A 72,089-nucleotide genomic window follows, 5' to 3' on the forward strand; every position below is an offset into this window, starting at 1 on the left:
TAACTTGATAACCTGACACTTTACCAAAGGACTGTACTTCAGCTATTAGCTCAGATAACGTAGGATTAACTTTAGAGGAAAATAAAATAAGATTGTCTGCATATAATGCAATCTTCCTGGTAAACCCATTGATTTTGAAAGGGGAGATAGTGTCATTCTGCCTTAAACTCTGAGCCAGGGGCTCAATATGCAGATCACATAGAATGGGGGATAGTGGGCACCCTTGCCTTGTACCACGCTGTATCATGACTAGGGCTCCCGGTATTATGGTATTTATTTTTTTATCATTTCCGTCTGTATTTATCCACATTTATTTTTTTCATCTTTATCTGTATTTATCCATATTTAATATGGGTTTTGGGAAAAAAGTAAAGCTGAGAATAGAATATTTCCACATTTATTTAACCAATAAATATGCAGTCATACTTGAATACCTGGCAGGCTTCAATGATATGAACACCTGCAGAAGATAAATAATGGATTTATATGAAAATATGCACTTTTCGGTATCAGCCTTGTGCATATCTGCTGTTGTTTAAGCCTCTTTACTAAAATTCCTTTCTTTTTTAACCCCCTCACCCAACAATCCACATTTAAAAATAAATACAGACAAGAAAATAAATGGTTTTCTGTCTGTATTTATCTGTAAAAATCAGTAAAAACGGAAAACAGGGAGCCTTAATCATGACCACCACGGTAATGTTACCATTGACCAGGATCTTTAAGAAGTTCCCTGAAATTGACTCCAAAACCAAAAGCCTTTAGAGTGTTAGTGAGATAATACCAAGTAACTTGGTCAAAGGCTTTTGCAGCATCAACCGTAGTAATGTAGAGGGGGACCCCTAATATTGTTGTCAAATCAACCAAGCCTATTAAGGAATACACCAGGTCCAGCATCTGCCTATCCGGTAAAAAAACCTTTTGGTCATAATGAATTACTGACCCCACTACCTTACTGAGCATTTAGTACTTCAGCAAAGACCTTATAATCACAATTTAGTAGTGATATAGGGCGATAAGATTGACACTGAGTTGGGTCCCTGCCTGGCTTCAGGATTAGCGTAATGACAGCCTCATTCTAGGAATCTGGCAGGGGAGAATTCCCTTTGAGGATCTCATTATATAATCTCAACCAAATCTGAATTATTTCATCCAATATTAACACGTAGACCTCTATTGGGATTGCATCGGGACTGGCTGCTTTCCGTTTCTTGGTTTTATTTAAGATTACACGTATTTCGCCCTCCTCTATTTCTTGGGTCAGAATTGCTTGGCTCGCTGGACCCAATTTTGGTAGTTGTTTCTCAGACAGCCACTGATCCATAACCTCATCCTCAACCGATAACTCTTCCCTATACAAGCCTTGAAAAAATTCCACAAATGCTTTTTCAATATCCCTTTTTTCCTCCACCACTTTGGCTCCTACCTTGATCTTATTAATTAAACTATGTGACCTATCAGATCTACTTTTCATAGCAAGTAATTTACCACAGTTCTTCCCCTGATCAAAATCGCTCATCTTGCTTGCCTCCCACTTTTGAAGCATTATTGCTTCGGTTTGAGCCTAAACTTCATCTGTAATCCTCTACCCTAGCTACGAGGATTTTTTTCTCCGCATCGGGCATCCGCCTCCTTTTTAAGGCTGTCTCTGCCAACACTAGCTGCTCTTCTAGATCTTCAATCTCTTTTTTTTCAATCTGGCCGAACCAACAACCACCATCTTTAAAGTCCCCCTAAGCCAAGCCTTGAAGGACGTCCCACTCTATGTGAAGAGGGGCCGAATCCAGATTGTGTTGAAAAAAAGCAGCTGTCTCTTTCTTTAATAACTCAGGGGTTGAAGATTGCAAAAGGAATCTTCTGTTCAAGGTCCACCTTCTCAAGATAAGCCCCGAAGGAAGATCCAGTATTAACACCATAGCACCATGGTCCGAGATATGGATCGGTTGATATCTAATCTTACTAAATCTAACTCAAAGAGGTTAATAAACATGTAGTCGATTCTTGAGTAGTGATGATTCTTTTTACTATAAAAAAATATTCTCTTGCCTCTCCCATCTTTTTCCTCCAAACATCACAGAGATTAAAAATTATTAGCATCGTCCCTAAATACGCTTTGACACGGGGGACCGCAATTTGTGTTCTGGGGGAAGATCTATCTAGGTTATTATTAAGAAAAACATTAAAATCACCTCCTAAAATTAAGGGGGCTTCAAAATCCACCAAGTCTGAACACAAATTATTCAAAGGGTCAATATCATCCTCATTAGGGCCATAATAATTGGCTAAGATAAATTTAATACCATGGCACCTCTCCTCCGCTATTGCCCACCTTCCTCAGTTATCTATCTGTGATTTAATACGCTCTATCTATGCATTTGCTTTAATAATTATAACTACTCCCTTTGAACAGCATTGTTGGTCAGAGGCTATTACCTTCCCCACCCATCTTAGCTTCTCAAACAAAGCCCTACATTCTGACTGTAGCAGGTGTGTCTCTTGAAGCATAAGAATCTTAGCCGGGTTATCTTTAAGGTGTTGCAAAACCAGACGCTGCCTCCTCCTGAATCTCAGGCCTTTCACGCTCCAGCTTAGAATCTCAAGGGACTCTACCCCAGGTCTATCCCCTTGCATAATCCTTGCTCTTCCCCAGACTGAGTCTACAGATAAAAATTAAGTCATATGAGATCATATTTAGGATATTTGTTTTGTATTTTTTCCCCAATGCTTCCCACCCACACACATGTAATACCCCATCACCATCCCACTCCACCCTTGGGAACCCTCCCTGATTGTTCCTTGGCAAATACATTTTGCCAATTCGGGTCCAAGCTCACTAACCTCGAGAAAAAAAAAGGAAAATTGTAATGAATTCTTTCTGCTGAGCTCCCTACACTGATACCCACACATCACTATCATTTAGCTGTTGATTTTTTATGTAACAACCAATTGTCCACCTCTTCAGGAGATCTAAAATTCTACATCTTATAATCAAGCATAACTTTCAGGAAGGCCAGAAATCGTAATGGGACTTGCGCACTTAATTCTTTTAATGGGTCTATCCGCTTACCAAGTTCCCATCTTCTATCCTCTGTGATTTGACAAATATCAGATCTTATTCTACAGGTTGAACCTTGTAGCTGAATTGATTTGAACTTCAACGCAGCCCCAAGTAGCTGTTCCTTCAGAGAATACGATTGAATATACACCAAGATTTTCCTTAGTTTCTTCTGACCTGGATTGAGCTTGAATGGGTCCCTGTGGATCCGTTGAATCTCAGCCTCCCTGATGGACGACTAGGCAACCTGGGGAAATGATTTAGTCAGAATACCAATAATAAAAGCCTTACTATGGTCCTCCTCCAGACTTTCAGCTAAATCCAGAATCCTAATATTGTTCCTTCTGGAGTTATTTTCAAGTCTCTCCAGTCTTTCCGAAAGGTCTCTCTCTCTTTCCTTTAACCTACTTAATTCTAGAGTGTTCTCTTTTACATCTAGCGTCAGTTCTCCCATCTTATTTTCCAGCTCCTCCGTACGATGCACTGATGCAGCAATGCTTTCTTCTAAATTAGTACATGTGTCTTGAATCTTTTTCTCGTTTACTTCAGAATTGGAAAAATGTTCCTTTATCTCTAGGGACAACTGTGCCAACATCTCCTGAATTAAGTCTGAGCCGGCAGTTGTGGTCACCTCATCCCTATCAGGACTTTTATTCCTCTTGCCAGCCCCACTCAGATCGATGTCTCCCCCAGCTAAAAGGCCGGCCTCGGAAAGAACTGCAAACCTATTTTGCGAGAAAGTGGCTACCGTTGGTTGTTTGATGTTCTGGACCAGGGCTGCTCCCTGCTTCTCAGCTTCTTTGTTACCCTGCATATTCAATTTAGAATAAGACCTCAAAGACGGGGTCACCCTTGCTGGGGGTTGAGTAGACTTCTTCTTCCTCTCCTTAATAGGAGTCAGATTGCCGTCCTTACCAACCTTATCAGACCGACTCCTGAGTTTTGGCTTGTTAGGGACTCGGATGGGGGATATAGGTTGACACTGGGAAACCTCTTTCCCTAGGAAGGTACTTGATCTTAATTTGTATCTTTTGCCCTGAAGAGCCTCACCGGCCAGAAGACCGGAACTACAATTCTTTTGTCCAAAACAACCAACCTTAATTAGCTGAATCTTCCCCTCGCACTGCTGAGGAGCTAACTCCATGGACCTGACTCCACTCCTAAGAGCTGGGCATACCTAAGCTCGTTCTGCTTAACCTCTATAGGGTGATTACATATGTCTAAGCAGTGAGGCTTCCAGAAAACTAGGGGATCTGCGCAGTCCTCTATGGGAGGCCAACTTATTCTCCTTATGCTTACTGATAAACAACACGCATAATGCGTATGGGCCTTTCCTAGAGATATCTGGTAGCAAGGAATCAGCTTAGTCGGCTCAGAACAGCGGAGACGTGCTCAGCGCTACTCAACAAGCACTCTGACAGCCTCTGAGACAGGCAAAAGCCGGACCACCGCACATCAGGTTTGGTGGGAGAGGAAGGAGAAACTAAGGAGTGGAGAGAGGGGGAACAGCAGATACCAAAAGCTGGTTAAATTACCTCTAACCTGCAGTAAAAGCAGCTTATATAAGCTACTTAGGGCTCTTAAACACTCTTCTCCTATTATGGTAAACTAATGCTTCTCCCCTCTAATGTCCCCTCTAATGTCCTGCTCACAAAACACCAAAAGTCCTCCGTACCACAGTCACGGCTACAGATGCCAATGTGTACCACAGCCCCTCTAATGTCTTATTTCTTATGTCCGATATCTTACTCATGAAACATCCACAGTCTTTCGTTCCACAACCAAAATCCCTGGGGGCAGATTCCAATGTGTATACTCAGAACAAGAAAACAAAAAAACATAACGCAGCCTCTTTACCTTGTAATTCCGAGCTGTGGTCTTCCCAGGGGCTCCACTCCAAGAAGACAGCGAAAATAGCAAAAAAAAAAAAAAAGAAAACTCAAAGTAGTTTCTGGAACCGCAGAGCGCAAAGCAGCCGACCTGCCACTCACGGCTCACGCCCATCCGCCGGCGAGGACCGCAGAAACAGCTGAGCAGTGCCAGACCGCGGCCCGGAAGGTATGTGTGGATCTGATTAGGGACAAAAAGAATGAAAAAGAAAAATTCCCCAGAAGAAACAGATGGAACTAGGGCTAACTACCGCCAGCCAACACCATCCTGACACCGGGAGCTCCGCATTCAGCGAGGTTAGTGTGAACTTGACCCGCGGCCGGCTCTAGCTGGCCCCCATGTTCCCGAACAGCCCCTTTCGGTAAAGTAGATAATGTTAAAAATTCAACACCCCTGTTAGCATTTTGGATAATTACGTGTAATTTCATGTGGAAATCAAATTATGCGTATTTCACACACACACCCCTACTTATAAAGTCAGTCAAATTTATTCACTCCCCTTATAAGCCAACGTCCAGATGTAAATTTACACATGGATATGGTGAATTCCATCCATGAGGAGATTTACATTTAGGAGATCTACACATGTAAAGCTACTTTTTGAATAGGGCCATAAGTGTGGAATACTCCACTAAGAACAAAATTGCTTTAGAATGAAAATTAAAAATTGGTCTAGGTTTTGTAGCCCCTCCCTCCAAGGTGCTAAACACTGTGGCCATCTAAATGACTTCACCCTACTACAATGCTACTAAAGAAAAATGTATTCCACCACCAAAAAATGTCGAAGTCATCTGGATGCGTCGCATGCAATAGTCAGGGTACCAACGTGCACCGAAGGTTCACATCCCATGGTGAAAAGTCTATTTAATTACAAAAAAGTTATTAATTCGAAAACATTATTCAACACAAAAGTGGCACAACATTGTACAGGAAATGGCAGGGTGTCACTAAGCCACTCTTTAACAATTCCTAGCTCAAACTATTTCTCCTAAAATCTCCTGGCATATTACACTCATGCACAATATGCTAGCTAAAAAAGTCCAGCTGCATGAAAACATACATCATTTTAATCAATTTCATATCCAATAATGTTATCAAAAAAAGCAACTATTAACTAACAAACTAACAACACTCTAGCCAGCCATACCATATCAAAAACCAAACACAAATCCTATAACCAGATGTTTATATCTTTAAAAACTTTATTTCACTTTCTTATACAGTACATGTTTTAGGCTTAATTCTGGGATTAACACAAATGTTATTTTTTATTTTAAAATAAGAACTACTGCCCCAGAATGCAAAGGAAAATGATATACTACACAATGACATACATCCATAAATAAAACTTAATAAATGTACAATTCTGTATACAACATAAAAAGACATGCATATTGCATCTAAACAAGCAAAACTATGAACAATACCAGCCCAGTAAGTGCTGAGGCTTTCCTTATCCCAGTTCTGAATCTTTTTTGATGTTTGGGACAATTTTTGCTTAACCCTTTTTCCACAAAAGGTATCATTCTTTGTTTCTCAAACGTTGGGGATTCTCAAGGTAGCTGGGGTTTGTGTACTCCGTTCTAGGGAACCCGGAAAAGAAAAGATTCTATTTTTAGAAAAATAAGAAAACGTGCTGTGCAAGAACGGTACGTGTTTTTTTCTAAAAATAGAAGGTTTGCTGTGGTAGGATTACCCTTTTTCTAGCGTTCATAAACAGGCAGAGCTCTAAAATAAAATTTTTACTATAGTTTTTGCCTTTTTTTTTTATAAACGGTTGTCCATTTTTCCCACTTTTTTGGTGATTTCTTTCTACTTGCAATTTGAAGTGGAAACAGCTCTAAAACCCATGGCTGAATGGAGAAGGTTTTTCATTTCTGAAAAGTAGAACACATTTGGAATATCACAAGAGTGAATTTGTGTACATCATTCACGATTATCCCAAACAAACCAATTGTTGAAATAAAAATAAATTTTTAAAAAAGTAGGAAAATATAAATATAGGTTACTGCGTTTTCATATGTGATGCTTTGGCCCAATGGCCAATTTATAAAAGAAATATACAATTAAATCCTTCAAAACCTTCTGTCTGCATGGATGGATAGCGTGTGTTGGCTGCCCAAAAACATATAGCCAACAACTGAGCAGTAGCTCATAATGAATTTTCATTATGTACCAAACATATGTCAATTCATGTAATAAGATATGAATTTTAAAAATATGACCAGAATACTGCTTGTTGCAATAGTGGTTATTTGTGCAACTCTGAATTTGAGGTTACTCATACTAGCATGTGATTCAAGAGGGCATTTTGCAAAATGCATTCTTTCTTTCACACTGGCTCACATTTCTAAGTCAAAAATGGAGAGAAATTCAATAGATAATAACAAATGTAATATTATTCTGTGTTTCCACACATCTCCCAATAACAACAGTGCCCCTCTAGTGTGGCTGTGCCTATCGCTCACAACAGGAAAAGCACTAAAATGTCAATATTTTGTTTTACAAATTAACTCATTCTGGAAATATGGGTAGCTGCTGTATTTGAGCTTTGGGTCAGCTGTCACCCAGGGAACCCTACAAAACTCAGGCATTTCTGAAAACCATCCACCTAGGCAAGTTCACAGTGGTGTGACCTGCATGCATCCCAATATGTTTTCTCAACTACAATGTCCTTCAAACATCAAACTTTGGATGAAAACAAAGCTTGTCCTCAACATTTCTGTGAAGGACAGTTCTGAAATTTATTGTAAACGACAACACTACAACCACCCAGCATTCCCACCCTCATATCAATACAAATTATACCAATGTGTGTGCTTGGGTATGCCACCCATAACAGGAAATGGGGACCGTGTGAAGCCAAAGTAGTGTCAATGAGGTATTCACATGGTCAAACCTTTGGTCTGGTAAAATGACTTCTGAGATTTTCACCGGCACACAGGAGGTACATTTTAATCAGAAGTGAGAGAATGCAGGGTACTATGACCTTGGCCATTGAATGGAAGTGCTCAAATTTTCTGTCAACATACATAGGCAAAAATAAGAAAAATAGCCTTTGTTGACTCCTCATTTAAGATTTGTATCGCATTCTGGGAAGGAAAATTTGCTAAATTCCATACAAGCCAAGCTACTTTGGAATTCCGTGTATTTCTAAATTTCAGAAATGACCAGAGTTGGTAGCGCCCTTTGGATGCCAGCTGATCCAGAGCCACAACAGTGCAGCTATTCACCATGGGAAGTGAGCGGAGATTGGGATTTATTTGGGCTAAATTTTTAAAACACGGGCTGAAAGAGAGGTGGTAACCCTCCCCCACTCTGCTTCCCCCGAAAGCAGAAATACTATCTGGTACCAGGATGTGGGGACAGATGCCAGCATAGTCCAGCACCCAACCACAGTCCTTGTCTCACTTTTCCCCCTAGTAGTCTGGTGGGCAGTCAGTCCCCTGGTGGGTGGACTGGGGTGTGTATGACTTATCTGCCCATCCCAGCTTTTGTCAGAATTTCTACCAGACCATCCGGGTAAAAAGTGAGAAACAGAATTAGGTGGGAAGTGTGGCACCACAGTGAATCCCCTAACCTGAGCACAACACATTCTTTCAGCCACCTGGAAAAGGCAGAATGAGGGGTGGAGATGAGCCCGTCTCTGCTGGCCCGTAAGTCAAAACTACGTCCAAAAGAATCCAAATTGTCTCTTGTTATGCCATGTTGAGCTGGATGCTGTACGCCCAGGACAGCAGAGAGACTGTCATAAACAAAATATATATCCTTGGCCTCCAGTGGGCGTCTGCCACCTCTCCCCATGGGGCACACTGGGGGTAAATATTGAAGCCTGTCCCAAGGGATAGGAAGACTAAGACTGGCAAGCCTTTAAGGGTTAGGGTTAGGCCTGATGTTAGGATAGGCCACACCATACATTTTTCTTTTTAAACATAATTACTGGTGTCTAGTAGGACTTCTGCCTCAAAGAGGAAGGTAGATTGTGAGTAAACTGGAGTGGGTAGATTGACTGTTAAGGCCATTAGCGGGTAAGGGCATTGTCCAATTTCAGTCAAGGACATGCTGCCCCATTTAAAAATGAATACATTTCCTGGTGTCTCGTAGGCTTTCTGCCCTCACTGAGAGGATATACTGGAGTTTAGCCCTGCATGCTGCCCATTTGGTGGGCATGGAAGGAAGAATGTTGTTGGAGCATTTAACTGTGGTAGTCAGGCCCGAAGACCGAGCGGGCAACACTCACAGCATTCTTTTATTTCTTTTATTCTTAAGATAATCCCTTGTGAACAGTGTTTTTATTGCTTCCCACTTGAAGAAGGGCAGCGTAGGAGTAAAACCCCAATCTGCCCTCCCTGGTGTGGCTGAAAAAAGCTTGGGAACATTACAGAATGGGGCTACAGCCCGATGCCCAGGCGTGTTGCTCTACCCACTTTAAAAAAAAATCCCTTGCTCTATTTTGTGGGCTTTCTGCACCTAAACAGCTAGGCGCTCTCACCAGGGAGCATGGGGGGCTAAAAGACTACAATTATTTGTATTTTGGGTGGGGAGCACTTGCCAAGAATGTGCTTGTTTCTCTGTATAGTGGATGTCTCCCTGCTTGGAATCACTTTCTGCTGTGATCCCCAAGAAGGGACTAACAAGAGAGATGAACTGTTGGAAAATGGATACTAAGCAAAGATGAACCTTACGAGTGTAAGGTGGGAACCTTGAGCACACCTGAGTGCCGTAGCACTTTAACCCCTTAAGTGCTGCTGACGGCCAATGGTCGTCAGCAGCGCTACCTCCCCAGTGCTGCGCACGACCATTGAACGTCCATTCAGCACTAGTTCTAATGGACAGCGCAGCACTGGGGAGAAATGTTTACACGCAGCTAAGGTGTTAAGCAATGATGATCACACGAAGTGATGAAAGTAAAGAGACAAAGTTTTAATCACTTTGTAATCGTTTTCATTTTTCAACTATGGATTGTTACATTGTTGGATGCAGAAACTGGAGTAATCCAAAGTATATTATATACACCGACAATGGGAAATATCAAAAGCATTTGTATTGTCCCCAATGCAATTCGAGCCCCACTGGCTCTTCTTCAGGGGGTCCGTAATCTGTGAAGATAAGCAGGAAAGTGTATGTAGAAATGATGCAGGGCCCGGGTGCTGACGATATAAATAATGTAACCAAGATGAAAAAAACATGCAAAGTGTAAAATGGGCAAAGGACCCGGTGCGCGAGATCAATTGAAAGGTGCTGAATAAAGTAAATGCCCAATAGAAATGTAAAGGACTGTGTACAGAGTTACTGAAAATGTGCTTGTGAGATCGCTGTGTTTCCGATAATGAATGGAGGGTAAAGTCCCGCAGTTGAACAAGACCACTGTCCGAGGGTGCTGCGTCAACTAAATGAAAAACGGCGGGTGAGCGTGCAATAGAAAGCCAGGTAAACGTGTACTAAAGAGGCGTGAAAACATTAAACAAAACTTACTGATGTATCCAATGCGAGTGTGAAAAACGCCGTACTCTAAGGAAACGCCATCGGAGTACGGAAGTCAAATGCGTGCGTCTCTGAGCATGTGTGATAAGGTGTAGAAACAAACATAGAAATGGGACAGGAAGAAGGGGAAATAAAGAACGGGCTACAGGAACCTGGTCCCGCACTTAGTTCCATGTATGTGTACATAGAAACAAAGTGAAAATGTAAACTAATAGAAAAGGACTCGGGCAAGAGACCGAGCAAGGTCTCTTAAACCGGGCCCATCAATGGAACGGGATAAAAATGAGTGTTAAGAAAGAAGGGTACGACAAACGCGGTGATAATACGAAAAATAATAGGATAGATGGAGGGTGATAAAAGAAATAGCCAAAATTGAAAATAAATGCAAATTAAAATAAAAACGAAGATTAAAAATATGAAGATTAAAAATGTGTAAAAGTGAAACCCACAGAGCCCGCAGAGAAACAAAACAGCAAGCATGTGCGGAATTCAATATGATGAACATAACCTATGTAAAGTTCAAAGAAAGAGGCTTGGGGTAGACCAAATGGAAAGGGAAAAAAAGTTCAACTGATACGAACAAATACATAAGGAATACACACAAGCATGAACAAGAAATTAGGAACGAAGAGGTTAGACTGAAGAATGGAAAGTAATGCCAATGAGTGAGAAGTTGCGAAAACTGACTGTAGATGTATGGAATAGCCTATGGATCAAAAAGAGGGCGACCCTATTGAAATAAACGAGGAAAGCAGAAATGAGTGAAAGAAAGAAAAATGGAAAAGGAACAATGAGAAAGAGAAAAGAAACTAGTTGAAGGAGGAACCATGAAAAACTGATGTAAAACTGAGAAAGAAAATCAAGAAAAAAAGGGCAAGTCAGAACATCAAGGTTCAGTATAAAGAATGTGCCAAGAGAGATACAAGGTTTACAGAAAACTACTGAATTCCAGTCTATCATTGAGTCCTTTTGGGTAATTAGAACAAAGTTTATAAATCCAATATAATTCTCTTTGGAGTAGAAATTTGCGTGGATCTGTGCCGGCTGTTTTTTTTACCACCTCCAGGATTTGGAAACGGATTTGACTTGGATTGTGTTGCAAATGTACGAAATGTGCTGTCACACTGGATTTTAAGTTCTTGTACCTGATATTGCTGTGGTGTTCAGTCAGTCTGGTTTTTATCTTTCGTTCTGCTTTGCCTACGTATGGCAAACCACAAGGGCATGGGCAGGTACACTACATTAGTAGTGTCACAGGTAGCGTTTACTTGTAGATAATCGCGTTGCCTTGGGTAGGGTGCATCACAGTGTTGCCAGGAATTATACTGTGGCAATTGGTACAATTGTGACAAGAAAAATGGATATTGCCCCCTCTCTCCTAAGCACCATATCAAAGGGAAAGCAGCTGTCAACTAATGGCACCAAAAGCTTTCACTTTAATTTTGCATGACATCAGTGTGCTGTGTAACGTGATGTCACACAAAGTGAAAAGTAATATTGGTGCTATTTTTCAGTTAAAGCTCAAGGTATTGCTGTCCTTCGCAGTAGGGAAGTATTATTTAAAAGTATTGTCATCCACCGTAAGGAGGTTAACATTTAAAAAAATCCTATGTACCATAAAAACATTACAAGAAACATATTACATATATTTGTATGTAAACATGACACCCTTCAACACAGAAACCTAAATACTTTACCAATAACACATTCGATAACAAAAATACAAAATAATAGAAAATCCAAGCATTACATTCCTACACACCAGTTAATAAATAAAAATTACTAATGTTATTTTCCCAAAAAAATCCTAAAATAAGGTTTCATATAAGATCCTTCAACCACCTGTTGAACCCTGGAAAAAATGTAACAAACTGCCTAATAAACCTAAGAGTAGAATAAAAATGCTAAATCTAGCTACAAACCAAACAAATCCAACACATTTTCTTCCAAAAAACAAAACCAGTAATAACGAAACTCAAGATGAGCCCCTTCTGTGCCTAGACTTTAAAACACATTGTTAGACACTGAGGGCCTGATTATGAGTTGGACCGCAGAGCCTGTGGTGGAGGTGCAGTGCCAGTAGTCCAACAGCCGTATTACGGTGGTCGGTCCATTTTTGGAATTCCTCACTGCAACCCATCCAGGGGGGTGAGCCAGCCATAGAAATGGTGTCAGTGAGGTAACTGTGGGGTCCCTTACAGGGGCCACTTGTGACTCTGTGCAGGGGTGTGCATGAAGGGTGGCACATGTTGTGCCACCTATATGTGTGCACCCAAATTGCCAGCATGGAATGAAATGCACAACACTGCATTTCGGTCTGTGCAGGAACGAGCTTTGGTACTCCCATTGCATGCCTTTTTGAAAGGCACCCCATGGCAACGCCATAGGACTGTCCACCAGACTACGAGGAAACTCCTAATCTGGCCAGCGGCCCCGCTTGGAGGTGTAGGAGAGGGCGGTGGTGTGGCGGCCTGCTCCCACACTGCCAAACTCGTAATCAGAATCAGAGTCACTAATGTGGGAGGCGGATGACTCCCTATCAACTTAATAAACACAATCTGTCTAAGCAAAAACATAGTTAGTAGCGAACTCTGCTCACCTCCTGATAGTTACGGCACAAGCAGCAACCAATACCTAACTATGTATGTATTAATTTCAAGTAGTACCACCGAATTTAAATAAACTAGAGAGCACAATATCATTCCCAGACCAATTTTGAAAAAATAGATAAAAATGTAAGGAGCATAAATAAGACAAAAAAAATTACTAAGATTGAATAAAGAATTGGGGGCGTGGCTTAGCCGGCATCGATGGTGGTCGTGTAGAGCGAGAGCTCCGACCAGCCACCACATATCCTGGGGAGATATCCTTGCCCTAAGCATCAGCAAGGGCGCTGCTCATACCTGCGGGTCGCCGGCTCCGAGGGAACTGTCTGGTGGAAGCAGCGGCGACTTCCTGGGCTTCCGATGACGCATGGAGTTCGGGCGGCAGGGTGCGGCCTACGAGTCCTGCAAAAATTGAAACCGGGGCCTCGATTTTTGCGAGGCCCGGTGGGTGACACTGGACAGACGCTGACTGTGGGGCAAAGATTTAGAAAAGGGGGTGGTGATGAACAGAGTGTCTGAGTTAAACAGACCACTCTTACCCAGTCCAAAGATCAGGGCTTGATCCATCACCGTTATTTATCTCACTGCCCCATCCCAGCTCAGAACCTGGCTATATGCAAATCAGTCTGTCCCTGGCCCAGTGCATCATGGGAACAGGGCAGACTAAACTACCAAGCCAATTCTTCACCAGAAAGGAGACAAGCTACCGGGGACCGGTTTCTGGCATTTCAGCCTTCTTCGGCCCGGCTTGCTTGAATCCTGATGGAGCAGTGAGAAAGGGACTCATGTCTGAGTATACCCTGCCACACCTATAGTGGCCAAAACGATTTAGAAAAGGGGGTGGTGATGAACAGAGTGTCTGAGTTAAACAGACCACTCTTACCCAGTCCAAAGATCAGGGCTTGATCCATCACCGGGGCAAAGAAGCAGCTGCGGGCGGAGCGCTGCTCACTCCAATATAAACAGAGCTGAGCGCGTCCGTGATTTTGGCTCGGCAGTGGGACAGCTGTGCTGCAGGGGAGGAGCATTGGACACAGCGGCTCCCGTGGGTCCCGAGAGGAGCTCCGCTCCGAGGCGGCTGCCATTTTGAGGCACGCTTCAATTCCCAGAGAGAGGGCCTGCATAAAGGAGGAGGCCTGGAGTGCCATTATAGACCAGACTGTGCCCATAGCTTGGGGCTGTACTTGGACCACACTCCTATGGACTGGCTGTGTTGGTAGTGCCTGGTGGTGCCCGCCTGGCGTGATTGGCGCCCACCAACAGACAGTAGTGAGCGGGGTGGGCTGGTGGTGGGTAGTGGGGCGCCCTGGCCCTTCCTCTCCCCTCCCCCGTGCCGCTCCTCCTGTTCATCGGCTCATTCCTGCAGAGGTGGGACTCGGGGGCCAGATCGGGCCCCGGCGTGGGACTGTTGAACCTTGGGGAATTGTGAGGTGGTGCTGGTGCAGGGGCCCGCTGGGACTGCCGCTTTGGTCTCCTGGCGGGGGGCCCGGCGCGATCGTCCATAACCCTCTTTGCTGGTCTAGCGCTGCAGTGGTAGAGGAGTGGCGCCGGTGTTTCTGCGGGCTGGGCCCGAACGACCTGTGGACCGTAGAGGCAGAATCGTTGCCGTACCGGCTGCCCTAGTTGAGCCGGTGGAGACGGGCATAGGCGGGGAGAGGTGTATTGTGGGGACCATCTGCCGCAGCCACAATGACAAGGGGCCATGCAGGAGGTGGCCACACCAAACAGGGGATCCTCGGCAAGTTTACAGAGGCCAGCCAGGCGACTGGTGCTGCGAGCTCACAGACTCTGGCACCCGATAATACGGCGTTGGTCAGCCATCACACAATCAAGGGACATGCTAGATGCCAAGATTGGGGCCGTGGGAGCAGATGTTACAGTGCTCCGCCAGGATCTGAGGAATGCGGTGGAAAGGATCACAGGTGCGGAGACCCGCATATCTGAAGTGGAATATGATGTGTCCGTGCTTAAAAAAAAGGTCGCAGCTATCGAGAAGCTACAGAAGGGCTTGGCCATGCAGGTTGAGGATGCATAAGGAAGGGTGAGGCGGAACAACTTACGCTTTGTGGGATTTTCGGAGGGCTGTGAAGGTGATAATGTGGAGCGCTTCTTGGTCCAGTGGCTGGAGAGCTGGCATCCTCCGGACGCTCTGTCCCGCTGCTTCGTGGTGGAACGGGCCCATCGGGCCCTGATGCAGAAGCCCCCAGTTGGAGCGCGTCTGAGGCCGATCATTGCGAAATTTTTAAACTACTCTGATCCTGACACTATTCTGCGATAGGCGAGGATGAAGGCCTCACTCACACATAGTAATGCCACTATTCTAATCTTTCCGGACTATACGCGGTTGGTGCAGCAACAGCGACAGTCCTTCCTCACAGCCAAGGCCCATCTCCGTGGTCTTAAGCTACAGTAAGCCTTGCTCTACCCGGCGCGACTACGAGTTATTTATAAGTCTTGCACACTGTTCTTCGACTCTCCAGAGGAGGTGTTCAGATGAACGGATGAGGCAGTGAAACTTCGAGTCAATATGGCACAGAGTGGAGAACCAGATTCATCCTCGAGTGGTGTGGTCCATGTAGGTCTCCAAAGTCAGCAGCGACGCCGTAGGAGGTCGAGGTCTGGACGTAGATCGCGCTTAGGCTCCACATCCCTTCTGAGTGAGCCGGCGCCGGAGCAGCAACAAGTAGTCAAATGAAATCTAGGACTTCCATATTTTACTGAATGTATGGTAATTTCAGATGGTTGGGTGCGCGATTTCCTAGGGCTGGGAACCTGACCCAACAGATGTGGGTGGGAGGGAGTGAACATCCCTTAGTTATGGGTTATCATGGGGAGATCCATTGGAGGGGGTGGTTCTTGTTCCCCTGTTGGGGACTGAGCTGCAGTCCGACCGCGACAGGGGCTTCCATGTTCGGGAGGTACGGGGTGGGGGGGTTGGTGTTTGCGTTTGTGGTTGGGGGGCTTGTTTGCACATGTTTTGCTGCTTTCTAATTGCCATGTTGTTAGCATGCTGAGTCACGGGGACACCTGCGGCTTACACAGTACTATTTCCGCATGTCCACTGCTGATAAGGGAGGGCGGGTAGCTCCGGGCTCCCTGCGCATATTGAGTTAGAACGTGCGGGGAGTATTAGACAAGGTGAAATGGGGGGCTGTTTTCCAGTATGCCATGAGGGCCGGAGCAGATGTCCTATTACTTCAAGAGACTCACCTGCTTGGTATGAAGGTGTTATGCTTACAACGATTTGGGTTTACCCAGGTTTACCACTCGGGGTTCATGAGGGGCTCTAGGGGGGTCGCTGTCCTTATACTCCGTAGTATCCCATATGTACATGACAAACTTTGGACTGACACACAGGGCAGGTATGTATTCGCACTGGGCAGGGTCGGGGGAGACAGAGTGATCTTTGGCAGCGTCAATGCCCCGCCGCCGCTGCAGTGGCCGTTGGTGGAGAAGATCATGTCTCTTTGGTGCTCTATGCCGGATACCCTATCGATTGTTGGGGTGACTGGAATGATGTAATGGATCTGTATAGTGAAAGATGGCGGGGAGGGGTGGCTGATGAGGGTGAGGGGGTGGGTGGACCCACTACCAAACTACATCCCCTAGTCATGGGACTTGACTGGACAGACACATGGAGGTACAAACATGGTGCGCGTAGGGAATTCACCTACCTCTCCATGGTGCACGACTCATTTTCCAGGTTAGATTACATATTTGTTCCTAGGGGGTTGGCCCATAGAATACTATTGGCGGAGCTGCTGCTGAGAGCCCTGTCTGACCACTCACCAGTGGCCCTCATGTTCAGCATAGGTCCGAACAGGCAGCAGTTTCGGTGGCGCCTGTCAGGTTGGCACCTGCTGCAGGATGACTACAGGTAGCATATGACCAGAGAGATTGATCATTATCTGACTTCCAACGTGGATTCTGTTGACTCCCTCGACCACCCTCTGGGAAGCTTTAAAACCCACATTGAGGGGGGTGGATATTTCCTGGTGCACAGCGGCTCGTAGGGAGCGGCAGAGAGATTTCGTACGGCATGAGGCAGATCTGGAAGTGCTGGAGAGGAGGAGCCGGGAGGCGGGCGGGAGGTTTGCCAGGCGACAGTTAGTTCTGGCCCAGCAGCAATATACTGTGGTTTCCACTCGTAGCCGGGTGTACCAGTGGGGGGACAAATCCTGCAAGATATTGCATCATCTGTGTCAGGGCACGCTACATGCCCAACCCTTGCCCCAAATCTTGCACCCGGCAGGAGTGCCCATACTTGGGCCCCTAGCGATTGTGGAGAGCTTTGCCACATACTTTGAAGGGCTATATGCGCCTCAGGAGTGCTTGACGGCTGATGTGGTCCAGCGATTTATAGATGATCTCCCCTCGCGCTCGGTCTCGGACGAGGTGCGGAAACTATTGGATGGGACCCTGACTGACGAAGAATTAGGCACGTCCCTGGGTGAGCTGAATCCCGGTAAGGCACCTGGCCCCAACGGCTTCCCGAGTGAATTTTTTCAGCGGTTTTACTTGCAGCTGGGTCCGCGCCTTCGTCCGGTGATTGAGGAGGAGCGTGAGAGTGATGTGCTCCCTCCGGACTGGCGAAATTCAGAAGTGGTGGTCTTTCTGAGGCCATGCGTCCTGCCACCCGATCTCGCTGCTTAATACGGAGGCCAAGGTTCTGGCTAAGGCCCTGGCTAATAGGCTTAAGCCCCATATTAGAGATCTGGTTCATCTGGACCAGGCGGGCTTTATGCCCCAGAGGGCAACTCAACACAGTATTAAACGTGACCATGTCACAATCTTTGACTGGAGGAGTTTGGAGGAGCAGGCAGCATTGTTTTTGGCGGACATGGATCGGGCTTTTGATTCCCTGAGCTGGACGTATTTGTTCGCTTTGTTGAGTCGCCTCAATCTGGGCCCGCGCTTCTTGGGCTATATACGGCTGTTATACACGGATCTTACGGCATCGGTGCGAGTTGGGGGTGCTGTCTCCAGGTCCTTTTCGGTCCAGCGGGGGACGCGTCAGGGCTGCCCCCTCTCCCCTTACTTGTTTGCGCTCACCATGGAGCCCCTAGCGGCGTGGGTGCGCATCAACGCCCAACTCAAAGGTTTTAGGTGGTCCTCGGGTCTGGCTGACAAAATAGCGCTATACGCTGACAGACGTTTTTTTTTTCCTCACTGATCTGGATCGGTCGGGCCGTGGCTGGTGATTATTTTGCAGATTTTTGGTGAGTCCTCTGGTCTTTACATGAATCCGGGTAAGTCCACATTGTGGCTTCTCGGCGGACAGCGGTGGGTGGGAGAATGGGCATCGGGCCTTCAGTTGGCGACGGGAGGGGTGAAATATTTGGGAGTGGCTGCCTCCCGGGACCACAACCTCACCCTGGTCTGGGACCGCACGCGTGAGGACCTGAAGGTGTGGTCCCGAATGCCATTGACTATCTAGGGTAGGTCAGCGATTTTTTAAATGGTGGCGCTCCCTCGCCTAGTGTATCAATTACAGAATCACCCATATCGGATTCCGCCCGCTGGTTCCAACAGGTGAACGCGGCACTGGGTGGGTTTTTGTGGGAGGGGGGGGATTGCCCACGTGGCGCTGAGGATGTGCTTTTTATCCACCTATACGGGGGCTAGCCACATAGGATGTGCTCTCGTATTATCAAGCGGCACACTTATTGGTCTTAAACGAATGGTGGTAGGGTGATAGAGGCGACCCGGCCTATGCGGTTGAACGATATTATATGGGCCCGGCGACCGCTCATACACTGTTGTACTCAGCATCGCTTCGGCAGAGCCTTCCCTCGGCCACGCAGGTAGTATTTCATGTCTGGAGGCAAACACTGCGCAGAATGGGATGGTGGAATATGCTTACTCAAGAAACCCCTCTGTGGCACAATGGCCGCCTGCCCCACTTGGCGGCGCTGCTGGGCATCCGGGGATGGGATGTGATAGGTATCTCCTCCTTGGGAGATGTGATGTCGGGCTGCTCTCAGAAGTCCTTTCAGAACCTGCAGGATGAGTTTGGGATGCCCCGCTCCCAGTTCTTCAAATACCTCCAGTTTCGTCATGCACTGATGTGGAGAAGTGAGGCTCACTAGTTAGAGGAGACAGACCTAGAAGCAGAGGCCAGCCAGGGACCAGGGTTCAATTCCAGGTTCGGCGGGGTCTTGAGTCCTAAAAATGTCCATGGACTCGACAGTTCTCGCTCCGGTGCCTACTCGATTCACGGGTTCACACTCTGCGACTCTGGGCAATAGCTTGCTTAATCTCCACAACGGCCCCTCGCGGCGGGATGCCTGGCTTTCACCTTGCGGATACCCTGCCGGGGTTCTCTCACAGGGGAATACCAGGACGGGTTCTCTAAGCAAGCGCTTAGAAACCGCTCTGTGATTTGCGCTATATAAATTCCTGTACATTTACATTTACTGATGCCATACCTGGCGGACCTTGAACAACTCCCCGAGTTTAGTCCGCTGGAAGCCAAGCTCTTTATGGGGGAATTGCCGGATAAGAAGATCTCCCATATATATCAAACATTGGTCCACCACTGTTCATCAGATTTGCAAAGACTCAAGTCCGCATGGGAGGGGGATGTGGGGGACCTGGAAGAAGAGGATTGGGCGGAGGCCCTGGTGAGTCCTAGGGAGGCAGCGATATTCACGCGCCTGCGACTAATACAGTTTAAGTATCTACATCGCACTTATTTCACTCGAGAGCGCTTGTGGAGGGCGGGCATGGTTGGTTCTCCAGACTGTCTCCGGTGCGGCTCAGAAGTGGACACACTCATACACACTGTTTGGGGGTGCACAATACGACATAGATTTTGGAATGGAGTGTTTAGGTGCCTATCGGAGGTGTTGGCTTGGGAGCTCCCTCGTGACCCGAAATTGGCTCTGCTACATGTCATGGAAGGGGTCAGGGCCAATAGGTATAAACACCATTTGTTGTTCCTGGGCCTGATGTTGGCCAAACGAGACATTGCCAAAGCATGGAAGGCCCATGCCCCGCCGTTGGCTGCCTGGAGGAATGGCATGGACTTTTGTATGGGTCGTGAGCAACCTATATTTGTAGCCAGGGGGTACCCCGCAAGCATTTTAAGATTTGGAAGCGATGGGCCGACTATCGGGGGCTGGACCTTGACCCCCCCCTCTTGAGAGGGCAGCCCTCCCGACAATTTGATTAATGAATGTGTGGTATTGCATGGGAGATGGCTCAGTTGGCTTAGCATATTCTTGGTTGAGATAATCCTTGTGTGCTGGCAGCGGCGCAATGGGGGGAGTTGGGGGTGGGGGTTGTTTGGGTATCTAGTAAAAGTCTGACAATGTTATTTTTCTGTCAATAATGTGTGCAGCAGACTCCGGATGTCGGGGCTATGCATTATTTGTGTGTTCAGACAAATAAAATTTGTTTTAAAAAAAAAGATTGAATAAAGAATTGAAGCTATTAATTTTTAAAGTTTTATGCAAAAACCAAAAGACATAATAGTTTGCACTTGATTATGACCTATGCATGGTTTGAGGCCTACGGTGATAGATTGGAGGTGAGATATACAAGGCAGGTAGTCCTGTTAAAGCTTTTATCTGAGGTGTAAATTTTTATCCAAAACTCTCTTGCAGGGAAAAAACCAAGGCTGGCTCCGGAGGTAGTCCCGCACAGGGGGATTTGTTGTCCTCAGCTTCTGATGGCACCAAAAACTCTGAGCAGAACAAACTTGAAATGAATAGCCCTGATATACCTTCATCGCTGGGATGAACTTGTCCCATCGCATTGGCCCAAGGTTTTACCGTATGATTTAGTCACTTTTATGATTCTGGAAATCCTGCCACAGAGCAAGGCTGTAAGCTGCAGCCGAGTAGGGCTACATGAGGCCAGATAGTTTTTCTACAAGGTTCAGCAGAACCCATTTTCAGCCTGACAAAATCTCTGAGTGTTTTAAAATACTTGTTTTCTTCCCGCTATTGGATCAAAGATCCCTAGTTAAGCCTCAGCCTTTTCCTTAATCCACCAGTGACTGATACAGTTTCAAAGTCCCACTTTTTCCAACTTCCGGGAAGAGTCTCTCTGGCCACTCTCACAACCCTTTGGTGCTCTAGGCAGGCTTCTAGGAACCCAGTCTCTCTTCAACCTTAGCTACAGCAGGGTCCAGCCCTTTCTGGTCACCAGAGCCTTGTTGTGTCCCTGGAGCAGAAAAACAGGAGGTCATCCAACTGACCTGTGGAGAGCAATTCACTTTCCTGGGTGCTAGATCTTTACTATTTGTAGCAGGACCTGCAGGTGTAGTTTCTCAAGTTAATAAATGTTCTGAGCAGGTGGTGGTAGTGAGGCACCAGCCTTATCCTGTGACCACCACCTTGTGCATGCTTGCTCTCTTCTTTGCTGTACAAATTCCCAGTAGTCAATAACTTAAAATGGCTCAACCCTTTTTCCACTAAGAGTCTTTTTGGAGCTCTCCAAAATCACCCTCCTATTTAGGTGAGGTCTCCTCCCTCTTGTAGGGGCCAAACATTTTCCCCAGGTGTTGGGATTGGTGCCAACGGATCAAGGAGGTCTCTGGCAAAGAAAAGTAGCAACCTTATTTGGCATCTCAAACAAGGTAGTGTCATGGCTGTTTGTATTTCTACCAATTCTTTCTTCATGTTCCCAAATAACAGAACTAAATGTTCAGTTGTTGACAAATCTCGTGCCTTCCTGGATCAAGAGCTGAGGCTTTTGTCCTGTGTCAGGGAACTCCAGTCAGCAATATGTATTGCCTTCTGAAGGTGTGAGGAATTGCAGAACTGGTTTTAACTCTTGCCCTGGCTTAAGCAAAAGGTACATATTTATAAAGTGCTTTCTTTACTAAAGTAATTAAAGCTCTGATCTTACCATGAAATCACATTTTGAAAACTAAGGGGAAATTGGATCTGTTTGTTAGCATTTTTCCAGGATGTAGGCTAACTTACACAGTGAAAACAGCTTTCAGGCCTTCAGTCACTCTGAGGGGGCCTACTTAAAACATGTAGCATGCAAACTTATTATCCATTAATTACTCCACCTTGTGGGCTTATAAGCCACACTTTATGGGTGAGTAGTTAATGTATAAAGTTAGGTTTCCTTAAATGGCAAATATATTTTTTTCTTCCATGTACCACTGCAGTGCTTTCAAAGTACATCCCACACAGAGAACAGTGGTGTTCCTGGAAGCAATATATATTTTTGTTGTATATGTAGGTGGTGTAAGTAAATCTTTTAAAATCTATTTCTTCATTGGCATTTATAACATAAGAATACGTAGAAGGGGCATTCTCAGTGTGCTTATCAATGAATTTTTCCACATGTTATTAGCAAATATTCATAAGAATAAGAAGATGGTTTATTCACAAAGAGAAACTTTTACATGAGTAAATCTAAACATGTAAGTTTACTGTCACACTTGTAAGTAACTTTACTACTTTTGGTTATTTACCATTTACAAGTGTAAATCCAGCACCACACATGGCCAACCAGTGATACTGCAACACCCTCCTATGGAAAAAATAGAAACAGGGACTTCCAGGGAAATAACGTTAAATTGAAATGGTTTATTTTGACTTTTTAAAAATGTATATGAAAGAATTAGAATGTTAATAAATAAAAAAATGTAATGTTTTTAAATAAATCGTATTTAATGGTAAAATATTTTTTTAATGAAAAAATACATTTAACGATTTTTTAAAGATTTTTTTAATTTAAGCTAAATCTTTACATACATTACGGAAAAGGACAAGAACCCATGGTTTAACGAGTCACTGAATGATGACAGAAGGAAACTAAGAATGGCCGAAAGAAAGTGGAGAGAACACCCGGCAACACCAGAACTGAAATCACTAAGAAAAATCAGAAATGAATATAACAAAAAGATCCTTAGGACCAAAAAAGAATATATCACATCGGAACTGGACAACGCCAAAAACAGACCTCGGAAACTATTTGAAATTTTAAAGCAACAATCCAACAAATTGGCAAAATCGGCCCAAGAAACCACCAAAACCCAGCTAAGCTGTGAAGAATTCTCAAAATTCTTCACTGAGAAGACTAACAAGCTGGAAATAGAGCTCAAGACGGCAGCAGACCAACTGCACAGACAACCACACGGACCGAACATTCCCACACCGATAGTCAACCACAATGAAGCGAAAAACAATGCTCTGTGGGATACATTCGAGCTATACGACCAGACCATCATCGCCAATATACTAGCAGATGTCAAACCAAATAACCACTATAATGATCCACTCCCCGCAAAATGTCTACATAAAATAAATCACATCATCATCCCAATATGGACAAAAATAATAAACGCCTCCCTAACACAAGGAATCCTTCCAGACTGCTTAAAAACGGGACAAGTGATTCCAATCATCAAGAAGCCAACAGCAGACCCAGTTGATCCTAACAACTTCCGCCCTGTTACCAATATTCCACTAATGGCCAAACTAATAGAGAAATGCGTACAAAACCAACTGAGCCAGCACATCTCAAATTTTAGGCTGCTGGACGACTGTCAATCGGGATTCAGAACTGGTCACAGCACGGAAACAGCAATCCTACATATTGTCGACGACGCAGTACAGGCCCTTGACCACAATAGGACGTGTCTACTAGTCCTTCTTGACCTGTCATCGGCATTCAACACTGTCAACCATGAAAAACTGCTTGAAAGGCTTCACAACAGGATGGGAATGTCAGGAACGGTGTTGAATTGGTTTGAATCCTTCCTGCATAACAGATCACAAAGATTTTGGGTCAACCAGAAACTCTCCACAGCATGTCCAAATTCAATCGGAGTCCCCCAAGGATCGACACTATCACCCTCACTTTATAACTTGTACGTCGAACCTCTGACAGAAATCCTCCGAAATGCTAACACATCCTATCACATGTATGCGGATGACACGCAAGTGTACATCAAGATAGAATCCCTGGAAGACATCAAGTTAATGAATGGGTCATTAAAAATGACATTAAGTTGGCTGACAAGTAATCACCTGAAGCTCAATGCACAAAAAACGGAATTCCTTTTAATTTCATCTCCAAAGAAGTACTCAGAGGCGGAAGAATGGATCAGAATGATCACAGGGTTAAACTGCACCCCTACGTTAGTTGACACCGAGAAATCATTAGGAATCACTGTTGCGTGTTTATCTAGGTTCCTGATCGATACTGTGACCTTATGCCCCTATTCGGCTATAAATCCATTTATTCCCTATATTGGCATAACCGTTCAAGTGCGATATTCAGAAAGTCATCTCTGGCCTCACACGAACAGAGCCACATTCCAGCATAGTTCTCTGCCACTTCCTTTGCGACCAATTAGTGCAATGACAGAGCAGGAGTCACTATCTGATATTCCTAGATTAACACTCCGAGTTCTTCAACAAGATAAAAACTCAGCAAACCTGGAAATCCCCGCTTGCTGTGTTTTGATTAGTAATGGAACTCTAATGAGCAACTGATAGCTATCACTTCCTAGTGACATCTTTAATTGACGTCTTATGTCCAGCAAACTTGCGTCAAACCCGGCACCTGTCAGGTATAAATATTACCAACGTTGCCTTAAGCAATAGCTCGTTGCCTGTTGTTAGCTGTCTGCAAGACCCCGTGTTGGTGAAGCTAGCACCCTGTCGCTGCAGCCTGCTGTCCCCTTGGTGGTGAAGCTACTGATACCATTATCGCTGCTAAAGCGCGAACTATGGTGCGGTACGCTTAGGAGCTGAACAGCCGTCCCTCTGCGAAGAGCCCAGCAGATTCCAGCTGCCAGCGGACGCTGTTCCCCCTCCTTCCTCGACGCGCTGAAGAGAGCCGCTGCCTTTCTCCTGCCGAGAAATCCAGCTCCAGCGTTTCCGGTCTGCCCTCGCGGGTAACTGGGATATTGAGTGCCCCCTGAAGGAAATACAAGACTTCCATCATCATCATTCTATTCAGAGGTATGGTGTTGACTAAACCCTTAGACGAGAATTCTTGAAGCAAACCTAGGCAAAACCAACTTAACTTAAAGCTACTTACTTACTCCCCTTCCACGTGTTAGGCTTAGGTCAGGCACACTGGGGTAGGCGTAGTTAGAAGCACCAGTTGAGTATGTTAGCCTAATGTATATATGACTGTATATATGTTTTATTACTTTTAAACCATTATATGGCTAAGAAACCATATCAATGCTTTTACAGTATTATTTCGCAATTCTTATCTAACTGTACGTACTTTTTATAATAACAAGTCTTGCAATTGTGGCAATACATTTCTCTTGTACGAGAAGAAAGACTGTTCAATAAATGTTAACCCTTTATTGACAAACGCCCGTCTCTCTATTTCTCTACATCTCGTGAAAGTAAACTGCACTAACCTGACTGAGTGAAATACATGTCTATTGTTTCACACGACCCTAGAGATTGACTCTTGATCTGAGGAGCAAAGTTGTCATGTTGCACGGTTGTTGGAAAGCTGAATCCCTTCTTGTCTGTGCCAGGGAAGCTGATCACTTCCCATGCAGAGAAGAAAGTTTCCAGTGACCTCTGAGCTAGTTGGTAACACACCCAATTAAGTTTAGCATAGTCAGTGGAGGCCTGGAATATCCGCAGTTCCACGCCGATACTACTGTTTATGTTATTCCAATGCGCAGGGCCTAGTGGGAAACTAGGAACTACACTACATGGCGCCCAACGTTTGGTAAGGCGATAAACTAACGCAAGACGTTAGAGTAACTCAGTCGTGCATATTTCACACAGACCCCTTTCTCCCGTAAATACTCCAATAGACGTCTGGAGTGGGTGAAAGTTTAAAATCCGCCCGACCTTAGTAGAAAGAGATTCCTATGTAAAGCTCTGGTTTATTCAACGTTGAAGGATACAGTGTTCCAAAATATTGTGCACCTAATCTTTGTCTCCTTGGAGAACTACTCTGCAAACCTTGCATTTATACAATGCCAGGAGAAAACGGAACCACTGGGGCCGCAGTAGATGCGACTCAGCAAGGTCCCGAATACACAGACCCGGATGCTATTATCATCCCGGTCCAATTAAGAAAATCTATAACGTTAAAACTTATAGAGAACGGACTGACACCACAAGGTGGTACAGTAATTTTCGTGATAGAGGCTCGCGAATATCGGCAGACAGAGGTATTCTATTCATGGATAAACTTTCCAGCGGTAAACGCTAGAACAAAAGAGTTTCACTATTACAAAATAGAGAAACCTCCGGAAGAGTACGCTCCTTTCGAGGAGATTGAAATTCCACTTAAATTTCAAGAGCACCTGCTCTGGTTTAATGGCGCCCTAAAACACAATGATCACATTACCAGGCTCGGTTCACTAGGTAGACCAGGAGCAACGTGGCCGGTTCTAGCCAGCTACACACCACATCCTGACATTGTAAAAATGTCAAGAGAAGAGCTGTTAGTACAGCTAAACACATTAATAAAAATACATAGGCAATTAGTCCAATATGTAATGCGGACTGCAACAGTCCAGCCAGCTGTTAATGTACCACAGCTGACCCCTCATCAGGGGAACACTAATAAAATCACACCACAGAACATACAGTCATGTCTTGGTAAAACACCTGTTAAACGGGAACAAATTCCTTTCTGGTTAGCACAGAAAATCACTCAAATAGAGGCAGTATTTCCTGATACTACCCCTATAGAGAAACACAGAATCTTGACAATCTGCCTTCCTATGGGAATCGCACCACACGTGGAGGACTGCGACACTTGGGGTACAGTCTTTGCTTCCATTTACACAAAAACACACGGTGTTCCGTCTATGGCGGTAATACCAGAAGTGCTAAAACAGATTCAAAATGAATACGGTCCAGAGCCAGCTTTAAATCTAGGTATGAAATTACTGAAAGACTTCAAGCAGGTCTCGGCTATATTATTAGCCAACGTAAAGGGAGAAGCAGCATCTGTGGCGATTCGCCAGAAGTTGAAGGAAACAGATATAAAAGATCCTGTTGAGCTTGCCAAAATCATAGAAAAATGCTATGAAGAATTAGGTAGAGACAGCTTGGGTGGAAAACCAGTGAAGCCCCAACTGCTCGAAAATCCTGAAAAATTATTTATTAAAAATAATTTAAACACTCCTAAAAAGAGCTGGGATGGAAATAAACAATCCACTCCCAAGGAAAAAGTTTTCCAGTCCAGAGGAAGGTCTCCTCGACGGAGGGAAATAACTCCGACTCGAGAACGCCAGTCTCCCCAGAGGGAGCCCTCTGAGAAAAGATATAACCTTAGAAATAGGGATAATCTGAAAAAACCTGATAGATATCAAAGCATTGATACACGTCCCTCTCGATCTTTTCCACAGAATTCGGAAAGAAGAGGACGGTCAGACCCAGGAGAGCATACCAAGTCCAAAGACAAGGAACCTGCTCAGAGTAAAAAATCTCAATTTTCAAAAAAGAAGGTAGCCAGTATTAGAGTAATCAACCATGCCGAGAATACTGAGGACACAGTTGAAAAACGGGGAGTGGGCATTGACAATGTTGGACAGTGCAGCAGAAATCAGTATAGCGCGCAAGATCTTGATGAGTCATCTGGAGACAGTGGACACGAATGAATACATTCAGGTTGAAACTGCCGACACCAGACTTAGCGAGCCCCATAAAATATACGAAATTACATTGCGTATAGAGGGTGATAAGACTAGGAAAATTAGGGGTCTATTTTGGGATAAACTCTCAAAAGGCTATGATATTATGTTAGCTGAAAAAGATTGGCCCCCAGAGTTTGTCAGGGAGTGCCCTCGTGGCGAAGAAGTGATTATGCCTGCCTTCTCGAATCACATTCCGATTCACAAAAAATATACATATGCAAGGAAATGGGCAGTGGCCCAGGCACCTGCATTATATAAAAATCATGTAGGATGGGAAGAGGACTCAACTCCTCACAAAATCCAATTAAAAAGTGTACCAACTGCCCAACGGCAGTATCCCATTAAGCAAGAAGCTAAAAAACAAGTCAGGGAGATCTTAGATCAACTTGAGTACCAGGGGGTGATTGAAACATGCACCTCTCAAATGAACAATCCTTTGTTTCCTGTCTCCAAGCCAGACAATTCATATCGTCTAGTTTTGGACTACAGACATCTTAATACATGTTGTAAAACTTTTGCAGTACACAACTCGCATAGTGCAGCCCTAATGAATAACATAGTTAGGAAAAAATATAAAACGACATTAGACATATCTAATGGTTTCTTTTGTCAAAACATTGCACCAGAAAGCAGATATTTGACTGCTTTCTCTGCATTTGGGTCGCAGAAAAATTCTGTCGACTCCCACAGGGGTTCAAGAACAGCCCAGGACTATTCTCAGCTAGAGTAACAGAGTTACTACAAATGTATGATGATGAAGCATTATCTTACGTAGATGATATCTATCTCACTGACGACGACTTGGATACTCACTTGAAAAGAGTGAACACCATTATAATTGGGTTCGCAGCAGAGGGTTACAAATTCAACTTTAAAAAGTCTCAAATTGCCCATCTGACAGTACTATTCTTAGGGTACAAATTATCAAGTGAAGGGAAAAGCCTAGCGGACAACTTCTTAGAGAAGTGCGCTGTACTCCAAGCTCCAAAAACGCTGAAGAATTTACAATCCATTCTAGGTTTTCTGAATTTTGGAAGAATTTACATTCTAAATTACGCAGAGAGGGTTAAACCTCTCTACGAACTAATTAAACCTGATTTTAAACAAATCAATTGGACTCAAAAACACACAGAAATTTTGAGATCACTGCAAACAGACATGTTAGCAAAAACTAAATGAGATACACGTGACAACACACGTGATCTTGTAATCCGAGTCATCCCAGGAAGATGCGGATTCACGTACCTAACCTCTAATGAGGGAGAAAAGGTACCAATAGCTTACAAATCACATTTGTACACAAAGGCTGAGATAAAATTCAGTTCAACTGAGAAAATTCTAACTGCGGTTCAGACTGCTGTAGCAAAAGAAAAGCTCCTAGCACAAGGTAAACGAATAATAATCGTAACACCTATACCGGCTTTAGAAGCGGTAACTAAAGCAAGCATTCCTAATACTAAAGCTTTGCATCCGAGATGGATTCAGTGGGTTAATTCTCTTGCTGCAACAGACGTAGTCTACGAATTTAATCCTAACTTAAAAACACAGGAATTTTTACAATATGAATATGAATGTCCTCTGCCAATTGAAATCCTGCCTCTCGAAGAATACGGAAGTATTATATATACTGACGGATCAGCACAACCCGCAGTTGGGGGTAAGCAAGCTTACAGTGCTGCGTGCGCGATTGTTAAAGGTCGTTGGCACAAAGGTAAATTTAGACCAATGGTCACCAAAACACAATCTCTAGGAGATTGCTCGGCTCAACGAGCTGAATTAGTAGCATTGAAGATGGCGCTAGAAAATACCGATCGCGAATTCCCCACACTAATAGTGTGCGATTCTTTTTATTGCGTACAATCTTATAATAAATACTTGCAGAATTCGGTGGAAAACGGTTTCAAAGATGCAAAAGGTGGCACAATAAAGCATAAAATGCTTTGGGAACAGGTAGTTCTTTTGCAAAAAGAACTACAAAAGACTCACGTGATACATACACTGAGTCATCAACGTGATGGCGTTCACGTTGCAGGGAATTCATTGGCTGATGAAGCCGCGAAGGCAGCTGTGCAAACGGCTTCCGTAGCTGCGATAACTCGGTCACAAACAAAAATAGACAGCGATATTCTACAAGCTGTCAGTGCGTCAGTAAAAAATGATAAGAAAACACTCCCAAAAGGCTTTCCTGAAAAGTACTTGTACTTAACAGATACGAATAATGTTCCTTTTGCTCGAATCCCTGGAGTGGGGGATAGAGTAATTCCAAACAGGGAACACAGGTTGGGACTAATCAAAGCGGCACACGAAGGGCTTGCCTCTGCACACGCTGGCGTTTCCGCAACAATATCACTATTAAAACAAAGATATTGGTGGCCTCGCTTGAGAATACAAACTAAAAAGTATGTATTAGAATGCGACATATGCCAAAGGATAAAAGTATCAACAGTAAAACGACCAGCGCAGACACCCCTTCTTATCTCGGATAAACCATTTGCATGTGTTTACCTGGACCACTGTGGTCCCCTACAAAGGGACGGCAACTATAGATATATCATGGTAGCAGTGGATTCCTGTACGAGGTTCATATGGATGTGGCCCCAGCGCTCGGCTGACGCTAGAACGGTTATAAAAGATTTGCGAGTCTTTATCGGCACATACGCAATTACCACGTTCCATTCTGACCAGGGTCCTGCTTTCAGCTCTCGAGCTTATAAGGAGGCCATGGCTAGCATGGGAATTGGGTTGCGGTATTCTTGTCCGTCGCACCCCGAAGGGAATAGTGTGGTAGAAAGAAAAAACCGTGACATAAAGCAATCTATAACAGCGAAGGTATTAGGTTCAGGCGCTGGGTGGGTCAAACATTTAATAAGTGTCCAGACTAGTCTTAATAACATGCCAAGAAATTCTCTAAAAGGTTTCAGCCCATACGAACTATTGTTCGGAATTAGAATGCGTATTCAGGACCTCGATAGTCAGATGTCAGTGGTACAAGAAGAAACAACGCACTTTGATGTAAAGGATCGTTTGGCTGTTTTACAGGAACTGAACGAAACAAGAAAATACTTAAGCAACATAAAGTTAAAGCAACAGCCAAGTACCACTGACGAGGCACCACCAGCAACAGCCCCAGCAAGGCCTGTCTGGATTCCAAAGATTGGGGATCTAGTCAGAGAAAAGATCCCGGTTAAGAAGGAATTTGGGCCTTCTTACAGAAAAGCAGTACCTGTCTTGGCAGTCACCGGAACAAGATCAGTAGTACTACCGCCCCTTGCTGGTAAAAAGGAGAACAGAGTCGTGTCCATCGATCTGGTAAAACCACAAGCATGTGGCCTATAATCAACAGTAGGCCCAGTGGACTCCCAAGAAACAACAGAATACCCAAACTTGCAACAATCCAAGAGGTTCAAACTGAAAGACTAATCACATTCGATCAGCCTGCAGTGCACAATGAAGGACTATGCAATAATGCCATGGAACTCGTGCCTCTTGAGACACAGATTGAAACAGTTCGTCAAGAAACAACACCAGTCTACACTAATGTGGCATCAGAAAATGCTACCGAAAGACAGATTGAAAGAACAATCCCATCAATTGACAGAACTGCCTCTGGTTATTTCATCAACTTCGACAACTTCTCTGAAGATCAAAACAACCCCGAAGTGATGCCAGAAACAAAAAAGACTTTTAAAGAAAAAGCAACGGAACTCGTTCATCAATTGAAGAAAATCTACCTTGTTTCCCCTTGGCTAGAGTTCTGGTTCGGTCTAGGTGTATTTTTCCTCCTGCTTTGGCTCATCATGGTACTGTGTTTGGGAAGATTCATTGAGGGAAAATATATTACAATGGACACAGCAAGTCAGAACATCAACCTAGTCCTGAAACCACACAGATCATCCCACGTGAAGAAAAGAGAACTGTCAACAGTAAATGTCACAGCAATTCCAATACCTGGTGGGGTAGTATGGGAGAAAACAGACTATGAGATATATGGTCCGGTCGAAATCCTGAAGTATCCTCATCATCTGAAGGCTTCCTTACGTGACTTTGTAACACCTAGTACATTCTCTGATGATTGGGACTTTAACAGTATTAATGACATGATGTCTGATTTAGTAATGTCAGCTAGATTCACAGATCATGATTATTTACAAGGTTCATCTAGTTATGAGCAGCTATTCTGTTACACACACTATGGTGATCATTACTTGCATAAATCTGCACAGCCTAGAAATGTTTTTATGTATAATCAATGGGAACATTGTGCTACACCACCTAAAAGCAGTTCTAAAGCTTTTTTTGAGAAATTCAAATACTTCTCAGGGTTTAACACCAGCAATGCAGAAACGTTTTATTACAAACTGTTAGATAAAACAGGAATGAAAACAATGCTGACAAATTCTAAATTGATATATTCAGAAGCATTTTATGACAAAATGATGACATTTGGTTTTGATTATTGGAAAAATAATATTGAAACGAAAACAATTTGGGGTACAAAAGATTGGCAGGTGCAAGGCATAGAAGCACTATTTAGAACCTGCATGATACCAGAACAAATGTTGTTTTTAAATGACACAATACACCAAACATCTTGTCTTGGCCTAGCTAAGATCAAAGACCTTAAAACACCGTCTATTCCAAAGCCAATACCTGAAAATATAACTGCAGATATTGAGTTAGACGTGTCACAAATTTTACATTTTAACAGAACACATCCTGATTGGAAAAAGTGGTTAATCTGGCCTACTGACACAAACAGCTGTCAAGATAGATTCCTGAATAAAACACAGGGGTTAAAAATGACCAGATTAGACCCGAGATATTCCCAGAGACAACATCCAGGGATAATAAGAACATACAGTGTAGGGAAACTCTGCCTCGAATGGCTAACATCATCCACACTGGCTGAAATTAAGCAACACTTGTCTTTACTAAAAGATGGTGCTGATTTGCGCGATTTCATTCTTGGACCACGCAAACAGCGTCAAAAGCATTTCATAGCGGCCAGTATCTATGCTGCTTACAACGAGGCTTGGAAAGTCAAACAAATTGAAACAGCTGAAAAAATACGAGAAATTGATCGTATTAATTTGGAGAAATCACTTTCTGTAGTAGACAATGGGTTAATGACTCTGTCTTCCAGAATATATTCGTTGGACAATATTGTATCCTCTGCCTTTGATGTGATAGATAGAGACTTGCTAATGTTACAACATGGCCAATCTCAATTACGCTCTATTATACAATTAGGCTGGACACTGCAAAATCTTCGTTCAGGCTATGTGCCTTGGCGTTTATTCAATACAACGTCATTATTTTCCATTTTTAACCTTACTGATAAACAGATCAGTTTGGCACAGAAAGGAGCAGACTATACAATCCTGAGCATCGAAAAACTTGAGAGATTACCATTGACAATGTCAGAGAGTCCAGTCATTGAATGGATAATACACGGAATTATCACTATTCCGATAACAACCTTCCGATTTAAAAAGTGCCTTGAATACATACCTACTGGCCAGTATGAACAATTGGGTAAAGGATATGTAAAATCAGAATGGAAATTACCATACACACATTCTTGCTATAGTGACAGCGACAAAAATGTATTTCTTAGTGGTGACAACTGTAAACATTCACTAAGCGGTATACTTTTGTGTCAGGGTATTAATTTACACGGAGCATGTGATGGAAATTCTAACAACCTTTCATGCCACCAGCTAGTCACACCTGCAACTCAGATAGAGCCCTTCTTTATGCAACTTGCAAAGGGGAGTTACATTCTTAGAACAGATCACAGATGTTGCGGCCTAGTGCCAGGGAAAAGTTATCTAGTAAGCGTAACATCCATGGTCAAATGCTGTATGCAAGCATTGTTCCAGAGTGGGCCTGCAGACACAGTGACTCCCATCTGGCCTCGTCTGAATCTCTATTGTATACGAATTGATACTTTAAGCAAAATGAAATCTGTACTTTTACAGACAACAGTGCCTATAACGTCATCAAAAGAGACGTATGATCTTCTAGTTGCAAGGACAGCTACTGAAGTTCATGACCTTTTATCAACAAATTGCCCCGTGCATTTCGTAGAAATGTTGAGCCAACTCCTTAACATGTCTAGTCCCACAAGCATCCCAGGCATATTTAAGACAGTCTTTACGGGACTGCTTACACCTTTCCAGGCAATTTTGGGAATCGTTCCTAATTTTGTACACTCTGTTTTTGGCGGCATACCATTATTTTTGGGACTCGTCGCAGGGATTTTATTTTTGACCCTCCTGCTTCGTTATGGCAAGCCGAAACTCAGACATAGCTCCCATGGTAATGGAAGAGACAATCCTAGCAATGCGCTACCGGCACAGGATAACTAACGTCCTTGGATTGGCCAGGCTGAGAGATCTAAACATGACCTGGTTCCTTTCATTCAGACCTATATGGCAGAACTGTATCTTACCGGTACTAAGATGTATGCTATGCGGAGATGAATGCGTGTTGGACATCTGTCTTTCACTTCCATCAGCAGTACCAACGGACGTCGATACTTTGCTCAGTCCAATAGCGGCTCACGCATTGTGTTGTCCCCAGCGGCTACCAATCCTGATGACGGCATTCGTTGAGACTCCTGTACTACGACTAGGTGGTAACAGTGGAGCGAGTGACAAAAGCAGCATCACCCAGGTACGGCCTTCTGTGAGCATTGCTGCTCCTGACTACGATGACAGCAATCATTCTCACACCTGCCAAGTTACAGCGCTATCTAATTTGGTTGAACTGTCACCTGATTTTGTAGACCAATTCTTTGAGAGCCTGTCTGATACGATGTTCTCACCCGTACAAAAATAATAACTTTGGAGAAGCTTTCCGACACAAAGCGTTCCCATGAACTCTGAATTCGGCCAGTTTTGATCAACAGAAACTGCAAAAAGCTTTGGAACTCTATTTCCCCGTTCAAGCATTAATTCTTTTGAATTGAACATTTTTTAATATTCACCCTTTTTTGGCACGAACAATTCTTTGCTTAAGGTAAAAACTATTCTTAGAGAACAGAAGCTTCAAACTTCTATTTCTAAACACATCTAGAGACATAACAACATTACATCAGCCTCTAGCACATGTTATTGCAATGCATTTATATGTGAAGATTTATCTCGCCCTTCTTCTGTCAGAGATACTTCATGTGTAATTCTTTTTGCATAATCGTTCATTGATTTATATGCAATAATTTTTGAATGATTTCTATGCTTCAAAAACGTACAGTACCTAAATTTTCACGTATGACAAATACGCCTATTTCGAATGCATTTATGTATTTTGGGGTGGGCAATGTTACACATGCATCCTATTGCTCTAGTTTTAGTAATTTGATGGACATGAAAACGTGGAGTGGGTGTTGCGTGTTTATCTAGGTTCCTGATCGATACTGTGACCTTATGCCCCTATTCGGCTATAAATCCATTTATTCCCTATATTGGCATAACCGTTCAAGTGCGATATTCAGAAAGTCATCTCTGGCCTCACACGAACAGAGCCACATTCCAGCATAGTTCTCTGCCACTTCCTTTGCGACCAATTAGTGCAATGACAGAGCAGGAGTCACTATCTGATATTCCTAGATTAACACTCCGAGTTCTTCAACAAGATAAAAACTCAGCAAACCTGGAAATCCACGCTTGCTGTGTTTTGATTAGTAATGGAACTCTAATGAGCAACTGATAGCTATCACTTCCTAGTGACATCTTTAATTGACGTCTTATGTCCAGCAAACTTGCGTCAAACCCGGCACCTGTCAGGTATAAATATTACCAACGTTGCCTTAAGCAATAGCTCATTGCCTGTTGTTAGCTGTCTGCAAGACCCCGTGTTGGTGAAGCTAGCACCCTGTCGCTGCAGCCTGCTGTCCCCTTGGTGGTGAAGCTACTGATACCATTATCGCTGCTAAAGCGCGAACTATGGTGCGGTACGCTTAGGAGCTGAACAGCAGTCCCTCTGCGAAGAGCCCAGCAGATTCCAGCTGCCCGCGGACGCTGTTCCCCCTCCTTCCTCGACGCGCTGTAGAGAGCCGCTGCCTTTCTCCTGCCGAGAAATCCAGCTCCAGCGTTTCCGGTCTGCCCTCGCGGGTGACTGGGATATTGAGTGCCCCCTGAAGGAAATACCAGACTTCCATCATTCTATTCAGAGGTATGGTGTTGACTAAACCCTTAGACGAGAATTCTTGAAGCAAACCTTGGCAAAACCAACTTAACTTAAAGCTACTTACTTACTCCCCTTCCACGTGTTAGGCTTAGGTCAGGCACACTGGGGTAGGCGTAGTTAGAAGCACCAGTTGAGCATGTTAGCCTTATGTATATATGACTGTATATATGTTTTATTACTTTTAAACCATTGTATGGCTAAGAAACCATATCAATGCTTTTACAGTATTATTTCGCATTTCTTATCTTACTGTACGTACTTTTTATAATAACAAGTCTTGCAATTGTGGCAATACATTTCTCTTGTACGAGAAGAAAGACTGTTCAATAAATGTTAACCCTTTATTGACAAACGCCCGTCTCTCTATTTCTCTACATCTCGTGAAAGTAAACTGCACTAACCTGACTGAGTGAAATACATGTCTATTGTTTCACACGACCCTAGAGATTGACTCTTGATCTGAGGAGCAAAGTTGTCATGTTGCACGGTTGTTGGAAAGCTGAATCCCTTCTTGTCTGTGCCAGGGAAGCTGATCACTTCCCATGCAGAGAAGAAAGTTTCCAGTGACCTCTGAGCTAGTTGGTAACACACCCAATTAAGTTTAGCATAGTCAGTGGAGGCCTGGAATATCCGCAGTTCCACGCCGATACTACTGTTTATGTTATTCCAATGCGCAGGGCCTAGTGGGAAACTAGGAACTACACCACATCACTTTAGACAAGAACCTAGACATGAAAGCTCACATCAACTCAATGTCGAAGAATGCCCGCTGTCATCTGAACTACCTAAGGAAAATGAAACCATTCATCTCACCGACAGACCTAAAACTAGCAATACAATCATTAGTAATCTCAAGGATTGAATACGGCTGTACAACCCTAGCAGGACTACCAAAAATCTCAACGGCTCAGCTGCAAGCATGCCTCAATGCGGCAGCAAGACTCATTACTGGATCGAGGAAATTCGACCATATCTCCCCGCATCTAAAAGCATTAAATTGGCTGCCATACGAAGCCAGAATCCAATTCAAAATGGCATGTGTCACCCACAAAGCTATTCATTACAAAACTCCGAGATACCTGGCCCAGAAGATTGTGCTGTCAGGAGGAGGCAGACCAGTAAGGAACGCCAATCTGCTGTTGCTAAAACCACCCATATTCAGGAAAAAGAAAACATACGAAAGAGCTTTCACAGGGGCAGCCCCCAGAATATGGAACTCGCTCCCTCCAACTATCAGAAAAATTACAAACACGATTACATTCAAAAGGGAAACTAAGACCTTCCTAATGAGTAAGTTCCTGACTTAAGAAAGATTTGATCTTGCCACCACAAAAACTGGAGGAGATTGACTTCGGGATGAAGAATTCTTAAATAAGAGATGAGGCTGAACATGATGTACGGGAATATTGACTATACCATACTATTCTTGGCACAGATGCCAAGAGTTTCCTGTTGACTTATGCCGTTCGGACCTCATCGCAGCGGGAAATGTTTATATAGCTAGACACTTAACTATCTCACTGAATATATTATTTTGTAAATGTTGTTATACAACACTTATCTACCTCACTAAATATATTATAGATAATGCTATTTTATTGAATTAAGCCACTCTACACTTTTCTACCTCATGCATTAATTATTCTACACTTATCTACCTCATTCATATGTTATTATGCATGGATATATTATGTTGAAACAACTATAATGATGTTACTGTTTGTGAAGCGCTCTGATACCCAAGGGTCTTGTTCGCCTTATATAAAACTCTCTAAATAAAATAAATAAATAAATAAGTATTTGGAATGTCTAATGCATACATAGTAAGTAAATAGAAACATTTTACTTCAGGTGAGACTTTTTTATGAATCCTTATAAATTAAGTTTTATTAATTTAATGTATTGAAATTAAGTCAATAATTTACAAAAAAAAGTTAATAGTTTGAATAAATGCACTACTAGTAACTCGTCATATGTAAGTGGAGGTCTCAACCAGCGGTGCAGATGTCTTTATATGATAAAGTATACGAAAAAGTGTAAGAATATATTGAACATAAAAAAATTGAAAACATATTTTAATTTAAAACATTAATACTAAATAATTGTACATATTGGTAATTGTAAATAATTGTATATACATACTTTTCATTATATAACAATATAAACAAAATTACAGAAATAGAAATGTAATTTAAATTTACAATATAATTAGTTTGAGCACGTTGAATTTAAATTAGTTTTCTGAAGATTAAATTATGATTTTTTTTTTAACCCCTTCGAAGCTAATGACAAAGCCAGCTCGTCATGGGCGTTACCTGCGCTGCGCGGATGACGAGCTGGCTTTGTCACGTTACGCAGGATTTTTGAAAATGCCGCGCACAGCGGGAAAAGCCGCCGCAGCGATGCGGTTAAATGTCAACTACTTTATTTTCAATGGAGGGAGTTGCAGTACCAGTGGTTGAACATGTATGAAGCTGGCCTTACTCCAGCTCTGAGCCGGAGTCCATTTACAACTGTTTTGGGTCCTTTTTGGCTGTAGGAAGTTTAGAAGTGCAGTTTGTGAATAGGAACGTGCTTACTCTTTTGTGGGTGGGTGCACGTCTCTCCAGAAAAAATCTGTACTTTTCCCAAAACACCTCCCAATTTTTAATAAGCATTTCCCATTTTCCAGCCACTTACCTCTGTCTCTCCCACATTTACTAATAAAACATACATTTACGTGTGCCGAGACTCTGCAGTCAGGACGAAGATCTCCACAGAGTAGGAGAGATGGAACATCTGCATGTAGATTTGTGAACAGCATTTTGTAGTATGTTAAGTAGTACTGTTGTAGTACTACAAAACATACTACAAAATGCAGTTTGTGGGGGCGTGGCCAGCCATCATGGCCGCGAGGACGTGATTCTGCTCGGCTCCTGCATAGACGTCCGCGTGAATATCTCCATCGGCACAACTAGCTTCCTAAGTACGCCTCAATGGTATAGGGAATGACAGGTGACCTCTCGAACGATGTTTTTGAGACTTGGGAGAGTCCGTGAGCAGACTTCACTCTGGGTTTTACGACCGCGGCGGAGCACGGCAGATAATGCAAAGTGGCGGTCGCTTTCCGACGTTAAAGAATTACCGGCGCGCCTGAATATATGTCGGCACCCAACTGAGTCCAGTACCAGGGTGGCGCTCTCCGGACCTTATGGTCTGCAGCTTGGACGACTGCTCAATGCCTGGGGGACCCACAACAACGTTGTGAGATGAAGTCAGTGGAGCACAGAGATAATCCCTAACATGGCGATTGACTTCACTCAGGCACCCCCGCAAGGAGAGCCCGCTTAAGCAGGGCCCTCATCTCCATGAACATCGCGCCGACGGTACCCTGGGTGCAGCCTCCTGTTAGCACCACGTATCAGGCAGAGGCGTCCCTCCTTGCAGACTCAGCAGCTCTGATAGTTTGAGGTGAGAGAGCGCTTCGCTTCCTGGAGGGCCATGGGGCCCCTCACTTGACTTGCAGTGTCACTCACCTTCCACTGCTGCATGCGCTGCCCCGCAGGAACGCCTGTACAACAGGATTAGTGGCTGGGATCTTAAGAGAAACTAGAGAGGAAGCCTGCATGTCCTCCCTGCCTGACCTTAAGATGGCTGCCTGAGTTCTTCCATTTCAAGCTTCTGAAGCCACCTGGAGCAGCCTAGTAATCGAGATGCTTACTAGAGGCACTGGGGGTTAACTTGACGGACGGGAGGTCATCCGGATCCCACAAAACACTCTGTGCCCTGCGAGTCCTAACTCCACGATTATAATTGACAGAGGTGTGCCAGTGCGCCAAAGAGGGCCTGGACCTATGCCTCGTACATATGATACCTAAGAAAACACAGTTTAACGAGGTCTCATGTTACTTTGGCAATTCTGGTAAGAGTCAGAGTCCGAGCATTGAACACACTCAGATGGAGGGGGCGATGGTACTAACTCGCGATAAGCTTCTAGCCATGTTTAGGGACTTCAAAAGTGAACTTCAAGAAGATATTAAAGCTGACATCACCGCTTCTCTTGACGCTTTCAAATCCAACATGGCTTCAAAAAATTGCGAGCTGCACACCGACGTGGATTCCGTGGGGACCTGCATTCTCGATCTGGAAGACAAATGTCAGACTCTTGAGGATCGTCTTCACCCGCTTGAAGAAAGCACCGAATCCCTCACAGCACAACTAAACTTTGCGCTCCTCAAATGTGATGATCTGTAGAACCGTTCCCGACGAGAGAACATCAGAGTGCGAGGCCTGGAAGAAGGCCGAGAAGGGGCTGACTTGGAGCAATACATAGTTAGTCTTTTCACCGCTATTGTGGGGAGCGTTGGACCGCCAATTCAACTGTAACGTGTTCACAGAGTGGGCCGGCCCCACAAGGGAAACATCAACGTTCCCGAGCCGTGTTAGCTAAGTTTGCCTCCTTCAAAACAAAGGAGTTGCAGCAGCAGAGCCCGAGGGCGAGACACAATTGACTATTAAGGAGGATCCTGCTTGTTGTTTCAAGATCTCGCCCAAGCTACGCTGATGCGTCGACAGCAGTTTCGCCTAGTCACCACCGAAAGCAAATTCGATATTGGTGGACATACCCCTTTGGAATCGCCTTTACTTTCAATAATAAATAGCATCATTTCACTGAGGTGGAGGGCGCTACAAATCTACTTGGTCTTGCCAACGCATCACCCCGGGAAAGCCCAACTCCACCGGGCGCCCTCGGGGGACGAACAAGAAGCAAGGAGACTGGTGGGGAATGGCAGACGGTACCGGCAACTGGCAAAAAGACTCCATGACTGCTCTCTGTAATTTGATCTGTTACACTTGATGACGGCCCTCCATTCCCCAAATGGTCAATGGACTCTCACACAGACTCGCTGCAGGGCTTAAGCTAGACTGTGCGATGGGCTAATGGTGACCCTTTGATCCTCTACTAGTTTAAATGCTTCGCAACGAGGGTCATTTATTGTGCTTAGCGGACTGGCTGGTGCAGGACTGGTCTTACCCCTAAGGACGTTCGACAATGCGGTCCTTGAAGTTTGGATGGCTTGTTACCTTACTTCTCTCTTGTTTTGATTTTCCTGTTTCTCTTTTTGGTGCTCTTCCCAGGGATGGTTCCTCCGGGGGTGGGAGGAGAGGGAGGGGGTGAGGGGTGGCTATTACAGTTGCAGATCTCTTTTTCAGAGGGTAGATGGGGGTTAAGCTTTTATCTTGGAATATCAGGGGCCACAACTCCCCCAACAAACAACACCGGCTCTGGAAATGTATAGGGGATCAGGGGCCTTGGGTTGTGGCTCTTCAGGAGACACACATAAAGCGGGGAGAAGAAAGTAGACTTAAGCACAAACGTTATCCCCTGATTTATCAGTCCACCAATGTCAAGAAACAGAATGTGGTTGTCCTAATCTTCCATTCCTCCGCTCACTTTGTACATGAGTCCCCATTGAAAGACATGGAGGGCAGGTTTATCATGGTGAAGGGGTCGCTGATGGGCAGACCTTGCACAATAGCTTCTGTATATGCGCCTAACGCAGGGCAACTTGATTTTCTCTCCTCCTTCCTGGATTCCTTACTAGGTTTTACAGTGGGGGATCTCGTCATCATGGGGGGTTTTAACCTCATCTGGGATCCCCTTCTAGACTCCACTCATGCACATCGTTCCGGGGAGGGTACGTTTTCTACACCGCTCAAACAAACACTGCAACAATTGGGGCTGATAGACATCTTGCGCCATCTTCATCCGGATGAGAAGGATTTCTCCTTCTTCTCTCATGTTCACAAATCATACTCCCGCATTGACCACATTTTTATCAGCCAATCACTCATACATGCGGTCAAAGATTCTGCTTTTCTCCCTATTGTGATCTCCGATCACGCCCCCCTGACCTGTCTTTTGGATTGGCCAGTTCCACTTTCTAAATTCACAAGATGGTACTTCCCAGAGTTCTTATGTAGGGATCGTCTCCCCTGAGATGACCTTCGCAAAGCGATCAAAGACTTCTTTTTACACAATGATCCAATGGACACATCCCTAGCGAATAATTGGGACGCATTTAAGGCACACATTAGGGGTCACCGCATCTCTCTTGCCTCCTCCCTCAAAAGACTTTAAACTAAGGAGCGTTTGGACCTTGAAAGGGAATTGATAGTAGCAGAGGGGCAGCATAAGGTCGCTCCCTCAGCCCCGTCATTGAGGAAAGTTACGGCCCTCAAGGGGAAACTGAATGCAATATACATGAATAGGGCAGAGAAAACCATCCTGAGACTTCAGGCAAGAGGTTTTGAAGGGAAATATAAGGTGGGCTCCCTTCTAGCCAAACAATTACGGGTCAAACAAGAGAAAGAGTACGTAACACAGATCCTAGACGAGTTTGGAGTAACCCACACTAATGAGGAAGGGAAAGCTCAGTTGTTCCATGATTTTTATCAAAAACTATACCGAGCTGACGCCCATAGCGAGTCCAGGCAATCGCAATACTTGGTTCCCCTTGATCTGCCCCAGCTCCCTGCCTCTGCCAATGAAAAGCTTGCTGGTTGTATCACCGTGGAGGAGGTACAGGCAGCGATCGATTCCTTAAAACGTCATAAGGCTCCAGGGCCTGATGACTTTACCGCCCTATTCTGCCATACTTTTGCAGCAGAATTGGGTCCTCATCTGACTAGGCTCTTTAATAATATTGCAAGCCGGCAGACTGTGACCCCATCTATGGGTGAAGCTCTAATTTCTACTATCCCAAAACCCCGGAAGGACGCGCAGCAATGTTCATCTTATCACCCCATTGCCTTGCTTAACCTAGACACCAAATTATACTCCAAGATTCTAGCTACCCGGCTCGAGGCTTATCTTCCTGACGTTATCTACCCAGACCAATCAGGTTTTATTAAGGGATGGCAGACACATGACAATCTCCGCCGCATTTTTCATCTAATTCAAAAGTCCCAAAAGAAGAAGATCCCTGCCGTACTACTTTCGCTCGATGCGGAGAAAGCTTTTGATCGCGTTGATTGGAATTTCCTGGAGCTTTCTCTGCGCCAATTCAGTTTCTACGACACCTTTATTGCAATGATCCTTCCCAACTTTAGTGCTCCCCGGTCTTGCGTTGTGGTTATTGGGGTCGCCTCGAACTTCTTTGATTTAGCAAGAGGGGCCAGACAAGGGTGCCCTCTTTTCCCGCTCCTTTTTGCCCTGAGTATTGAACCCCTGGCAGTCCGGATTCGTGCTAATCAAACAATCCCAGTGATCCGTTTTGGGATGGATGAACATAAGATTGCCTTACTTGCGTATGTTTTCCTTCAACCAATCACTGCCCTGGCCTACTCCCTTCTGGCCATTACTCAGGAACTAGAGTAATTCGAATCAGTGTCCGGCTTTAGAGTCCATCTAACGAAATCATACATCCTGAATCTCACCCTACCTTACAGCGCGCAAATGGCTCTAGAGATCACTTCCCCTTTCCAATGGGCGCGTAAGGCCATTTCCTATCTGGGGATACAAATTACTCCTAAACTTACCTACCTCTACAAGGCTAACTTTCCACCCCTTTTGCATCACTTAAGGGCTGATTGTAAAAAATGGAGCACAGCTAAATTTCATGGATTGGCAGGATCAATGCAATTAAAATGAATGTTTGCCATGTCGCCTATACCTCTTCCAGGGCCTCCCCATCCTACCAGATAAGGCACTTTTTCCTGAATTGAAAACCTTGTTACTCAAATTCATTTGGCAAGGGAAATGTGCACGACTTTCCTATCATCCATTAATTAGCCCACGTCTGAAGGGAGGCCTTGCCCTACCAGATTTTCTCACCTACTATAGGGCGGCCCAATTACGGGTACTGAGCGAATGGTCCCAACAAGCATCGGAAAAATTGTGGCTCCACATTGACAGACAAGTGACAGGTAGGATGATCTGGGACTTGCCATGGCGCTGCAGAGCTGATAGACCTCTTAACGCGTACTTAAGTGTGCCTACCTCTACCACCCTCCAAGTCTGGGACGCAGTAACTAGAACTCTGCCACTGACTACCTTCCCATCCCCCTACACCCCCCATACATTTCTCACAAGATTTTCCACCGGCCCTCCATGAGGGATTCTTTGACTTGTGGCACAAAGGGGGTTGCCTCATGATTTCGGACCTCTTTCAGGCCACTAAGCTACGCTCCTTTCATGACTGCATGATCCATTTCCACCTCCCACTTACCGAGCGGTACCATTACACTCAACTGATCTACTGGGTCCAACAACCACAGATTCGGCAAGCCGCCACTAGAGCATACCTTCCCATAGAGACATTTTTGCAGACTGGCACTGCGGGCAAAGGATGTATTTCCTTTCTATATAATTTCCTACTCACACTAGCACCGCACACAGTGTCACAGGGTATTTTGGGGAGTTATGCTCCAGACTCCACCATTCAATAAGCATTGGGACTCACTATACAGAGACGTAGCAAAATGTAACAGATCCATGCACCTCAGGAAAGCCCATTACAAAATGCTTTACGATTGGTGTCTATATCCGCATAAACTACATTCTATTTTCCTGGGCACTTCTGATCGGTGTTGGCGCGGTTGTGGTCTGCTGGGAGATTTTAAACATATCTGGTGGGATTGCCCGATTATTAAAACTTTTTGGAGGGAAATCCTCTCTCAAATCAAAGTTATACTTGGCTACCCAATTGGGGACTCCATAGAACATGTTTTGCTCGGGCTCCATGGCCCCTTGCTTAAATACCAAACACATGCAGATAGATCTATTCTCTGTTTGGGAGCCGCAAAGATGGCTATAGCAGGGACATGGAAGAAGCCTGAGCCCCCCCCGCTCACTCAATGGCACGCTCGACTGTGGAAGGCCTTAGCAATGGAGCGACGGATGGATATAGCTGAAGAGTCACGCTAGGGATTTGACTACATCTGGACTCCTCTGGTCAGCTACCTTTCAGAGGGACTTCCCCTATTTGCCTATAGCCCTAGGTTGAGAGCTTTCCATCTCTTCCTGATTTAGGTCCCCACTGTCCATCCATGGGCAGATGTGTTGGCCCTGGTGATGATAGCATCCTGCGTGGGCCGTGAGATGCTCCCGCCTTGGCCTGGCCTCCTCTTCCCTCCATAGCCAACAACACAGCTTCACTAACTTCCCTGGGTATCACCGTAGTTTGACTGTTGTTTTATTTTTTCTATTTACTTTTCCATCTATCTTTGTTTCTTTTTCTTCTGTATTTTGTTGTTTTTTTTAGAGCTCTGTTACACATTCTGAAGTAACCTAGACATTGCTGACAGAAAACTTCCAATATCGTTTTACCAGAGGCTAGTTATGCATCACATGATGTTGTTTACCTCGGTAGGCGCTGTATTTCTATTTGGGCTGGTAGCTCTGGGAAGATACTAGGTGACCTTTTTTTCACTCTTAATTGTGCTATGCTGCCTCCTGAGATGGCATGCCGAGGGGCAACAATGCCATGATTATTAGAAACTGTGCTTTCCGTTTTAGATACTAAAAGACAGCATTTATGTCCACTGATGTATACGAAATGCATTGTGTGATGTATGCGTTATATACTGTTTGTAATTTGTGGCAAATGTTTCAATAAACACATTTTATAAAAAAATAATGCAGTTTGTGAATAGGTCCCTGTAAGTATTGCTTAAGACTATAGATGCTTAATGAACAAGTTACCTACCTTTGATAATGATGTAGCTGGAAGAGATATATGTTTGTTGTAGATTCCTTACCTTAGAATTTCCCTCATGCATCAGTATGGATGGAGAGATTTTTTTCTCGTTGCGCGACGTTCGGTGGCATCGCCATTGTGGGCACAAAGATGACGTTGAGGGACCTACATAGACACCGTCCATATGTGCCGATGTCAGTTCTTAACACGACAGAAGTGCAGAGCCATGAAAGATACTGACCACTGATGTGTCAAAACTAGGGCCCTTTAGGTAAGTCCCTATCCCTAGAAATCAGTTTTCAGAACAAAGAGGATGGGTGGGGCAGTAAGGTATCTACAACTAACATATCTCTCTTCCAGATATATCATAACCAAAGTTAAGTAACTTGTTCATCTGATAGAGACAGTTAGTTGTAGATTCCTTATCTTAGAATAGATCCTGGAGGATCAAACGGGCAAAGTACCCATCCTCCCAGACTTGGCTGTCCAGGCTGTAGTGTCTGGTAAATGTGTGCAAGGATGCCCATGTTGCTGCCTAACAGATTTCAAGGACTGGAACTCAAAGTGCTAATGCAGTGGTTGCTGCCCTTGCTCTAGTGGAATGAGCACGCAACCCCAGAGGCGGGTCATCCTTTGTCAAAGCATAGCATATTTTGATGCAAAGGACAACACATCAGGAGAAGATCCATTTTTGAACAGCCCAACCTTTTTTGGCACCCACATAGCCAATGAAGAGTTGATCATCCAACCGGAAGTCTTTTGTGCGATCAAGATCAAAAGACAATGCACGTTTTGGGTCCAGAGTCTCTCCTCCTTCTTCGTGGGATGCAGGGGTGGATAAAAGGTGGGCAGAGTGATAGATTGTCCCACATGAAAAGGCGTGATGACCTTAGGAAGGAATGAAGGCTTGATCCAAATCACCACTTTATCCAAATAAACAGATAGAAAAGGGGGCCTAGAAGATAAAGTCTGTAGATCGCTCACCCTGCGAGCAGAGGTGATGGCAAAAATAAAGGCATTTTTGAGAGTCAGTAACCGGAGGGGACAATTATGAAGAGGTTCTAAGGGAGTACACATAAGGAAGGTGAGAACCAGATTTAAGTCCCATTTTGGCATTACAAAGGTAGATGAAGGGAACAGATGAATATGGCCCTTAAGGAATCTGTTAATGATAGGAGATTTAAATAAAGAAAGCTGATCTGGCAGCCGAAGGAAAGCAGAGATGACTGCAAGATATCCTTTAAGAGTGCCCAAAGCAGAACACTGCTGGGTCAAAGAAAGTATATACGAGAGAACCTCTGAAAGATGAGCAGAAAGGGGATCAACAGCCTTTGCTTTGCACCATGCCACAAATGTGTTTCATCTACAGGGGTATACCGTTTTCGTGGACGGATGCCTGGCTGCCAAGATAACAATACAGACTTTAGGCCGAAGTTTGCAGCTGTCATCTGCTGCCACTCTATCTCCATGCAAGGAGGTGGAGACTGGACAGGTTCAGGTGAAGAACCCTCCCCTGCTGCTGCGACAGACGATCTTCCTGAAGAACCAGTCTGATTGGAGGATCAATGGCTCAGGAGGTCGGGTGCCAGACTCTTAATGCCCAGTCAAGAGCTACAAGAATGACTTGACCCCAGATGTGCTTGATGTTCTTGAGCACTCTGGGCAGAAGTGGTACAGGTGGAAAGGCATACAGGAGGTCGAAGCTCCACATGTGATGAAAAGTGTCACCAAGTGAGTGCCACCTTGGAACCTCAATGTGCAAAACTGCTGACATTGCGTGTTCCCTTCAGAGGCGAATAGATATAACCAAGGCTCGCGCACCACTAAAAGAGACCTTGCACCACCTCTGGATGGAGACACCATTCGTGGTCGACTAGGCACCAACGGCTGAGTTTGTCTGCACTGACATTTAGGGAGCCCACCAGGTGTTGAACCACCAGGGTCATGTCCTGATGTTCCAGCCATGTCCGGAAGGCCGAGAGCCTCTTGACAAAGGGTCCATGACCCCATCCAGCCCTGTTTGTTACAGTACAACATGGCGTGGTGTTGTCATTGAACAACTGCACCACTTTCCCCCCTGAGAGAGTGAAGGAATGATTTAATTGCCAGTCTGATCACCCAGATCTCCAAAAGTTGGATATGGAGGCTGGACTCTGCCGGAGACTATACGCCGCTGATCTCTGCCTCTCCCAGATGACCGCTGCATCCCAGAAGTGACACATCCATCACCACTGTTAGATTGGGGAAGGGAGAGGGGATTTGCCTCAGACCCAATCTTGGTTTGTGAGCCACCGCTGCAGTTGATACGCAGTTCTCTCCGAGATCTGGACATAGTCGGAAAGATTCCCCTGATGCTGCGCCCACTGGAACTTCAGGTCCCACTGCAGAGCCTGCATACGTTATGCATGATCCACCAGCAGGATGCATGAGTCCATGAGGCCCAGCAGCCTCAGAGTCATTCTCAACAAAATCCGGGATAGAGGCTGAAACATCGGTATCATAGCCCAAATATCATGGACTCGCTGCTCTGGAGGATAGGCCTGAAAATGCACGGTATCCAGAACTGCCCATATGAAAAGGAGCATCTGAGAGGGAATCAGGTGTGACTTGGGCATGCTGATAGTGAACCCCAGCGAATGCAGGAGGTCCATCATAGTCTGGAGATGAGAGATGACAGCCTGGAGCGAGCCCACCTTCAAAAGCCAGTCGTTGAGATAGGGAAAGACTGGAACCCCCGATCTGCACAGGTGAGCTGCGACCACCGTCATAACCTTTGTGAACACCCAAGGGGCATTGGTAAGGCTAAAGGGGAGCACAATGAACTGAAAGTGCTTGTAGCCCACCGCGAACCAAAGGTAACGTCTGTGGGCCGGCAGGACGGGGATATTAAAATAAGCGTACTGCAAGTCCAACGCCACCAGCCAGTCTCCTGGGTTGAGCGCACACAGAACTTGGGCTTGGGTGAGCATTTTGAACTTCTCCTTACAGATGAAGAAATTGAGGGCCTGGTGATCTAAGATAGGACGCAGGCCTTTATCCTTCTTGGGAACCAGAAAGTAGCCTGAATAACAACCACAACCTACTTCTGGAACAGGGACCTTCTCTTTAGCTCCCTTGACCAAGAAGGCCAATACTTCCTGGCAGAGAAGTACCAAAAAATCCTCAGTCAGACGTTTGTATAAGACGGTGGCATGGAGTGAGGGGTAGCCTCGGAGGGCGGGAGTAGTTCTATCAGACTATATGCAGAATTCACCTGTCTGATGTGATGGATTGCTAGTGGAGGAGAGGATGGCAGATCCTGTCTCCATATAGCCCTTGATGGACTGAAACATCGGACTAAGAAGGTTTGGAGGCTGCAGTGGGGGGAGGGGGAATGGCTGACCCACAAGGATGCTGGGTCTCACATCTGCAGCCACTCAGAGACAGGACAATTTGCATAACTCTGTGGCTGGGCTAGACAGGACGTGGCTGGTCGCCCCTTCCGTAGCCACGAAAGGGATAAAAGGCAGACTAAGATGGATTTGAAGAAGCTGCAAGGCCCAAGGATCTGCCGGTAGCTCGAGAATCCTTTAAGCATTCAAGTGATGAGTCTGCCTTGTCATCGAACAGGCAAGTGCCATCAAAGGGCATATCCATCAAAGAAGACTGGACATCCCCTGAGAAGCCAGAAGTCCTAAACCACGCTTAGCGTCTAACATCTATCGATGTGTCAGTCATTCTGCCCAGTAAGTCAGTGATATCCAGTCAACATCGTATGGCGAATTTGGCTGTATCTCTCCCGTCTGCCACTGCTTGAAAGAGAACAGCCCGGGCCTCTTCCGGGCACTGAGGCAGCACCTGCGTGACCATATCCCAGATACTATAGAAGTAGCGGCCCAAGAGTTATTAACCGACCGCAATGACAAGCTGGAGAAAGAGAACATAATCTTCCCAAGATGGTCTAGCTTCTTTGATTCCCTATCTGAGGGAGCAGAAGGAAATGTGCCTTTTGATGAAGAGGCTTGGACTTAAGAGGGGCATTTGGTCAGGAACACTAGGCCACCCAGATCTGGTGGTGGTAGCAGGCAATCGTCCTATCCACAGAGGCCCCCCCATGCCGGGCTTGATCCAAGTGCCGAGAAGGACGTCCGTGAGGGCTTCACTGAATGCAAAAGAGGTTCAGAAGAGGAAGCCACAGGCTGAAGCACTTCTGTCAGGAGTTTAGTCCAGACTGTCATCATAGGGAACTCGAGGCAGAGGGTCCCGGCTGCCCTCTCAGGGATCTCCCTCCTCCATAGCCACAGAAGGGGGAGAAAGCAGGCCAGTGCCAGGGGAAGTGTCCAGACCACTGGCATCACCCAGGTCCATTTTCCAACTCAGTCCCTTAAGCTGGTGAGTTAAGGGGTCCAGCGACCCCTTCCTCACCTTCTGGTCCAAAAGGAATGCCAGGATCGAACAAAGGGATGAAAGTCTCTTTGGGCAACAGCATCAACATCAATCGATGCTGGTCCGGCTCTGTGTCCACTTCGGGGACCGTGCCGACCAGGGGCACGGTCGACGCCAAGAGCATCGGGATCAACATTGGGGATGGTCGAGGGAGATCGACCGACATTGATCCAGATCCAGGCCTAGATCCACGGGGACCCTCCGGGGCCTGAAGTCCCAGGGCCCCCAACTGACTCTGCGGGACCTGAAGGCACGCCTGCAGAGCAGGGCTGACCAAATATGAGGTACATAGCATTATAGAACTTCTGAATTTGGGCAGGAGATGCTCCAGCTCCCAGAAAGGGAGGGAGGCACAGAGCCGTTACAGTAGTAGTCTCCGGAGTCTTCAAGTGACGAACCTCCGGATCCCGCATCATGTCGGCCTCCCAACGGGGAGAAGTCAAAGAACGCCTGTGCTTGTTTTACTTTTTCTTGTGTTTCCCTGACTTACCCGAAGATCTCCGCAATGACTTCAAGTGCAAGGAATGTGGGTTCCGCGACCCTTTGAGACCTTCCCCTCAAACGAGAGAGACGCAGAGCCAAGCGCCGGGCCTCCAGCAGCTTTCAGTATCGCTCCCACAAAGCCTTCTGGTTCATGGCCTGGCACTCAGAGCATTACTTTGGGTCATGGTCATGCTCGAGACACCAAAGGCACATGAGGTGTGGATCTGTCACAGAATCATCCGATTGCAGGAACTGGAGGGCTAGAGGCCGGTCCTACGCTGGGACATCCTCGACGCACAAGGAGTCTACGACTCGAAAAAGACAAAAAGTAAAAAAAAGTTAGCCAAAAAGAGGCTAAGGGTAGCTCTCTTCGGATCTGCCCTAGACTGGCGGGGAAAAAGAAAGAATTGATGTCAGCACACATGGGCGGCATCTATGTAGGTTGAGCGACATCATCTCAGGGCCCACGACACAGCCGACAGACACAGAGACAAACACCACCACCTAACAACGCGCAGGGGTAATGCTGAAGAAAAAATCTGCTGATCCAGACTGATGCCTGGGGGAAATTCTAAGGTACGGAATATACAACTAACTGTCTCTATCAGACGTGGCCTATTTAGACTTAAGCGATATTTACAGTGGCCTTTTACAGATATGGTCAAAAACTGCTATTTGGTCTTTTAGTCTGTATAGAATGTTGTTCTTTGCTAGGTGTTGTAATTTAGTCATCTACTGCGTTTGTGTTGATATTACATAAGTCCTCAAATGACTGAGTATGCAGATCTTGGCAACCTACAAGGACATAGCCAACCATCAATGACAATGTGAACTTGTCTTCTTTGAATCCGAAATGTCATGAAGCAGTGCATTTTGTCTGAGGGCAGAAAAGGGCAGTAATTTATGGTACTTAAAAATTGCCAATGATTCAATAAGGGATGTAAGGGGGAAGAAAGGCTATATAGGGCTGCCCCCCACTTAGCAAATATGAAACAAAAAGCCCTATTCAGCCTGCATGGTTTGATTCTCAAACTCTGTAACTACTGGGGCCACACCTCATATTGGCTCACCAGAAAAATTTAAATTTGACCGCTGCTGTGTTACAGGTCAGGACATGCCATGAAATATGAAAGTAGATGTGTACAGACTCACCCACATAAAGAAAATATGTGAGAAGGCAAGGAAAGTACCTCACGGACGTAACACCCGAGGGGGCTCCCGGTTTGTTAATCACCGGTAACAAGGAGATATGTACAAGAAAGAATAGAGAAAGAAACAGTACACTCCTTGTCTGTTTCTTTCTCTATTCTTTCTTGTGCATATCTCCTCTGCACTTGTTTCATCCTCCTAGCAAGGAAAGTATTAGTAACCGATGATGAGAAGTGGGTATACCAGTGCAAACCATGCAGGCTGAAAAGGGCTTTTTGTTTCATACTTAAAAATTGCCAACCATACAGCCAATAACACGTCAGCTCTGAGAAAGCAAACAGCTAATTATTCAAGCAACAGTCTCGTGATCCACAACACTAGAATTGGTAATTTAGGTATAGACATGCTCTGTGGGGTTTAGTGACCAGTATCAATTCTGTAACACACAAGTAAGTCCCTGTCCTGTGTGCCAGGCAAGGAATCCAGTTTATAATCTATGTGCAATCTGGTCTGCCATTTAACTAAGGTCTCATGGTGAACTGGTTGGCAATGCAAATTAGCGATTAGCACATTATAGATCCCAAGGATTGTGACGTGCCCAGTTTTGTAATATACAAGAAGATCGAGATTCCTAAAGGATGATGTACCTATTTGCAAGCCTTTCTTGCAATGTACCAGGTGTCAATATCTCCTATTCCTGGATTTGGGTAAGTTTTGAACTTAACTCCTCAATTGATTTCAGTAACACTTATCGTATATTTCGGGCCTTTCTAATGGAAGACTCTAAAAAAGTCAAGAGAAAGCATTTAAAGTGGATCCGCTTTTGTACCAGAAGCTAGTGTAAACTCTTCAGAAGAGGAGTGGTAGACTGCTGGCGGGATATATTTAGTTATAACCTACCTGTGACATTTTGTACCCTCTGAAGGCTCTGCACCAGGTAGTGAACCAAACCCAGGTAAAGATCATTTGTGAACTCCAGCCTTACAGTGATTAGTGAATGGAAATTCAAAAAAAGGGTGTTTTCAGGTACGATTTTACATATTTTTTTTAATCCTCAGGTGTGAAAAGCAAGTACTGGTCAACATCACAATTTTCAGATGAAAGGAGAGATCACTATCATACTTAACTCCTAGGTTCCATATGAGATCAGCAGGTGAAAGCAGTTCTCATAATTCAATCGTGAACCATGCACTCAGTCGCGGCAGGTTTTACTCACAGGTGGGGGGTTGCGTGTTGGGTGGTGGGGAGACTTAAGTTAAAAAGTAAACTTACCTTTCCGGGTCCCCCATCGTCTCTGCTCCTGACCTGCTCTCCTGCTGTCTTTCCTCCAGCAGGAACAGGAAGCAGGCAGCCTCCCTCCCCTCGCCTAAGCCAATCACAACCCTGCAATGGCAGGGTTGTGATTGGCTGGGGCGTCGCCCAGCCAGGCACCTATGGGGAGGCATTTTCTCCATGTGCCTACATAAAGAAAGGGCAGAGTGTGCATGAGTGGTTTGGGCGGCCCCAGATGGCCGACCAAACAGTCAACGCCATGGGAAAGGCAAAAGACTGTCGCTGTACATTAGTTCAACTCATAATACGGCAGGCGGTCCTTGTGCGGGTTTGGCACAACTGCACCAAACTCGTAATCAGCCCCTATGCTCGGCCCTGTCAGAAAAAATAAAGTGGAATGAGGCTTGTCTGCCTCTGCAGCCAAAGCCTCATGCAATTTTATTGTGCGGAATTATCACACTCTAAAATTAGGTCCTGTTCTCAAAAAACAGGTATGGAAAAGCTGACCTACTTGGATTCCTGCTGCAGATTAGGGTTCCATCTTGAGGTAATTCTGCTCCACACAACTCGAATGAGGGCCCAAGGTCCCCATTATGAGCGGGCCCCTAATTGGTGTTTAACCTGGCGATATTTAGCAAAAAATCCATAATTGCGATTTATGGTAACAGAAGTTACCACACATATCGTAATCACAAGGATCTCTCGAAATGAGGTCTTACGTGTTTTATCCATTTAGAGCCTCCAGAAAGTATGTGAAACTAATGAGTCCTTAACTACCGGCTCCGTGAAAATAATTCCCTATCTGATGACACACTGGCGCCTCATAACGATCAAAATTGCTCTAGAACATTGAAGTTCATCTTCTCGAGTGTTTTGAATCCCCTTGGCTCGCAGCGCTCCTGCTGGTGGCAGTGCGGCATATGGGAAGCGTTGGCAGGACTTCTGATTAGCTTCTGCGCTGAAGCCAGTCATCACTGCAGCCCATGGGATGTAAACAACAGATGACGTGTTTGGGTTCGTTGCAGTAGGCACAGCTGAGCTGGCCGTATCTGGGCCAGGGAGCGGATGCCAGTTGTCACTGTGCCGATGTTTATGTGCTGCTGGGGCTAAGCAGTCTGTAGAAGTATGCCCGGGCCCCGGGAGGCGCACACATAAACAACAATTTATTTTATTTTGTCACGAGTAAGTAAGATGTATTCGCGCAATAAAGACTGTGTCTGCGTTGCCAGTCAAGTGTCTTCTCGGTAGAACAATCGAGTAGGACAGATTGGCAAGGCGGGCATTCGGGAATGGGCCGAAGGGCCGGTGCTTCAGTGCCCTCTGTGGGCCGGTTTTTTTCTCCCCTGTCCCAGTCCACAGAGAGTGGACTAGGAAAGGAGAGGAAAAAAACGGCCCACAGAGTGCACGGAGACAGAGACTGAGAAAATGAAAGCAGCCTCGCTGTGCGGCCGGACAGCGGTTTTCAGCTGGGGCCTCTCCTTCACCCCTGCCCTGCCAAGCAATCAAGCTGAGGCTGGGCTGGGGAGGGGAGATTGTTTGCAATAATCGGCCTCCCTGGGGGCCAGGTGTTTCTCAGGCCTTTGAGCCATTTTCACCTCGGCCCCCCTGGGGCCCATGCAGCCCAGAAACGGTGTTAGTCTTAGCACCTCGCCCACAGCCCTTCACATTCAGGGCATAGTGGGCGAGGAAGAATGGGTCTTGCTGTGGGGGCCTGGTGATGTTTGGAATTTTTTTGTTTTATTTATTTATGTATGCGAATTTATATAGCGCAGACTTTACCGAAGGTGTCAGAGCGCTTCACACTAGGAACAGCAATAATACATGAGGAGAAAATTATAAGTGGACAAATTACAAAAGCAAACGTTAAGTTACATGAATCAAAAGTGACAATAGTGAGCAACCAAAATACAAGAGGAGCAAACAATACATTACAGGAGGAAAAAGTGACATGTGTGCAGGTTACAAAAGCGTACAAAATACAAGTAGAGGTATAATACTGCAATTAATGGCAGACACTCCAGCACAAGAACAAACGTTACGTAGGCAATGGTGGCACTTGTGCAAGTATCTAAAGTAAACAAAAGTGAGAGGAGCAAACAGTGTGTTACAAGAGAAAAGTGACTTGTGCAAGTTACAAAAGGGTACCATACACAGGTACAAGGGTAATACTACAGTAAATAGTAAACACTCAAACTGCCAGAACACACTGGGAAGGCACTTCCCATGCACCAGCTTCACCTCAGCCTCCCCCCTCCTTGGTGGTCGCTCACCCAGCACTCTGCTCGCACATCGGACGCTTTGCTCCCCACTGCCTGACTGCACTGAGTCCTGCTGCCTGCCTGCCTGCCCTGACACAGCGCATTGTTGCTCACTTTACAGCGCTTGGTATTGTTTATTTTCATCTCGCACTTTAATTGCTGTACTTGCTACTTTGTTCGCGCTTGGCATCGTCTCTATCTGGCATTGTCTTTGTTGCATTGGTACTATTGTAGAGCGACTGACTGCATTTGCACGATAGGCATTACAGTATACTTTTTTGAGGAACATTACAACTCCGGCTGTGCCCCAGTTTCGTTTTAGCTACCGGGCGGCCATCTTTATGTTTATTTACTTCTGCCCGTGTCTCCTCCCCGCTCCCCGCCTCCCAGCTGACCCTCCCCCACACGAATACATTACTGCGGCCGCGCCAAAGGTAAGCCCGTCTACGCCCGTCCGCGCCTGGACCGCGCCCAGCGCCAGACCCCCTGGCCCCCGTACCACCCACCCCTCCCGCATTACTTGCGATGCCACCACCCTCCTAGCCCTTAACCCTGGCCGTCCCCCCAACTGCGTCCAAGCCGCTCCTGGACACACCCATGGACCCTTCTCTTGCAACTCCTGCAAGTTCGATGGCACCAAGAACAACTCCTCATCTACGAACACACAACAGATATCCGACACCAACCACCTAAAATGCATCCTGCTCAACACCCGCTCGGTCCACAGGCACGCCATCGACCTCTGGAATCTACCAGACACCAGAAACATGGATGAACGCCTCATCAGCCCCAGACATCACCATTGCCATCCCGGAAGGCTACAATATCATCCGTAAGGACCGCACCGACCAAACAGGAGGAGGCATCGCTATCGTCCATAAGAACTCCATCCGCATCTCAACCAGCTCAGACGTCAACCTTGCCAGCGCCGAACACCTTAACTTCCAGATCCACACCGACCCCAAGACCACACTCAGAGGCATCCTCCTCTACCGGCCCCCAGGACCCCGTGCACAATTCAGTGACGACATCACTGACTTTATCACCCCACCCGCCCTCCCCTCTGAGGAATACATCCTATTGGGAGACCTCAACTTTCACCTGGAAAAGAGCAATGACAGCAGCGCCACCACCCTTCTGGACAATCTGGCCAACCTCGGACTCAAACAACTTGTCACTACCCCCACCCACATTGCAGGTCACACACTCGACCCTATCTTCACCTCCAGCAAACATGTCTCATTCAGTCACACCACAGCTCTTCATTGGACGGACCACAGCTGCGTTCACTTTATCTACAATAAGACCACAATCCACAACCATCCTCAACCCACTCTGTGAAGAAACTGGAACAAAATCACCATCGACCAGATCTCCTCATCGCTTCTTCTAAACCCCCCCGCCCACTCCTCAAACCCCGACCAAGAAGCCATTAACCTCACCCAATGGCTATCCAAGAGCGCCGACATCCTAGCACCGTTGAAAAAACGTCAAATCAAACTAGGCAGCAAAAACGCCTCCTGGTTCAACGATGATCTTAAGAAATCCAAGAAACTCTGTCGCTCCCTCGAGAAGGCCTGGAAAAAAGACCCAAACACCTGCACCAGGGACGCCTTCAAAAACGCCACCCGCATACACCACCAACTAATCCGATCTGCCAAGAAAGCCGCATTCAAAGACCGACTAGATAACAACGCCCACAACAGCAAGGAATTATTCAACATCGTCAAAGAATTTACCAACCCAACAGCCAACTCCAACGACATCACCCCCTCTCAAGCCCTCTGCGACTCCCTAGCTTCATTCTTCCACAACAAAATCGCAGACATCCACAACAGCTTCGACAACCGACCCGGAGACCAACCCACCCAACCTTCTGCAGAACCTTCACCCCCCTTGAACATCCTTAATGACTGGAACCCAATCTCCACTGAGGGCACCATCCGCCTGATGAACTCCATCCACTCAGGATCCCCAACTGACCCATGCCCTCACCACATCTTCAACAAAGCAGACTCCATCATAGCACCACAACTCCAACGCATCCAGAACGCTTCAGCCAGGCTCATACTAGACATCCCGCGTAAAGAACACATCTCTGGTCACCTGAAAAACCTCCACTGGCTCCCCGTAAATAAGAGGATTACTTTCCGCCTCCTAACCCACGCACACAAAGCACTTTACGAACTTGGACCCGAATGCCTCAACACACGACTGTCCTTCTACACCCCCTCCCGCCAGCTACGATCCTCCAACCAAGCCCTTGCCACTGTACCTCGCATCAAAAAAACCACCATGGGAGGTAGATCCTTCTCCTACCTGGCAGCTAAAACCTGGAACTCACTTCCCACTCACCTTTGCCTTACTCAGAACCACCTAGCATTCAGAAAGCAACTTAAAACTTGGATATTCGACAAGTAATTCCCCACCCTTCTTCAAGCGCCTTGAGACCCTATGGGTATGTAGCGCGCTATATAAATCTCTTGCCTTGACTTGACTACCTGGCTACCTGGCTACCTTGGATGACCCAGAAAGCTGTGTTTTGTGCTCCCCTGCCAGGAAATTTTCCCAAGGCCTGAAGGGTTGATTAATTTACTAATTGCAGGGGCCTTACCTCTGTTCATGTGCTCCTGAGCTGAAGGTCTGGGGAGGGCTGAGTAGGTTAGTAATAGCAGGGGCTTTGCTGCTTTTCAGGTGCTCCTGTGCTGGAGGGCTGGAATAATTTTGTGACAAAAAGGGGCCTTGCTATTTTTTTTAGTTGCTCAGCATGTAGGCCATTGTCACCTTGGCCCTGTGTCGTGTGCAAGAACAGTATCCTCCCACTTTCATTCCTTGTCTGTGCAAATGGTGTTTCATGAAAGGGCACGCCCCTTGAATGTGGGCCACGCCCCTTAAATATGGGCCACGCCTCTTGAATGTGGGCCACTTTTTTCGTCAGTGCCCGGGCCGAATTGTGATCCCAATCCGACCCTGCTACGGTTCGTGCGTTTCGCTGCATCTTCTGTGCTTTCATACAGACTGGATGATTACTTTCTAAAGATAGAACTAAAAACAAAATGTTACTTTCGTCTGTGGAGTTTGAACAGTCTTCATTATGGGATGCAGTCCAGAATGGTCCATGTGACAGACGTGGCTATGCTCCATCCTGCTGAAGCTTGATATGGGGCTGTGCGTGCCTCTGAAGTCTGTAGAGGTCTCCACTGTGTATAATCGTATATTTGGAACAAATTCCTGAGCATTGATCATGTTCTAAAAAGGGCTACAAACCCGAGGGTCTCTTACCTAACGCTCATTTATGAAGTTGCCTTCTTATTTTTCTAGCCCGTTAATGGGCGAGGGTTGTTCTAAGCACTATATTTGTTGCGAAATCAGTGTGCAGTGTGAGTGACGCCCAGGTAAAGGATGAGCTGTTGTGTTTGTGTCCGTGGGTCACTGGAGAAGACACCGGATCCTGCCTCGCCAGACAATGGGCCATCCCAATGCTGTGGATCCCCCCTCACTACCCTCCGTACCATCACAATGCTGTGGATCCCACCTTACTACCCTCCGTATCATCCAAATACTGTGGATCCCCCCTTACTACCCTCCGTACCATCCCAATGCTGTGTTATCCCACCTCACTACCCTCAGTAGCATCCCTATGCAGTGGTCCCACCTCACTACACTGTGGACCATCCCTATACTGTGCATCCCCCCTCACTATCCTCGGTACCATCCCTTTGCTCTGGATCCCACCTTACTACCCTCTGTACCATCCCTATGCTGTGGTCCCACCTCACTACACCGTGGACCATCCCGATGCTCTGGATCCACCTCACTACCCTCGGTAGCATCCCTATGCTGTGGTCCCACCTCACTACACTGTGGACCATCCCTATACTCTGGATCCCACCTCACTACCCTCCGGACAATCCCAATGCTCTGGATCCCACCTCACTACCCTCTGTACCATCCCAATGCTCTGGATCCTGCCTCACTACTCTATGGGCCATCCCAATCCTCCGCATCCCACCTCAGAACTTTGTGGAACATCCCAGTGCTCTGGATCCCACCTCACTACTCTATGGACCACCCCAATGTTGCACACTGACTGCTTACCTTTTCATTCGAGAGCAGAGTATCAGGGTGTATGTAGTTAGTGGGTCTCAGCACAAATTGATGTTGTCCTGCCAGCAGTGGAAGCTTGCAGCTGACAGAAGTAAAGGAAAATGGTGGTACAAGAGAGCCACCACAAATCCACCATCTTTCTCTGGTCTGTAGAAAGTAGAAACCTAAGAGGCAAGCCCATCATAAGCTATTCGATCACCCAGGCTCCAGCCTTTGGAGATCTGTGGAGCAAGCTCTTCCTTTTGTGGAACACAACAGTGAAGAACAACTTTAATTTTCTATGTAATGTTAAAATAGCAGTGAATAACTGGATATGAAGTCGGGCATTCATGCTATAACATTAACATTAATACATTTAGGAAATATGAAACCTCACTTGCCAATCGGTGTCTGCACCTCAATACCAAGGTGCTCAAGACTCCATTCATTAGATCATGCATTTGTTGGTACTGGACCTGCCCAAAGCTTCTTTTTCGGTGATTTGCAGCACGGCCGCCCTCAGTAGACTTACCTCTGTTAAAGGGGGTAGCCATAGCCAGGTCTGTTGCCAACATCAAGGGAGGTATTTGCACCCATATAATATCAGTACTGTAATCTCACTCTGAAAAAAAGGTTTCGCAACATTAAGAAAGAGCAGCGTGAGCTGGACCCCTAATGCTGTCCAACTGATATTTTTTTTAACAAGCATTTGCAATGCAATAGGTCTCGCATTTTGAAAGTTTGAGCTATTGGTATTGTAAATGACAAATTTTGTATTCATGTGTTGGTTTTGAAAATAGCTAAATTAATAGCTTTGTCATTTACAATTCCAATAGTTTTAACTTTCGCAAATGTGACACCTATAGCATTTGTAAAGCAATATGTGTTGTATTTACGTGACTTAGATGTATTGATATTACAAATAACAATGTATTTTAATTTTTTTAAAATAATTAATACTTAAATAAAAGTTATTGTAATTTATAATGGCAATAGCTAAAACTTTTGTGAATTACTTTTAGTGAAGATTATGTTCAATGTATTTTATTGTGACGAAAATCCTAGAACAAAAGTGAAATATTAACATCTTTTTGTGACATTTGTAATGAAGCTTGAAACATTGAGAGAACATATTTGAACCAGTTGCTGTTGAATGGTTGCACAGATTGATGCTGTGGTGGTGCTGAGTGATGTTGTGGTAGCGACGAGTGATGCTGTGGCGTTCAGTGATGTTGTGTTAGCGCATAGTGATGTTGTTGTGCCCCTGAGTGATGCTGTGATGCTGCTGAGTGATGCTGTGATGATACGCTAGATAGAGTGAGTGCGATAGATAGATAGATAGAGGGAGGGCAATAGATAGATAAAGGGAGAGCGATAGAGGGAGGGCGATAGATAGATAGAGGGAGGGCGAAAGATAGAGGGAGGGAGGGCGATAGAGTGATGGAGGGCAATAGAGTGAGGGCGATAGATAGAGGGAGGGCGATAGATAGAGTGAGGGAGGGTGATAGATAGATAGAGGGAGGGTGATAGATAGATAGAGGGAGGGTGATAGATAGATAGATAGAGGGAGGGTGATAGATAGAGTGAGGGAGGGCGATAGAGTGAGGGAGGGCAATAGATAGAGTGAGGGAGGGTGATAGATAAAGTGAGGGAGGGCGATAGAGTGAGGGAGGGTGATAGAGTGAGGAGATAGATAGATAGATAGATAGATAGATAGATAGATAGATAGATAGATAGATAGATAGATAGATAGATAGATAGATAGATAGATAGATAGAGTGAGGGCGGTAGAGTGAGTGAGGGTGGTAGAGTAAGGGCGGTAGAGTGAGGGCGATAGTGTGAGGGCGGTAGAGTGGTAGAGTGAGGGCAGTAGAGTGGTAGAGTGAGGGCAGTAGAGTGGTAGAGTGAGGGCGGAAGAGTGGTAGAGTGAGGGCGGAAGAGTGGTAGAGTGAGGGCGGTAGAGTGGTAGAGTGAGGGCGGTAGAGTGAGGGCATGAGGGCTGTAGAGTGAGGGCGGTAGAGTGGTAGAGTGAGGGCAGCAGAGTGGTAGAGTGAGGGCGGTAGAATGGTAGAGTGAGGGCAGTAGAGTTGTAGAGTGAGGGTGTGAGGGCAATAGAGTGGTAGAGTGAGGGCGGTAGAGTGGTAGAGTGAGGGCGGCAGAGCGAGGGCGTGAGGGCGGTAGAGTGGTAGAGTGAGGGCGGTAGAGTCAGGGCAGTAGCGTGGTAGAGTGAGGGCAGTAGAGTGTGGGTGGTAGAGTGAGGGCGGTAGAGTAAGGGCGGTAGAGTGAGGGTGGTAGAGTGGTAGAGTGAGGGCGGTAGAGTGGTAGAGTGAGGGCAGTAGAGTGGTAGAGTGAGGGCGTGAGGGCAGTAGAGTGAGGGCGGTAGAGTGAGGGCGTGAGGGCGGTAGAGTGAGGGTGGTTGAGTGGTCGAGTGAGGGCGGTAGAGTGGTAGAGTGAGGGCGGTAGAGTGATAGAGTGAGGGCGGTAGAATGAGGACATTAGGGTGGTAGAGTGGTAGAGTGAGGGCGGTAGAGTGGTAGAGTGAGGGCGGTGGAGTGGTAGAGTGAGGGCATGAGGGCGGTAGAGTGAGTGCGGCAGAGTGAGGGTGGTAGAGTGGTAGAGTGAGGGTGGTAGAGTGAGGGCGGAAGAGTGGTAGAGTGAGGGCGGTAGAGTGAGGGCATGAGGGCAGTAGAGTGGTAGAGTGAGGGCAGTAGAGTGGTTGAGTGAGGGCGGTAGAGTAGTAGAGTGAGGGCGGTAGAGTGGTAGAGTGGTAGAGTGAGGGCAGTAGAGTGAGGGCAGTACAGTGGTAGAGTGAGGGTGGTAGAATGAGAGCGGTAGAGTGAGGGCGGTAGAGTGAGGGCGGTAGAGTGATGGCGGTAGAGTGATGGCGGTAGAGTGGTATAGTGAGGGCGGTAGAGTGGTAGAGTGAGGGTGGTAGCGTAGTAGAATGAGGGTGGTAGAGTGAGGGTGGTAGAGTGAGGGCGGTAGAGTGGTAGAGTGATGGCGGTAGAGTGAGGGTGGTAAAGTGACGGTGGTAAAGTGAGGGTGGTAGAGTGAGGGCGGTAGAGTGAGGGCGGTAGAGTGAGGGCGGTAGAGCGGTAGAGTGAGGGCGGTAGAGCGGTAGTAAGAGGGCAGTAGAGTGGCAAAGTGATGGCGGTAGAGTGGTAGAGTGAGGGCGGTAGATTCAAAGATGCTGCTTATCTTTTGAAACTTACAAGGGTGCTTGTAAAAAAAGAGCAGTGCAGAGCGGGTGGGGAAGAAGGACGCTGGCGACAGAGCAACATGGAAAATAGATTGGGAGAGAGGTGCACATGAGCGAAGGCTGAAAAGCAAACAACACTCTTATGAATATAAAAATAAATGAATTAATGTACGAGGCACAGAAAAGCGGTATTGAAATATCCACAGAAAAGTGTGAACAATGGACTATTTAAAGACTTTCATTAGGGGAGTAGAATTGCTGTGGCGGGGCGGGGGAGGCGCATTCCTTTGAAGTCTGATGGGGCAGGGGAGCAGCTTCCTTTGAAGTCTGATGCTGAGGCTCAGACAAATGGTGTATGGAGTGCGATGTGGCTAGTGATGTGCACGCGTCTGGCTCACATGAACTATGCCTAATCCGCAGTTTGGGTAGACTTTTCGGAAGCCTTACTATAATCTCGCTGAACAATGCTTACGCATTGGTTTCACAAGACCTAAAAAGGAACCATATCAAAACAGTAGACATGAGCAAAGTAGATAAAGCACAGAAAACAAACATTTGCAATATAATCAGTCTCGCCTTTGGGACCTTATATGTATTTAGTTATGCAGCACATTAGCCTGGGTGCTGAAACATCTATTGTTCTTTAACATGGAGGGAAAGTAAGCACCAAACTGCATGACACACAAGGTATGGGAACACATGGAGAGAAATATTGCCTTTCAGCGGGAAATGATATAGTCCATAGCTCGGTTTTTAATAGAAAAACCGTCATATCACATAGATGTCATGTCACTGAAAATACAAGATTTGAAGAAAATGTATTGCCTAGGGATGCTTGTGGCGACAATTTCTATGGACTGGAATCTAGAGAATGCTAAAGTAATTCTGGTATTTTACTGACCTCTGCTGGTCATTTTCTATCAAGAAAGTTAAATAGAGGCAGTTGCCAGAAAAATGTAAAAAAGAAAGTCCCTCAGCAGAAAGCAATTCTGGTATTTTACTGAACTCTACTAGTCGTTTTCTATCAAGACAGTTAAATAGAGGCAGTTGAACGGAAAAATAAGTCCCTAAGTGGAAGCAGACAAGTCCTAGGGCTGATCTCCAGAGTCCACAAAGGACATAAACATATAAGAATATACTAAAGTATTTACAAGAGGTCTTGAATGCTCGACCTAAAAAAGGGAAAAAAGTAAAGGCAGTCAAAATAGCAAGGAGGAGACTTGATTTGGAAGCTAGGCAAGAGAATGAATAACTCCTTGTGCCACTCACAAGTATTAGAAGCTGACTTGTTTCCAACGGGTAAAGTGACGCCAATCTCACGAGGTTTCTGGTCACAAGAAGGCATTCCACATATGTTTGTCATGTGACTGTTCACATACTGGACAGATGTAAGGTAAAGTCTCACATGGTACAATAAATACACGCACACTGAAAAAAATCGGGATCTCAACACTTTTCATTAGTGAAAAGCATTGTGAGAACCTAATATTGAGGCAGAGGCAAATTTCATAGAACGCTTGCGTACTGTTGATTATACACATTTTCTAGTGAAAATTACTCAATTGCAACTGGGAACAGCTCATTCTACCAGGAAATCACAATCGGGACAGGTGGGTTATTAGATTCAAGACCTCCATCGCCACTTAAGAAACATATAGAGCGAGCTAGCGCCATATCTAGGCACTTACCAGAAAGGAGGCGCTCCTGACTTCTGGGGAGTGGGTTCCTTGGGCATCTCTGGGCGTCGTTCTTGGGTTTCGTGAAAGGAAGCCAAGGAACATTCCCGATCATATCACCAGTATCACCAAAACATCAGCGCACACTGGAAGAAACAAGTTACTTATACAGCAAGCATTGTGTAGCTTGAAACAGCTTTACATTCGTAGACTCTGCATTATTTTGACATATATAGGTTACATCCAGAAATATTCTTCAAAATACTCACATTTTTATTTTAAGTGTTAAACATTAAGCTGAAAACAAGTCTGCATGTGCACACCTAATGTAATACATATTTGACTTCTGGAGGGGTGAGGGACAGTGTTAATATAACAGCGCTAACAAGCTTCCATGCCAGACGAACATTAACTGTTGGTCAATAACGCTTTAAACAAGCCTTACTGTTGGCGAGCGCGAGCGAGGAAAAAAACTTGGAACGCGGAGTGCGAAAAACACCGCAAACTCCATGAACGGAGTGGAGTTCACTGCCAAGGCTTAGCTTTAAATAGGATCTGTTGCATAAGTATCATTTTCTTTCACAAGTGAGCATTGCAGAGCGGTATTCTCCGCACCCGGCGAATACCGCTACCGACGATACCCTGATCTCCTGCGAACCAACTTCTAAAAACACTGCTGCCACCAGATACGGCATTACCCGCCGCCTGCGCAGCTTCGGATTGCACCGGAAACCTTGGTTTTTATGTATAAACTTTGTTTATTGCGTTGTAAAGTCAGTATATCATACCATAATGCTACATAAGCTGGTCCGGCATCAACATTCAGCCAGGCCAGCGTCAATACAGCTTTTAGGACACAGTCCAAACAGGGGAAAGGGGAAGAAAAAAGCTTGGATATGTACGTGTCGTGGACCCTATTACAATGCCCCGGTGCCATTAGAGGGTCTCTGATGCACCACCAGCAGTGAACTTGAGTAATGGGGCATCTTTTCCATATCACTGTTCTCAGAAGTGAGTCCGCGTCCAACAAGCTTAATAAAGTCAAAATCGGGAAAAAGGAATCCAAACACAACAAAGCACCCCGTGCCCGCCACCCCCCAGCCTACCCACCCCCCACCCCGGTTCCAGGTCCATGTTCCAAGCTCGAGGTAACATTCTCTCAGGCCTCATTGTTAGCGTCATCCGGCCGAGACAGCCGCAGTAGGCGTAGGTATCTAAGGCAGGTCACCTCCCTGAATTCAGAGGCCAGAAGCTTCAAGAAAGGCTGCCACAGTTCTGGATACTTGTCGCCCTCCCCCTTAGCAATCAGTGACAGTTTCTCAATCCCCAGGACGTGCCAGAGACGATGCAGCCAGCCCTGGAAAGTGGGAATATGTGTGGTACGCCAGTAGGTAAGGATATTCTGCGTCGCCGAGCCCAAGGCTATCGCTATCAGCCGTCCTCTGTGGGAGCGCAGGGGGTAGGTGATGGGATTGGGGGAGCCCAACAACACATAAGCGGGAAACCTCGGGATGGTAGTGTCCAAGTGTAAGTCTACTTCATCGAGCACCTGCGCCCAGTAAGCCTGCAAGTGGGAACAGCCCCACAATAAGTGTACCAGCATATCCTTCTCTCCGCAGCCCCGCCAGCAGAGCGCGTCCCTTGTGTGGTCCATCTCATGCAGTTTTTCAGGGGTGTAATACCAATACGTGGCAAGTTTGGTGAGGGTATCCGTCAGCCCCATGTGGTGCGCGGAGTGTCGGGCCCTATAACAGATGCCTTCCCATTCTTTATTACTCAGTGCGCGTTCTAAATCTCTTTCCCACCTCGCCCGTCCTGCATTATGAATGTGTGTGTATCTGCCCATGAGCATGCGGTAAAGATCGGATATAAGGCCACGGTAAATCTTCTGAGAGAGCAACCAGTATTCATAGTCGCTGAGTCTGCGGGCAGCCCCCGCCCTAATGGTGGGCTGGAGCACCCAGTGTCGCACCTGAAAGTAGCGAAGACGTTCTTCCTCTGGAAGACCGAATTCCCGGCGGAGAGCATCAAAGGGGATAGCACCCTTCTCGGCATAAATGTGGTACAAAACCTTGCAACCCGCAGGGCCCCACTTCGCAAAAGCCTTCGTATCCATGGCGGGACCAAAGTCCGGGTTGGACACTAGGGGGTCAGTGGGGATGGGAAGGACGTCAGGTCATGCGTTGTGCTCACCTGGTCCCAGACTTCCAGAGGCGTCCTAGTAATGAAGGAGGCATAGAGATTCGGGGGTCGGTGGCACCGCCTCAAGAAGGGCACCTCCTGCAAAGTGCGGCCCGCCACCACCTGGTCTTGGAAGAGCCAGTGTTTCTCCGACTCCCATTTGCTCCATTCTACTAGCGTCCGTAAATGTGCTGCTCGGAAGTATAGGAGCAGATCTGGTACGCCCAACACTCCTTGTTCAGGAGGCAGCATCGCAAGGCGCAGCTTCATGCGTGGACGTCGCCCATTCCAAATGAAGTTGGCCAGTTCCGCCTGTGTTTGACGAATCAATCCCTCCGGCGGCCGCATAGGGACAGCTCTGAATAAGTACAGTATTTGCGGCAAAATTGTCATTTTTATCGCTGCCACCTTGCCTAGCCACGACAGGGGGAGGCGTTTCCACCTGCCCAACTCCGATCTTATCGTGGCCCTCAGTTTTGCGTAATTCATGCGGACCGTGCCTTGCAAGGTCGGCGCCAGTTGTATGCCCAGGTACTGGACCGCTTCTGATGCCCACGGGAAGGGGAAGAGGCCCTCTAGAAATGTCCTCGTGGATTTCTCCAGGGAGAGGTCAAGCGCCACTGATTTGCTGAGATTGACCTTATTTATTTATTTATTTATTATGCCATTTGTATCGCGCAAACTAAACCCGAAGGTGTCAAGGCGCCTTAAACCCAGCCACCCCTGCAAAGGTGTCAAGTACCGCCACACAAGCCGGGAGAGAGTCTCGAGGGGAGGAGAGGGAGAGCAGGACATCATCTGCATACAGGCTGATGGTATGTGTGAAGGCCTCCATCTTGATGCCGCAGATCCCCGGGGTAAGTCGTATCACCTGCGCCAAGGGTTACATATACAGGGCAAATAACAATGGGGATAGGGGACAACCCTGCCGCGTGCCTCTCTCTATAGGGAAGCGGGGTGACGAGTACCCATTAACCCGCACTGTCGCTGAGGGTCGAGAGTAGCAGTTGAGCACCCAGGCTTGGAAGCGTTCGCCCAATCCAGCCCGGATCAGCACCCGCTCTAGGTACGGCCAGTGGACGCGATCGAAGGCCTTTTCTGCATCGATGGACAGCAGCATGTACTCCCCCTCTGTGCGCGTAGCTTTTTCCATGAGGTGTAGCGCCCGTTTGGTGTTATCGATGGTCTGGCGTTCCGAAATGAACCCAGTCTGGTCCGGATCGACCAGTCCCGGCATCAGTGGGCCAAGTCTTGTGGCGAGAATACTAGTATAAAGCTTCAGGTCGATATTGAGGAGCGAGATGGGTCTATATGCTGCGCAGCTCGTTTTGTCCTTACCCGATTTAGGGATCACGGAAATGGTGGCATCCAGCAAATCCTCCGTGATAGCCCTGGGTTCCGAGAGATAGTTGAATAGATTGGTGAGCAGCGGCACCAGCTGGGTGCAGAATTTCTTATAAAAAAGAGCTGTGAAGCCATCCGGCCCCGGGGCCTTCCCCAACCGGAGCCGAGAGATGGCCGAGATAACCTCCTCGGGCCTTATGTCGCTATCTAGGGTCGTCGCCTGCTCTGTGGTAAGCGCAGGCAGATGTGCAGAGTCCAAAAAGGGGTCACTCGCTTCCAAGTCCAGTGTATCCCCCGAATACAGTGAGGTGTAAAATGCGCCGAATGCAGCTGCAATTTCCCTGTCTTCCGTGGCCAGGCCTCCCCCCGCTGTCCTGATTTCCTGCACTGTCTGGCGTTGACGTTGCTCCCTGAGAGCCCGTCCCAGAAGGCGCCCGCACCTATCCCCCCGGTGTAGTACATGTGACGCACCCGCAGTGCCGCGAACTCCGCCCTATCTTGATCTAGCGCACTCAGCTGCTTCCTGGCTAGTGTTAACTGCCTCCATATTCTCGGCGCGCATGTCCTCTGGTGCATAACCTCCAACTCCCTTACTTTCTGTGTCAGTTCCTCCCTCTTCTCCGCTCGCGCTTTGTTCTCTGCTGCCGCTATGGCTATGAATTCCCCCCTGAGGACCGCCTTTAAGGCCGCCCAGTGCGTGGTCGGAGAGGTGTCAGCGGCAGTGTTGTGCAGCAGGTAGTCGCGGATCGACTCCACAATTTTCCCCGGCACTTCTTTACGGTGCAGCAGTGTGTCTCGCAGGCGCCAGCACCGGGGTGGCGCTGTACCGGCGGGAAAAGGAAAGTGGCCAGCAAGGGGGCATGATCAGAAAAGGGAAGCGACTCCTATCTCTACCGCAGCAGTGAGGGAATGTAAGGACGTAGAGGCCAAAAATTAATCTAGCCTGGCGTACGTGCGGTGTGCAATGGTAAAGTATGAATAAGCTCTGGTGTCTGGATGGAAACTGCGCCAAAGATCTACCATGCCTAGGTCTTTCAAACGCGCCAACCCGCCCTCTGACAAAGACCCAGCCTGTGTGGAGCGCTGCGCTGACCTGTCTAGGGCAGTGTCGAACACTAGGTTCAGATCCCCTCCCAGCAATATGTGCCTGTCCGCCAAGGCGGTCAGTAGATTAAGCGCCTCATGGAAAAAGCTCTCCTGTACCTCATTAGGGGCATAGGCTGAACAGACCGTAAAGTCTGATTCCCCCAGTGTGAAATGGCAAGATAATAGTCTCCCTTTGATTTCTGCTCCAGGTCGTAGGACTCGCCCCCGGAACCTTCTTGCCACTAGTATAGCAACCCCAGCTTTCTTGTGTGGTGTGGATGAAAAAAACTGGTGTGGAAAGAGGTGAGATTTCATGCGTATGCAATCTTTCTGCAATAAGTGCGTCTCTTGGAGGAGACAGATGTCTGCCTGTGAGTGCTCGAGGCATGACAGCACCGCCTTACGTTTGATAGGGTTATTGAGAGCCCTCACGTTCAGCGAGAGGATGCGTATCTCAGTGGAAGCCATAAATCATCATCCGCACCCCTCTCTCCTGAACGCCTTCTGCGACGCCTGATGCGCTCCGCCCCTCATAGCGAATCTCCGGAACCGGGCATAGTCGTGTCTAGCCAATGCAAGTCCCCGACATCTAGAATTGCCCACCCGCCCGTCAGTGTGGAACCCCCCGGACCTGGAACCCCCCTCGTCCCCCCACAACCAAAACTATCCTCACCCAGCACCCTTCCCACTTCCTCTACCCTCCCCGCCCCCCCCTACTTCCCCAAAGTGAAAACCACAAAACATCAAGCCACTAGAGTACCATACTGTCCCTCATCTCTCACAGATGAGTGGAAAAATAGTAGGGGAATGTGTCCGCCACCAACGGGACTCCTCCCGCCGTCAGCCGCCGAGGCAATCCACCATCGGCCCCAGAGCTCCCACGTCCAGGGCATCCGGTCATCAGCCCGTATCCGCCGCTGTCAGTTCCACGGCCGCCGTCTCGACCGCCGCTCTCTGCCCTTTGTGAATCTCTTCCTGGGGCGGACGACGTGGTCTGCGTCGCCGCTTCTGCTGTCACCATCCGTTAGAAGAGCCCGGCACCGGGGCATTCCCGGACTGCGAGCCGCTCTCCGAGTCGGGCTCCTCAATACCCAGCAAGCGGCAAGCATCAGTGAGTGACCGCAGCTGATGTAATTTGTTGTCCCATTTAAATACTAGGCGGAATGGGTGCCCCCAACTGTAGGTAATGCCAAGTCGTCTCAGTTCAGCGGTGACCGGTCTGAACGACCTGCGCTTTTCAAGTGTGATGGCGGCGAGGTCCTGAAAAAGCGTCGGCGTGTGGTCGCCAAATGTGATAGAGTCAAGCTGTCTCGCCTTGGTCAGTATCTCCTCCTTGGTGCGAAAGTCCTGGACGCACACCAGTATATCCGCTGGCAGGGCACCGGCGGCCCTGGGTGGTCCTGTCCGGTGTGCCCTGTCAAGGATGAGAACTGAGTCCGCCGGTCGGCCCAGAATATGGTTGAAGAGGCCCGTCGTGAACTTAAAGAGGTCCGCTGTGTCCGGAGTATGCTTCACTCCCCGGATTCGAATATTGTGTCTCCGAGAACGGTTCTCCAGGTCCTCGACGTGCGTTTGCAGGTCGACCTGTTGGTCGTGGATGCGGATGATTTCTTGCTGGAGGGCCTCCATTTCAACATCTCGGCTATCACTCTTTGTTTCGAGGTCCGCCACCCGTTCTGGAGTTCTGGACTTTTTGGTTCCGTCCAGAGGTGTCAGGGAACAACACCCAAAGACCCCGGAGTTCCACCTGCCTTGGTGCGCAAATGAACAGAAACACGGGCTTCTCGATGGTGGCGTCAAAGACCAAAGGTTTATTACTGCAGGGACACAGAAATCACAGAATCTACACACGGGCAGAGACTAGGAGACTGTTCGATTTGTACATTGAGGGTTTCTCCTTATATACCAAAAATTGTGCTTCAGGCAAATATTTCACATGTCAGTACATTCCCAAACCTTTGTGTCTTAAACAATAAATATTTGGCGTTACACAGGAACTGTCGATAATATCTGATGCCAAACATCACGAAGAGGGGTTCCCACTAGTCCATCACAATCCCTTGTCAATATTGCATTCAAGAGCCGGACCGCCTCATCGTAAAGTTCGTTACCTCCCCCTAATAAAGATTCAGAAAGAAAGGAACGGAGCCAGGTGTGGAAGATGGCAAAGTGGGATAGGAGATGTTTGTGGGTTGTAAATGGGCAAGGCTACCAGCTTCGGCCGCCTAATCATGATCAGGACAATGGACAGGAAAACCAGTTCAGGTGGGCTGGCCTCGGGCAGAGGAGGCAGCCTTTGTCGAGTCATGCAGCTTCAGCGTGATTTGGTTTAAGGTGTACGTGTCATGAAAGAGGTGAATCTCCGGCTAAGGCTACGTGTCCTTAATCAAAGTGGAGTGAATGAAGTGATCAGAGGCTATTGCATATGTGAGGGCAAGGAAACACAAAATGGCTGCCATGATCTAAGATGGATGCCATGGGTAGATCAGAAATGTGTTCATAACAGGAGTGCTCTTGCTCGTATCGTAGCGAAAACACCAGGATATGCTAAATGGATCATTTGCGGTTCGCTGATACCAATATTATGTATTTCCGACAAACTTGAAAACACGGGTTCAAATCGTCACGGAACCTCAGACCCTCCTTTTGCCCTTACATAGGCAATTACTCAGTCTATATCAGAGTCTAGTTCTATACTCATCAGGTCAGTGACATGTTGTTGTATCATCATCCTTTCTCGTGCCTTTTCTCCAAACGCAGGTGGTTTCCTAAAACAGGTTGCAGCACAAAGGCCACACAGGGCTGGACCACACTGGATAATCAGGCAGCATGAGAAGAGGAATACTAAGATGACACCAATGACCATTAGAACCTTCCATCCCCACGCTGAGATCAGAGTCCAAACCCACTCCATAAAGGACCAGTTTCCCTTGTCTACATGTATAGAGTCGGAAATCTTGTGTAGCTTAGAGATCGCCTCATAGACTGTTGGAGCGTTATTAGGAATAAAGACACAGCAGCTCGATTGGATCATTCTGCATACCCCACCTCGGTCTGCAAGAATAACGTCTAAAACCATACGGTTTTGCAACGTCATGAGTCTATCCGCCTGAAGCTCAGCTGTCAGGTTGCTAAGGGCACCAGCAGTTTCGGTAATAGTAGATTCAACTACCCGTGTTAGCTGACGTATGTTTCTACTATTGGCCATAGGCCCCCAAAACGGAAGGAAGCCTTTGAAGAAGTCTCCAGCTTCCTGACCAGCAGTATCTTCCTTGTTGAAGACACCTCTCGCTACTCTGGTTCTGTGGTAATCAGATGAAGCAGTGTATGTTGGAGGCAACAATCGAGCAATATAGCATGAACCTGAAAAGTCAGCAGGCAACCATGTATAAGCTCGGTCTCGACAAATGAAATAGGTAC

This window comes from Lissotriton vulgaris, chromosome 5, assembly GCF_964263255.1.
Source record: "Lissotriton vulgaris chromosome 5, aLisVul1.2, whole genome shotgun sequence".
NCBI lineage: Eukaryota > Metazoa > Chordata > Amphibia > Caudata > Salamandridae > Lissotriton > Lissotriton vulgaris.